The sequence below is a fragment of the Papio anubis genome, chromosome 5 (assembly GCF_008728515.1).
Source record: "Papio anubis isolate 15944 chromosome 5, Panubis1.0, whole genome shotgun sequence".
NCBI classification, from domain to species: domain Eukaryota; kingdom Metazoa; phylum Chordata; class Mammalia; order Primates; family Cercopithecidae; genus Papio; species Papio anubis.
This window is the reverse complement of record NC_044980.1, coordinates 93,408,831-93,480,919: the sequence shown is the minus strand read 5'-3', so window position 1 is coordinate 93,480,919 and position 72,089 is coordinate 93,408,831. Positions and strand designations below refer to the sequence as shown.

Below are 72,089 nucleotides of genomic sequence, written 5' to 3'. Positions count from 1 at the left end.
TAGATGACAGTATCCCAGTCTTCAAACCAGCTTATTACTTGGCCAGAATTCAAGTTGTACTGAGGTTTTTATTCTCTCCACCACTTACAAGTAGTTTACTTTTCCAGCAAGTGAGCGATACTTTACCAACTATATTCACGTGGCTAGCCTGACTCTATGACCCAAGCAGGAGCAAGTCTCTGTTCATATGCATAGGCTGAAATTCTAGATTCAACTATTGCTTCTGAGTCCAGCATCTCATGGGGAACATGGCTTTATTTCCTGGTGTAACTTCCCAAGTAATTATTGTTCATGTATTTTTTAATACTGTGATACTGCTTATTTCATGAACTATTTCCATGTATTTGTAGAAGTGAGAGCAGTTATTCCTGTGTATTTAACCTAACATCATGACTTCTAATAATTTTATGGTAAGCTCCATGCAGACATATATGCACAAGAAGATTTATTTTAGCACTCCTTATAAAAATTACAAATCAGAAATGAAATAAATCATTGGCAGTAACAGTTTGCTTAAATTACACTATTCCATAGAAGAGAATACTGTATTCGTTTGTATGTATGCATACATACAAAAGTGATATCCAGTTGTTTTACATTTTGTGCTCTTAAATTGCAGTTTCCAAAATTTATATGATAATACTTTTAATCTCAGAAAACAGGATAAAAAGTGAACTTTTTTTTTTGAGACAGAATTTCGCTGTGTTGCCAGGCTGGAGTGGAGTGGCACGATCTTGGCTCACTGCAACCTCTCTGCCTCCCGGTTCAAGCGATTCTCCTGCCTCAGCCTCTCAAGTAGCTGGGACTACAGGCATGCACCATGACGCTGAGCTAAGTTTTGGATTTTTAGTAGAGATGGGGTTTCATCATCTTGGTCAGGCTGGTCTCGAACTCTTGACCTCGTGATCCTCTCTCCTTGGGCTCCCAAAGTGCTGGAATTACAGGCATGAGTCACTGCGCGTGGCCAAAATGTGAATTTTCAATGGTAATGCCAGATTTTCATAGTAAAAATAGAGTCGGTAATAACTGGAAATATACTTAAAAACACATGACTAAGATACTGTTTAGCTTGTGATCTGTTCATTCTACTGTTTCTGGCAAAAACAAACAAACAAAACCAACACATATGCTTACTTACAACACTCCAGGACTTAAATCTAGGATACTGATCCTGCTACTTCATCTGGCATATATGTGACAAACAGATAGATCTTCCGTTATGCCCCAAGAGCCAAAAAACATGGGTTCTTACAAGCAAAGCAGTAAATTACTTGCCAACTTCCTGACGGTTTCATTAATGACCTGATAGATGTCAATAAGTAAATCAATGAAATATATAAAGTATACTAAGTTGGTGATAGTATGAAAAATTCAATGACTACAAAAGAAAGTAACAAATTGTTCAATGAACCATAGAAGGAAATTTGCCAATATAAACATACATTCCTTGGAAAACTCTAAGAGAAATAATAGATGAGAGTGGTGGAAAGAAGTATCAGGAAATAATTAGTTTGGAATCATTAGAGGATTATTTTTGGTCTCTTGTATGTTTAGAAGAAAATTACTATAAAAAATTCTGTTTTGATCTATGTCTTAAAGAGACATATTTGAAACACAATCTAAAGGGTAATTATACAACTAAAGAAAATACTAGATTAGATTTATTTTAAAGCACTATATATAATCTAAGCTCCTTAAGGTCTGAGAAAATAATTCTCATTTTTATTTCCAAAGTGTCAGGCTAGTGCTCTCCATGTAGTATGTAATCACTAAAGTCATTGACACATTAAATAAAATTTATTGAAGTTTCTAGAAGTAAAAAATAGTAAAAACAATGATGTGAATGTGAAAAATAATAAACGTTCATTAAGAAAACCTAGCTTTATTGGATATAAATATTTTGTTCTCTAATTAGTATTTGTCTTATAGAAACTACCCTTTAAAATTGTTTAGATTTTACAAGATTTATCTTTGTTTCAATTTTTCCTGTGCCATGTACTTATTCTTTCCTATTTTTAGTTTAAGAACTGGGACTAGCATGCCAGTCAGAATGGCAATTATTAAAAGGTCAAGAAACAATAAATGCTGGTGAGTCTGTGGAGAAATAGGAATGCTCTTGCACTGTTGTTGGGAAAATAAATTAGTTCAACCACTGTGGAAGACAGTGTGGCAATTCCTCAAGGATCTAGAACCAGAAATACCATTTGACTCAGCAATCCCATTACTGGTTATATACCCAAAGGAACATAAATCATTCTACTATAAAGACACATGCACGTGTATGTTTATTGTAGCACTATTTACAATAGCAAAGACATGGAGTCAACCCAAATCACCATCAATGACAGACAGGATAAAGGAAATGTGGTATATACACACCATGGAATACTTACTATGCAGTCATAAGAAGGAATGGCAGTAGGTCCTTTGCAGGGACATGGATGAAGCTGGAAGCCATCATTCTCAGCAAACTGACACGGGAATAGAAAAACAGACACCACATGCTCCCACTTATAAGTAGGAGTTGAACAGTGAGAACACATGGACACAGGGTGGGGAACAACACACATCGGGGTCTGTTGAGGGGTGAGGGGTGAGGGGAGAGAACCTAGATGACAGGACAATAGGTGCAGCAAACTACCATGGCACACGTATACTTATGTAACAAACCTGCAAGTTCAGCACATGTATCCTGGAACTAAAAGTAAAACAAACAAACAAAAAAGAACTGGGAGTAGAAGTGTATTTCCCTTTCAAAGTGAATAATTTTAAAACCTGAAATTTCATAAGTCAGGTGCATTAGCACATTGGCATAGAATTTAACTTATGAACCCAATAACTGGCCTACTCTGTAAGGCTGGTGTATCCCTGTGCTTTGGCGGCAAAAATAGCTTTAAGCTTTACAGGTGAAGAGACAAAAGGAAAGAAAAGCAAGCAACCAAGTAGAGGGCAGCTATGTTTATGAACCCTGATGCTCGGCCAATAGATATTTTTGCGTAAAGTGGGGTCTGCTATCCATGGAAACATAAACCTAAATCATGTTTGTTAGGCAACTTCGATGGTGAGACACAACTGTAATGTAGAGTCTGACTCTAATGACAGTCTTGGCAGCTTTTTAAGCTGCTTCAGCTAATATACATAAGTATTCACTCCACAAGGGAGCATGCTAAGAACCAAAGGCATGCAGCTAGGGTACAAAGGTGAAATAAAAAAATGAACAGAAAACAAAATGCAGATCCTCACCATGCAACACAACTTATTAAAAGTCCCTTCTTGATATGTGTCACATCAAATATCATCCTTCATTATTCCTAATTCCTGTAATTAATAAAGAATTTTGGATAATGGAATTCATTTTTTAAAGACAATACATTGGTATCAAACTACAGAATAAGCCAAATAAGTCACTTAAGTACAAGGTGATTTCTTTATATGTCATATTTGTTTATGATTTCATAAGGTAAACATTTTGCACACAGCCTACATATTATATGCTTTGTATCTTATTTATAATATTCTCCCATGACTATCTATTTTATACTATTATAACCTGAGCTGCCTCTAAAATCGTAATAAAGTGCGTTTTTGTAGTTATCTAGTTCTTTAATAGTTGAAACTGTGTCTACAACCAATTTTTATAATCCATAGAAAAAACAAATAATCATGGGCCCTATTTTAAAACTACATTCCATCAAAACACAATACATGTTAAAAGATTAACTAGAATTTATTTTTATTATTTATTTATTTTTAATTTCCACTTCTATTTTAGATATGGTAGTACATCTGCAGGTTTGTTACATGGGTATATTACATGATGTGGAGTTTGGGGTATGGATCCTGTTACCCATATAGTGAGCATAGTAACCAATAGGTAGTTTTTCAACCCATGCTCCCTCCCTCCCCACCCATTAGTCCCCATTATTACTGTCTTTATGTTAATGTCCACTGAATGCTTAGCTCCCACTTATCTAACACCGTTAGTGAGAATGTAAATTAGGTCCGTCACCGTAGAAAGCAGTTTGGAGATTTCTCATAGAACCTAAAACAGAGCTACCATGTGACCCAGCAATCTCATTACTGTGTATATGCCCAACAGAAAATAAATAATTCTACCAAAAAGACACATGCATTTGTATATTAATCTCTACACTATTCACAACAACAAAGACACGGAATTAACCAAGGTAACCATCAGTGGTGGATTAAATGAACTAGAATTAATAAAAGAAAATCTACCATCCTCATGACCTCAGTATTTCATTTATATTGTTTTATTGTGATAAGAACACTTAACATGAGATCTACCCTTTTAACAGATTTCTAAATGTACAATACAGTATTGTTATCTATAGGCACAATGTTTTACAACATATCTCTAGAACTTACTCATTTCCACAACTGACATTTTATACTGTCCTTTTCCACCAATGTGCCAGGCTCTGGCAGCCACCGTTCTGTTCTTTGATTCCATATTTTGAGTATTTGAAATATTGTGTAAAAGTGGAATTTGCCCTTCTGTGGCTGGCTTATTTCATTTATCATAATATCCCTCAAGGTTCATCCATGTTGCATATTGCAGAATTTCCTTCTTTAATGCTAAATAATACTTTTCTTTTCTTTTTCTCTCTCTTTTTTTTTTTTTTTGAAACGGACTCCTGCTCTGTCACCCAGGCTGGAGTGCAGTGGTGCCATCTCAGCTCACTGCAAGCTCAGCCCCCCGGGTTCACGCCATTCTCCTGCCTCAGCCTCCCAAGTAGGTGGGACTACAGGCGCCCGCCATCACGCCTGGCTAATCTTTTGTATTTTTAGTAGAGACGGGGTTTCACCGTTTTAGCCAGGATGGTCTCCATCTCCTGACCTCGTGATCCACCTGCCTTGGCCTCCCAAAGTGCTGAGATTACAGGCGTGAACCACTGTGCCCAGCCAAGGCTGAATAATATGCTATTGTATGTGTATGCCACTTAAAAAAATCAATTTGTCCATCACTAGACATTTAGCTTGTTTGTACATCTTGGTTCTTGTGAATAGCACCACAAGGCACATGGGAGTTCTATCTCTTCAAGATCCTATTTTCAACTTCTGTGAATAAATACCCAGAAGTGGGACTGCTAGATCCTAAGGTAGTTTTATTTTTAAATTATCTGAGTAATTTTCCTACTGTTTTCCATGGCAAAGGCACAATTTTACAATTACACAGTGTACAAGGTTCTGATTTCCCCACATCCTTGCCAAAACTTGCTGTCTTTTGTTTTTTTTTTTTGATAATAGAAAAAGTAATAACCCAATTAAAAATCAAACAAATCATTTAATAAACATTTCTCCAAAGAAAAAAACAAATGGCCAACAGGTGTATGAAAAAAATGTTTAAAATCACTAATCATCAGGAGAGTGAAAATCAAAACTGCACGCTGTCAAGATGGCTATTCTTGCAACCTCGGTTTCAAATACCTCACAACCTCAAGCCATTTTCCATCCAAAAAACTCACTTTATTAATATTCCCATCAAGTCCATAATACTTTGATTTCCTCATGATGACCAACCCGTTGATCTCTCCACTTTCACTGCCCATCACAACTATCATGTTTTCATTTCTCTTACTGTAAAGCTTAGATTCCATTGCTAGTCATTTTTTATGGAAAATGTTAAATTTTTTAACTTTTAAGTTCAGAGGGCCATGTGCAGGTTTGCTTCATAGCTAAGCTTGTTATGGGGGTTTGTTGTACAGATTGTTTCATCATCCAGGTATTAAGCCTAGTACCCGCTAGTCATTTTTCCTGATCCTCTCCCTTTTCCCACTCTCCACCCTCTGAAAGACCCAAGTGTTTGTTATTCCCCTCTATGTGTCCATGTGTTCTCATCATTTAGCTCCCACTTATAAGTGAGAACATGTAGTGTTTTTCTGTTCCTGCATTAGTTTGCTAAGTATAATGGCCTCCAGCTCCATCTGTGTCCCTGCAAAGGACATGATCTCATCTTTTTTATGGCTGCATAGTATTCTGTGGTGTATCTCTCGCACATTTTCTTTATCCAGGCTACCATTGATGGGCATTTAGGTTAATTCCATGTCTTTGCTATTGTGAATAGCGTTGCAATTAACATATGCATGCATTCAACAAAGGTCTAATATCCAGTACCTATAAGGAACTTCAACAAATTTACAAGGAAAAAGAAACAACCACATAAAAAAGTGGTCAACCAATATTTCAAAAAACGACATACATGTGGCCAATCATTATATGAAAAAAAGCTCAACACCACTGATTATTAGAAAAATGCAAATCAAAACCACAATGGGATATCATCTCACACTAGTCAGAACGGCTACTATTAAAAAGTCAAAAAATAACATGCTGATGAGGTTGCAGAGAAAAAGGAAAGCTTATACACTGTTGGTGGAAGTATAATTATTTCAATCATTGTGGAAGATGGTGTGGTGATTCCTCAAAGACTTAAATACAGAAATGCCATTCGACCCAGCAATCCCATTTCTGGGTATATACCAAAAGGAATATAAATCAATCTATTACAAAGACACATGCTAGTAATTTTACTATCACTTGCAAATACTCACAAATTCTTTGTCTTCTGTTTTTTCTTTTGTACTCATTTGACAAAACACCAGCCTAGTTTAACCAACTCCAACAGAAATAGTGTATACAGTTATTTCCCATTTCCTTTAAAAGAGAAGTCCCTTTTTTCTGTTATAGCCATACCATTCATTATATCCAGGTGATTTAGGTAAAGCTGACTCTAGCCCAGAAGAAGGTCTTAATTAGACTAAGCTAATCATATTTTCCCAATCCAGTGACTGGAAAGAGGTTGAAACATGAAAATATGACTCTTTTGGCTAATGAAAGAGCATTTTCTGCATGGCTTCTGGAAGCAATTTCTTCACATTTACAGAGCCAGTGGTGTTATGACACCTCTTCTTTATCTCAATGCTTGCACTTGATTCCCAAAACTGTGGCAGGCATTTCGCAACTATGAGGGGAGCTAGTCATAGAAAAGTCAACACCAGGAGAAAGCCATGTGGACTTAGGTTACTGTGAATCACTGACTTAACCAATCCTGGTCCAGTACAATGTTGGGACTTTGTTTTAATAGAAAAAATAAATCTCCCTTATAGATTAAGTTGGTTTGGAACTTTGTCTTATGTGTGGCCAAAAGTATCCTGAGAAACCCGAGATACTAACCAGCAAGGAATCACATACTTAGTTTCACTTTCAAATTATGATCAATAACTTTGGATAGGTACTATATACTATTCCACATTCTTCTGGTAATTTTACTTTCCTACTGGCTCAAATTGCTATTTTACCCATCTGGTTTTTTAAAAAGATGATCATTTTCATAGCTCCACTCACTCTACTGATAATCTCATCAAAAATCCCTCATTTTTACATTACCATTTTTAGCACTATCAATATCTGCATCCAGCTGCTTCTTCTCTCTTGTTACATCTTAAGAAAAGTTTGTGCTCCTATAAAATCCCAAACCCTTCACTTGAATTCTAGACACCCATCACTCATGCTTTCTTCTCTGAATCTAATTTCTTCACTTGCATTTATGGAAAAAAAAAAGGTGTTTTCTATATTGTCTCTCTATCATGTCAAATGCAATCTTCAACTTACCTTTATTTGACTTATGTCCCCAATCATTAACTGATACTAATCTAGTAAAGTCACTGATAACCTTCATATGTCTAAACTCAATATATAGTTTTATGTCATGTTATCAAAATTTTCAGCCATGTCTGATACAGTTGACCACTTTATCTTTCCTTAAAAATGTTCCTTTCTCAGTCATGATATCACTACTCTTATGCTTATTTTCCTATTTCAGTAGTAATTTAAAAAAATTCTTCTGTGTATCTTCCTCCATTATACCTTTGAAAACTGAAGTTTCTCAGAGCTCAGTCTGGACCTTCTACTCTTCTAAATCTATGTACATTCCCTAGGTAACAGGTGACCTCATTCATTCTCATAACTTTTTCCCCCTGAATCACAGGCTGCTCACACAGACACATACATACAGTTTTTCTTCCTGCAATTTGTAACCTACTTAGTACAAAAACATATAATAAAGAATTTTTCACAATCTCTGGATAATGAGGTTCCTCAAAAAAGATCTTATAATTTATCTTTTCTACAACTAAATCTATACAATCTCCTTAGGTTATTTCATTTTTTACCCATAATCAATATTGTCATCGTCTTGATAATGCGCATTTAAAAAATCTCTAGTCAAGAGTCACGGATTAAAATACTATTGCATTTTGACAATATTCAAATGCATATTTCAGTACCTCTGAGTTCCTGGCCTATCCACAACTCTCTGCTTCATATCCTCACTTGGCCATCTCATTAAAATCTTTTTTTTTTTTTTTTTTTGGCGGTGGGGGGGTTGGGGGCAGACAGGGTCTCGCTCTGTTGCCCAGGCTGGAATGCAGTGTTGTAATTTTGGCTCCCTGCAGTCTCCACCTCCCTGCAACCTTTACCTCCCAGCATCAAGTGATCCTTCTGCCTCAGCTTCCTAAGTAGCTGGGACTACAGGCACGCGCTACAACGACCGACTAATTTTGCTTTCTTCAAAGAGACGGGTTTTTGCCATATTGCTTAGGCTGATCTTGAACTCCTGGATTCAAGCAATCCTCCCACCTTGACCTACCAAAATACTGGGATTACAGGTGTGAGTCACTGCACCCAGCCGAAATCTTACATTTAACATGATTAAAGTGAAAATCTGGAAATTCAGAAAATATTTATCTCAAACCTAATCTTTTGTTAATCTTCCCTGTTCAGTTGGGGATACTACAACTGACCTAACTACTGAAGTAAAACTACTGGCAGCCATTTTGACTCCTCCCTTTTCTTTGTCTTTCTCACACAATCTATTAATACATCCATCTGGTTGGTTGTATGTCAAAATTGTATCAGGTATCACTCACTTAAATCCATTTCATGTGTCACCATGATAGTCCCATACATCACCTACATATTTCAAAAAACCCCTAGTTTTTCCAATTTTCTTCACATACTTCAGTGTATTATATATATAACAGTCAATCAAAGAAAAAGGAATCCTTTTCAACCCAAATTAGATTACACCGTTACCCTACCCTAGATCTTTCCATAGCTTCCTCTTCACATTTCAGTTACAATGAAACCTAAACTTTTTGACAGGCCTTTACAACCCTGCGTAATCTGGCCTGTTTCTTTTCTAGTTTTGCACCAGACTTCCTTCAATAGCTCACTAAACCCCAGGCACCCTCGTGTTCTCTAAGTTTCTGTAACAGTTCAAACTACTTCCCATCTAGGGAATATTGAGATTGCAATTCCTTGGAATGCTTTCTCACTAATTTTTTACATATCTGTCTCTTCTTATTCCCATGGGTCTTGTTTTAAATGTACCCTCTTTGAGAAGCATTTTTTTTGGATTCCATGTTAAGTAGCTTAACCTGACCCACCAAAACTTCTCAAGCATAACAACTCAGTGTTTTATTCAAAGTACTTATCATAATCTAAGGATTTTACCCACATTTGTAGACTGCTTTATTGTCTGTCTTCCTTACTAGAATAGAAGTTCCATGTGGTTGGAGGTCTTGTCAGTCTTTCTCCTCTGTGTGAATGACTAGCACATAGAAGGTGCTTCACAAAAAGTTGTGGAATTAACGATTAAGTATTAAGACTCACTTAGCTTATCTATGATCCAAAGAGAAACACGCAGTGATACACCTTTTAGAAAAATGCTCTTATAGCTCTCCCTGAATAACTTGAGATACCACCTCTCCGTCAATACCCTGAGATACTCTCATTTCTAGCTCTTAACTTCTCATGCTACCTTTTAATATTCTAATACTCAGGGATTATTTATATTTATTTAAACTATGTCTTATCTTAAAAGGAAATTTCAAAATATCTGAAGTACCTTTACAAAATAATATCAAGAAAATTTTACATTGAGAAAAATCAAAGTTAGGAGATTGCCTCAAAGAGGAAATAATATATCAATAACTATCACTCAGTGAGAATTTACTTACTATAAGCATTATAGTAATAACTACTCAAGCTATCCTTTATCATCTTTCCATCATTCAGCTTATAATATGGGTGATTTATCCAAGTGTTTCAAAATAGAGACACTTAGGTTTATAAAAATTAAGTAATACAGAAAACTATACAGCTAATGAAGTATGGACATCCCTGAAGTCTGTGTGCTGAACCTACTATGCTGTATTTGTCACTATGTTATGCTGTTTTTCAGTAATGGGGGAAAATCCAATGAAGCCAGATATGGCAAATTCTACATATCCACTTATTCAACATCCATTCTTGCATCTTTTTTAGCTTATCTCTCTGCAAAGTAGAGGCTGAAAAGCTAAAAACAGCAATCCCTAGACTGCTTTGTGATACCAAAGAGAAGTTTGATGGAGCAAAATGAGGCAGCCTCTGGCAGGGAGATCTGATCCTCTGGCATGTTTAATCACAGAGGTCTATTTTTCAGGGGCAGCTGTAGCAGTTCCGTTATCCAGTTCCTAATGTCACAAGTGTTAAGTGACAAGTGTGGCAGCAGTGATGTGTCTCTTTAGAAAACGTTGCCCTGGCCAATCTAAGGTATTTATGAGATAATAGTTACTACTTAAATTAGGTAGAATGCATTATTGTTGCACTAAGTACCTCAACTGATTTAGTAATTGTTGCTAGAAATACGTTGCTACAAGTAATAGAAACTAAATTGGAGTTTAATGGAGAAAGTGGAGAGATGAAAATTCCGGTTTTGGACACCAGACTCAAGAAAGCTGAACACACTTTCTATACAATGGAATATATTTGGATTAAATTGTCACTTGATATACTTTGTAAAGCAAACTATATGCTGACTGAAGCTATACTATTTAAAAGAATAGGGATTGATTAGAATATTGGCTAGTGCTGGCTCTTATTGCCACCATTAGGAACATTCTACAAGAGTAAGATGGACCCAAGTGAGAAGTAAATAGCCTGCAAGCACAGATGGAGGGAAATGCCACTTAGATAAGGAAGCACTCTCTGCCCACAGCCTGACATTTATATTGCCAGAGAATCCTATAATTTGAAGACTTAGAAAAAGAAAGAATAAAAGCAATTTTAATACTTTACATAGAAGCCATTGCAAGGATAGCAAAGCAACAAACTTAGCAAGAGATAAACTCATAGGCAGCCAGACAAATGGAGCTCATCTGAAGGCAAAAATGAGAGTAAGGGTGTAGCCTCTTTCCAGGTATATTATTTTTCAATTATCCCAAGTCAATGAACATAAAGACCCAGTCAGTAACAAGGATATTCAATGTCAAAAATTTTTATGAGATCTTTAGCTGTAGTTACTCCTACGGGATACTGACTAGAAACAAGTAATCTATGAATGCTTTAACGGAACTGTATAGCGACCACACACCCTGTCTGGACTGCAAACTTTCATGACTATCATTACTCCACTAAAATTTTTACCAAATAATTACTACACTCTTCCAACACACAACCACAGGTAGTAGTTTCTGAGAGCTGTACAAGAGCTCTTCAGGCTTTTGAAGTATCAGATCTGTACCACATCTCAGAGGGCAGAGCCAGGGAACACAGAAAGTGAATGAAGGAGTAAAATACTGCCTGACCAAGAACTTACACTGCTCTTGGTTCAGGGAGTCCTTGTCATTCCTGATCAGTAAGATTTGAGAGATGCAAGATCAGTAACCTCTCTGTATTTGCTTAATCCCATCTTTTCCTGGATTAAATTTCTCAAAATAGCTAATCTATTTCTTCTTAAATATTGTACATGTTTACTTTGTCTTCTAGGTAATACAATGCCAGACAAGCAGGAACTGGTAGTTGTTCTATTGTTGAGATTACATGTCACCAAGATCACACACTTCGAACTCTGAGTTGGATGGCATAACTAGATGAGAGTTTGAGGTATCTCTACTGGAAAAGAGGTAATTACATTACACCATTTAAGAGAAGAAGGCTTAGAGAACGTTAAGTGTTAGGTAGCCAATGTATGAACTATCGAAAATGTTGTTAAGATTCCTATCAAGTATCAATTTTCATCTTTCTCATTAAGGGACCTCCTAATTTTTTTAATGTGGGGGTTGGCAATGAACACACACACACACACACATACACACTCACACACAGTCATATTTCTCAGTACTTTGCTGCTTGCTTTCTGAAATAGGAAACAATTCTGGTCAATGAGAAAAGATTAAACTGTGCTGAGGATTTCTGGGAAATTTTTGCTTTAGTGCATTAAATAATCTCTGACAATAACTCACCATAAATTGCCTCCGTTTCTTTATATAAATGTTCCATCATATACCATGAGATGAAGTTTTATTTATCTTTTCTTGAATCTGAGAAGGTTTTAGTGACTGATTTGGCTATTGGAATATAGCAGAAGTTACATCCAGGAACTCGTGAGACTAGGTCTCATAAAACCTTTCAGTGACAAAAAGTTTATTGATAACACGCTGCAGTAATGTAGTAAATAGAAATGGTCCTACTGAATTCTATATCAGGATAAGGAGATTTCTGGGCAGAATGTTGAAATTGCCAATTGGTTTCTGTTAGATGCATAACATTAGGTACTTATGGAGAGAATGACATTTTTAAAAAGATAATATTCAGTGGTTTATAGAAAAAATGAGAGGAAAAATTTTAAGACTTACCATGTTCAAAAATAAAATTATTTATCATCCCTAGTTTCTCCAAGTAGCAAAATTTTTCTCAAAATAAGAAATAGCCTCAGAGTAAAACTCAATCCCAAGGTGTTTTCAGTAATGCATGACATCAGGGTAGAGTTAACTTCAATAGAGCAATTAGAGGACCCTTTATTGACACGTTGGAAACATTTATGACAGGGCTGCAACCAGGAAAAAGGCATCTGTGAATATGAAGGAGAATTTTAAAGACTCTCTCAACTAGACAACAGGGCTCCTAGGAATCTTAAGGCTGGGAATCCACAGTATCAAGACTCAAATCCTACTATGAAGAGGAATCTATCTGACAAAAAATAAATTGTGGGGCTGGCATTTGTCTAATGGCATGAACCTCAATAAGACTGAATTAAAAGTTATAGAAGCAGTTCAGATTTTTTTTTTTTCAAAGGAGCCATTGGGGACTCAAACTTTTTCTAGGAGAAAGTCGGCTGAGAAAGATATTTAGCAGCAAACACAGGCCATTGCTAATGGAAAAGAAAGAAATGTAGGGCACAAAGCCAGGTGCCTAGAAGGCAGAGCAAAGTGACATAGAGACACATTCTCTGGGGCAGGACCGGGCCCCAATCAAGGAACTGGTGACATGTGCTCAGTTAGACTTCAGAATTGCCATCGATGAGGGACTGCTATCTGTCTTTTGCCAGAGCACAGTCTTTTTTAAAATTGATTTTTTGTCAGTTTCATAGCCTTGTATCACCATTGTAATATTGAGCATTCAGTTGAGAAGATAACTTATTGTGTTACTGAGCAGGTAACTTGTCTCTTTGGTTCAGAATTCTTCTGTTAAAAACAAACTATGTTTGAGGAATTGTACCTGAGAAGTTGCACCCTCATTTCCCCTTGAACTTCATTTGAATGATGGATCCTAGGCTTCAAACCTTAGTTGATTTTGCATGTGGGAGGAACATGGATACTGGTAGGCAGAGCGTACAGTGGTAGATAGTCTCCAAAAATAGTCACCATTGAATCCTTTCTCTGTGCTCACATATGCTGTATTTCACACGATGAGGTGGGATCTAATTTCCTTCCTGTGAGTTTGAGCTCACCTTAGTGATTTGCTTGACCAGTAGAATGTGGCAGAAGCAATATTCTCAAACATGTAAAACCAGATTATAAGAAGACTTGCCACTTTCACTTTAAATGCTTACTGTTGGGAGGCTTTCTCTTAGAACCCAGCTGCCACGCTATGAGAAGTCAAAGCTGTGTGTAGGCATTTCAGCTGAGCTCCCAGCCAACAGCCAATATCAACTCCCAGCCACATGGCTGAGTCATCTTGGACTTCCAATCCAGCTGAATATTTAGACAGTTCTAATCGCAGACACAATCTGACTGTAATCAGATGAGAGATCCCAACTGAGGAAAGCAAGTTAAGCTTTGTCAATACACAGAATAAAATATGATGATAAATGTTTTCAGCTACTAAGTTTTGAAGACTTTTATGTGAAATAATAGGTGCCTGAAACAGCTGTTCAAAGAGCCAACTATATTTCTTTCATTCTTGCCTCCTTCCTTTTGCAAAAAAAGGCAGGATGGCTAGAATTCAAACAGTCATCTTAAGAGCATAAAGAAAATACCAAAGCATTTTTAGAGACCTTGAGCCTGGATCCCCTGAGCTATTAAGAAACACTAGCAACCACAAACTCCCTGAATTCAAGATATTAGAAAAACACAATTTCCTATTTGTTTTTTTGGTTACATGTAGCCACAAAACCAAACTGATACTCCAGGGATAAAGTGAATACACAAAATGATATTATACTATCTTGTACTTTGATAAACAGAGGCTTCTGGTTCAGCTCCCAAGTTTTGTGGACAAAAAGAAAGAACCAGCCTTATAATTACAAACTCCTCGGAGCATGTAAAGTAAAAATAAAACTAGCTGCTCAATGGAAATCCCAAAATTTTTGATACTGAAGTAAAATATTTCTCAAAATTCTTTATAAAAGATATATGCTGTGATACAGTGTACAACTTACCCATTAATAACACATTGAATATACCCTTATCTTTCACAGTTATATATTTGATAATATCTCTGTTCAGCAGTGGCATAATGACAGATAGTTAAAAGAAATTCTACAAGAGGAAAACAATGTAGTCAACTTGTATAGCTGTTGGAAGTCTGAATTAACCCATGGACAAAATTCAGAATAGAGAAATTGGTGATGAGTGATTTCTGTCACCAGTCTTTACAAAAACATCTTGCTAGTGAGCTTTGGGTAAATGAATCTGATAAAATCTTACAGTGCAAACATTACCTGTTACTGAAGATTAACTCAAATGCTTAGATGGAGATAGAGCTAAAATTCTGTGATGGAAATTGGAGAGCCTAATTAGTGTATGTGCCTGGATGGAAGGCCCAATTCAATCTGGAAATTGACGCAGATAGTACCCAGTAGAAGAGTAAAGACTTCTCATGGAACATTTCTGTTCATTTCACCAAAAAAAAAAAAAAAAAAAAAAAAGACATGGCAAACTGAGATGTTAATGGTCTAGTTCATAGAATATATGTCCAATAATTTTAACTTGAAAAAATTAATTGGGTATTGCTAATTTCCTTATTTGATTGTATGTATATACGAGCAAGGTGTTGCTTGGGGTATGGAAGGTGATGGAGATGCTAAGGGAAGATAGCGTGTCTTCTGGCTTGCACACTTGAATGAATGTTGGTGCCCTTCATTGAGATTGGTAACACAGAGTAAGGGTAGTTTGTGTAAGGATGATAATGACCATCAGTTTGATGTATCTCTGAGCCATCCATGTGGGGTGGAAGATATATATATATATATATATATGTGTGTGTATATATATGATTTGTATATAGAAGCTTGAAAGTATGGATTTTAAACATCAGATAAAAATCTAAGGAAATCCACATTTCTGATTAACCTGTTGTCCAAAATAGCATTAATGTTCCCCTCAGCTTGACTGAACTGTAGACAGGCTTCTATCTAATTTGTGGCCACTTACCTACTTTTTTGCTTTTTTTGAGTATACACCTTAGACAACGTAATTATAAATTTACTATCTGCCCATTTCAGATGTAAATACTTTTTAAATCTTCTTGCCAAATTTAGAACCCTGGCATAGTTTCCTCAAGGACCAAAAAGCCATCTTTTTGAAATCTAAATAAATGTCGAGGAAGATAGCACCGGCAGTTTCTGTGATAGAGTTTACGACAGTTTATGATAGATGGTAGTTTTGCAACTTGGCTCCTACCTTCCTGAAGCCAAGTTGCAAAACTATCCTCTATCATAAAGATGTGAGAAGCTTAGTTTTCCATTGGGTAAAGACAATTAGCTAACAAACACAGGTGTCCTATGATTCTCCCCCATTATCCTCCAGTACATTTTGGCCAGGCACCCCAGTGCTGAAAAGACATTCCTGCCTTTTGTTCCAGAGAAGTTGAGTTTAGATTCAGTTCTGGGATTTCACCATTGCAACAGCCTTGAATAAAATATTCTTTGACTGTTTAACTTTGGGGCAACGTTTTATTTGAAGCTGAATTAATATCATAACTGAAGTAATGGGTGGTTATGACCAGGAAAGGCTATTAGTGCAAAGATGAGAAGATCTAGGAGAAACATAAGAGGCAAAGAGATACATAAATACAAAGAGATACAAACAAAAGGAGAACAAAGAAAAAAAAAAAAACCCAAACAAATAAAAAAGGATATTAGAGAAGCCACGGAAAGATACTGATTGTTTTTATAGGTTGTTTCATAGACTATATTTTGGGAAAGGTTGTCTTAGATGGCATTAAAATTTACCCTTCAGTTAACTAAATGATTGTGTACCAATGTAAACTAAATGATTGTATAAGTAAACTAAATGATTGCATACAAACAGGATTATTTTGCTTCTCTGAAATGAATTTTACTGGATTATATTGTAGTGTAAGTACATCTAGTGTAAGACATGCCGGTATGTGTTAAAAGGCATTATGAGAAAGATGTGCGTGATAGTCTTCTGAGGTTACTATAAATATATTGAGGAAAGTGTTCAGTACTTTATACCGTGGGATCTCCTTACATTACTCCTTGAGAACCTTGGAAAACAAATTTCCCTCTGGTTTCTGTACTAGCAATAATTGAACAGCTTTTGCCTCTCTCTTGAATGAAATTTATGGCACATTTTTAGCAACTTATATCATAGATGTGAGACCATGAAATTATGCTGTGACCTTATTTTCCTACTTTTTCTTTGTGCCCCAACTTTCTCACCTCCTCAAATTGATTCTTTTTTATTGAACGTGCATTTATAAACAAACTTTTCATTTTTTTTGGAAACAAATGGAGATTTTTCCATTAGCAAAAATAAATTTTCTGAACTTATTTAGCAGGCCATTTGACTGCATTCTAGCTGTTTTCTTTGGGCAAATTCTGCAATTTTTCTGAGCTTTACTATCCTTATATGCAAAAATAGGGATAATAGTCCCTCCCTCAAAGTTGTTGTGAGGATTGAATGAATTAACAAATCTAAAATATTTATCACACTAGTATTCAATTAGTCTTAACTATTAATTGTATGTGGAAAACTGTGGACTGTGGAAAAAGAAACAATGAAGATAAATAAGATTGAAAAAATAATGGAGCCAGAAATTAATATAAGGTATGGTCATTTCTGAACTCTGCTTTAGATGACAGTGTGATTATCTACACACTGATAGAAGTTCCCCATTTGGAGTTGCAACAGAATCACTCATGGAGCTTTATAACTGTTACAGATGTTTAGGCCGCTCCTTATGACAATATAACATTAATCCTCAAGGGTTGGGCCAGTACACATATGTTACAAAATATATATTTTCATAGGCTAGGGACCATCACAATTCCTACACAAGTTATCTTGCTCTTCAGTACTCCTATGAAGCGTCCCTTTGGTCCTGCTAACAGTTTTTTGGCTTTCAGGTCCTTAGATAAAATTTTATACCAAAGACAGCAGAAAAGAGTTAAAGGTAAATAAACTGTGCACAGATATTCATTGTAGGTGCCCTTGTTAGGAATAATGTTCAGTGCCTTGATAGGCAACTAAATCAGAAGCAATAAGCAGTAGACTCCTGTGGATACAAGAAATAAAATTTATGAAGCTACCCTTATCCATAAAAGGCTATTTTATTCATAGAAAGTTAAAATAATAAATGTATGTGCTATTTTAAAATAATTCACATATCTTGAAAATGGGATATTAAAGTTCACTAGGAAATACAAGTCAAATAACTGGGATGCTTACTTTCGGAGCTAACCTAGATGTAGTCTAAGAATAAAGTAATTATCAGCAGAAATGATGCAGACTTTGTCTTTTCTGAAAGATTATACCTATTGATTTTACCTTAGGATTTAGGATTTGTTACATCCATAGCTCTAGGTATATTGTATGGCAGATCTGACAAGCCAAGTACAACTAATCAAAAGTCACATTTGTTGCTTGGAAACAGGTAAATCTGCAGACTTCCTGGACTCCCTGACTACACTGGGACTAGTCTACCTAAACATTAGCTTATTTATTCATGAGAAACTATTGGTCCATGAGAAGTTTCCTAGTACTGGGAAAACAATGTTCAAAAATTTGTGGGAGGGTCCAGTTAGAAGGTGGAAAGATACATTTCTTTATGAGGCTGCTGGAAGAGCACAATCTATCCTATTACAAAACAAAAACAAAAACAAAAAAAACAAAAATAAAAACCGATAGCTAGAGTAGGAAGTCTCGCTCTGTCACCCAGGCTTGAGTGCAATGGAGCAATCTCAGCTCAGTGCAACCTCTGTCTCCCGGGTTCAAGTGATTCTCCTGCCTCAGCCTCTCAAGTAGCTGGGATTACAGGAACCGGCCACTACGCCCGGCTAATTTTTGTATTTTTAGTAGAGACGGGGTTTCACCATGTTAGTCAGGCTAGTATCGAACTTTATATTTTAGGGAGGGAGCTTGAACCCGGCATGGATGAATAACAATATATTCGTTAAGAAAAATACATGAAACAAGGGAATAGTAACCAAAGTCTGGCGCTTAAACATTCTCATACTTCCTGCTTTGGAGACAAAGAATGAGAAAAAGTCAGCTGTCAGCCAAAGCTGCATGCTATGTCAAGAACTTTCTTCCGGTAAGGGAGTGAGAAGAGTCGGAGGATGAAATGAACTTCCACGCCATTTTAGGTAAGTAATAATACGTGCGGGCCCAGATTGACCTAAAAAGAACCCTGACAGATTAAGAGAAGAAACTGTCAGAGTTGTTTTGCTTACTTTGCTTCAAAAAGCCTATTTAAGAAAAACCTGAGTAATTTCAACATATTCCTGGTGATATGGCATGGGTACTGAAGGAAATTGCATGGTAAGAATGAAGAGAAGTGCAATTAAAAACACATATACTAGAATCTGATGCGAAAATAGAGCCAGAACACCTGGTATAGGTCCTATACTGTGGCCGGGCGCGGTGGCTCAAGCCTGTAATCCCAGCACTTTGGGAGGCCGAGACGGGTGGATCACGAGGTCAGGAGATCGAGACCATCCTGGCTAACACGGTGAAACCCCGTCTCTACTAAAAAATACAAAAAACTAGCCGGGCGAGATGGCGGGCGCCTGTAGTCCCAGCTACTCGCGAGGCTGAGGCAGGAGAATGGCGTGAACCCGGGAGGCGGAGCTTGCAGTGAGCTGAGATCCGGCCACTGCACTCCAGCCCTGACGACAGAGCAAGACTCCGTCTCAAAAAACAAAACAAAACAAAACAAAACAAAAAACACATATACCAGAATCTGATGCGAAAATAGAGCCAGAACACCTGGTATAGGTCCTATACTGTGGATCTACAATGGGATCTTTTGATGGGAGATGCAGCAGCCATAGTTTCTTACCAGCCAGACATAGAAGTTTTAGAGACAGTTCCTCCCCAAATTTCCTCTCTTCTACTTTTACCTCCTCTCATGTAACAAGTGACTGACATAGACAGGCAAAATATGTTAAAGACGATGAATTTAAAATATTCAATTTTTAATGTAAGAAATGGTAAGAATTAATGGAAATAACATCCATCTTAGCAAATCAAGCATCAACTGGTGTTGAGAGTACTTTTTGCTTGATTCTTCTAAGGCACAGAATATAAAGCTGTTCATTTTAAAAGTCTTTGAAAATGATGGGATAGCCAGAGGGGTAGTTAGGGAAATAATTACTCTAATTGCCCATTTTCATGGAGTGGATCATTTCACTGTCTTCGTCCCTTCATTTATTTCCTTATAAGCTATTTTTCACCTCCCAACTTACGACAAAACAATCTTTTCTTTATTGCTTCACTTAATGGAAGTCGTTAGAGAATTTTAAAAAATAGAAAAGTAAATAAGGTGAAAATGATAAAACTATAATGAGTAAATTAAAATGAATATAATTCAAACTAAAGTACCAAAGAAAAGTTACTCCAAAACCTGTTCTTTCTTCCCATTTATTCTCCTGAGCTATAGACTCAACTATACCAGCTCTACTGATCTCTAATTCCTAGGTTTGGCTAATACCAATAATACCACTAAAAGGAGGTACCAAATGGGAAAGGAGAATAACAACATGTTTTTATTATATCTAAGGTATCACCAGTTATTTTTAAATGTACATATAGAGTTTTAGGGTTTTAGATAAAAATCCTAACAACTTCATCAGCATGCTTGTTATATGTATCTAATGAAGCTAAAATTTGGCATATCAACTTTGTAGGTGATTTTGTAGATGCATTACCAAACACTTTAATAAAAATGTGGCTTATTATGATAATTATAACTAGATTTGCAGTATAGGGATGACTATATGAAAATAATAAAGGAATTTTCAATAAACATGACAACATTTCCATGTCCAGTTGAAGGGTGTCCTTTTCAAAGTAGTCATCTAGAGAAATTGTATATTTCTAATTAAGTTGGTGTCGGTGCTGCATCCCCTTTAAAAGCAACTTGGAGACCATTTATGAAAATGATCCTTACTTTAAGTTGCCTTACTTACCAGAATTTTTTTTTTTTTTTTTTTTTTTTTTTGAGACAGAGTCTCGCTCTATCACCCAGGCTTGAGTGCAGTGGCACAATCTTGGCTGACTGCAACCTCCGTCTCCCAGGTTCAAGCGATTCTCCTGCCTCAGTCTCCCAAGTAGCTGGGACTACAGGTGCACATCACCATGTCCAGCTAATTTTTATGTTTTTAGTAAAGACAGGGTTTCACCATGTTGGCCAGGATGGTCTGAATTTCTTGATCTCGTGATCTGCCCGCCTCGGCCTCCCAAAGTGCTGGGATTACAGGATTGAGCCACTGTGTCTGACCACTTATCAAAATTCTTACTCTTTGATTCTTACTTCTAATTAATGTTAATGAAAAAGCTAGCTTTTAAATGATAGCGGTTATTAAATAGTCATTATTTCCAAGATACTACAGTATATGATGTTTTCCATGTCATAAAATATAAGGTATGGGGCCAAATTTAATCCAAACGTGTTCTGTGCTAATAACATTTTAAATTAGGGATATTTAATACACAATATCTGTAGGTTTGGCTTCTCTTGGAAATTAAAAACTAAGAGTTAACAACACAGGCAAGTATTTTCTCATGGTAACTATGAGTGGAATCTGAAGAGAGACTGATTCCTTTAGCAGAACAAATACCTTCCACTTTAGTCTCTGCTCACACATTATACATATATACACTGACATCACGGTGACTTGATTCACATGGAAAGCCAGTTGGCATATAGGTAAAAGTAAGTTTGCATTGTGGATGGCCAAATACTCCAATTTACTTCCTTGCGAGAGAATTATCTATCCTTGCCTTGTAGAACTTGGGTGCAGCCTTAGAGTTTGTTTTGGCCAATAAAATGTAGGTGAAATTGAAATTTATCACCTTGAGGCAAAAGCTAATGAACTAGTATGTGGTGCATTATGTCTGGATGCTTAGTTATGAGACCATATTTGGGACAGAGGTTTTCACATCATCTTTGGTCGTGGAGAAAATACTACAAAGAGCAGAATCATAGTTCATAACAAACATGTAGCAGAAATAAAAAATTAATCTTTGTTGCAACCCATTGTGATTTGGAACCATATGTTAACTCTCTCTGATGTAGCCTATCCTGACTTACATGCACATTTAAATTACTTCCCTGGTCCCAGTAAGCAACTGAGTTCATGATCCATGCTTTTCCTTTAGTTCTCCTCTAACTTCTAGAATGTGAAAAATTGAATCTCAGTAAGGTTAAATAATTTGTTCAGAGATCATGAAGTCAGTCTCTGAATATAGATCTGACTCCAAAGTCTATGTGTTTACTTTAATTCCTCAATCTCCTGTTCCATAACACAATCAAGTATTTGAACTATGCCATTATTGCAATTTCTACCTCTTACTATACAGTAAAGATATAAAATGGCTGTAAAATTCACAGGTTTCTGAAGTATCTAATCAAAGTACATATGTTACTTTTACATAGTAGTTGCTAAAATAGAATAACGTTTTGATAGATTTTCTGATAAATCAATTACAAATACATATATTAATTTTCAATTCTATAGTCTTATGTTTATTTTATAAACATATAATCTCGACCACTTTAAGATAATTTTAAATCATATTTATTATTTTGCAAATAATAACCTAGACATTTCTTAATATTTTAAAAACCCCAACACAAAGTAATAAATTTGGCTTCTTTTCCCCACAAAAATGGGAAATGCCTTTCAGTAAAGGAAATTTTAAATTATTTTTACACACCAGTTGGTTGCTGGAAATTTATAGCTCTTTAACATGACATCAGCAAAAATAATTAGCATTAACTGATTAATACATAAAAGAAAACAGTTTACAATCATATGGTGAGCAAGAAACAAAAACTGATCAGAAAACACCGTTTTATAGTAATTGTCAAACTGATAAACTATTACAGTATAGTTTATCCCCAACATCTCTGAGCCCATTGATAGAGTACTTCTATACATATAAAGATATAATAAAGGATACAGTATTTATTACAACAACAAATTAAAGGTTGTCAAAATGTATGTAACTTAAATACCCCCCCAACATTGATATAGTGGCTTCTTATTCCTTAAGCATAGAAATTCCACTCTTCGCTGTAGAAAGATAAAGTTCTTTCATCAAAAGGCACATTCTTATCTGCAAGAAAAAGAAAAAAAAAATACCATAAGTGTCCTTTCTGGAACAATTTAAAAAACATTTAGAACTATTCAGAAAGATTTGGAGGGGAAGGAAGAACATAATACAAGTATTTAAAATTATTAAAAAGAACACCAATAACACATGCTTATTTTGTCTAGATTAATTATTTCAGAAATTATCTTTTAAACAGAAATTCTAACTTATTAAAGGAATTTTATATTTAACTACTGTGAGTAAAGACTAGGCTATATTCATAATAAAGTTTACCCTCATGTAATATTAATAAATGACTTTAGTGGACTTGAGTATACAATACAGTTGACTGTTGAATGACATGGGTTTGAACTGCATAGTACCACTTAAGTTGGTACCACTTAGATTTTTTTCAATAAATACAGTCTAAAGTTTTTTTGAGATCTGAGACAATTTGAAAAATATTATAATGAACTACGTACTTTAGAAATATCAAAAAAGGCTGGGCGCAATGGCTCACACCTGTAATCCCAGCACTTTCGGGGGCCAAGGCAGGCAGATCACTTGAGGTAATGAGTTTAAAACCAGCCTGGCCAACATGGTGAAAGCCCGTCTCTACTAAAAATACAAAAATTAGCCAGGCATGATGGCACACTCCTGTAATCCCAGCTACTCAGGAGGCTGAGGCAGGAGAATCACTTGAACTTGGGAGGCGGAGGCTGCAGTTAGCAGAGATTGTGCCACCGTACTCCAGCCTGGGCAACAGAGCAAGACTCTGTCTCAAGAAAGAAAAAGAAATATTAAAAATTTAAGAAAAAACTATGCCATGAATGGATAAAATAAATGTAGATGCTGATCTATTTTATCATTTATGATAACATATATACAAATCTACTACAAAATGTTAAAACTTACCAAAACTTATGCACATAAGCACAGACTGTACATGGTGCTATTTGCAGCCGAGAGATAAGTAAATATAAAGATGCAGTATTAAATCATAACTGCAGAAAATTAACTGTAGTACATAGTGTACTACTGTAGTAATTTCACAGTCCCCTCTAGTTATCATTATGGTGAGTTCAAGTGTTGTTGGTATTTACTTAAAACACCATGTGACACTAATCATCTCCACCTGGGCAATTCGTATCTCCAGTAAATTGTGTATTGCATTAAAAGTGATCTCTCATGATTCTTGCATAGCTTCTACTGCACTTAGTGCAATATCATAAACCTTGAATAACATGATGACACCCATACAAAATGCCATTATTGATAATGGAATTGCTTCTGCTGGAAGCAGAAAAAGTCATGACATTACAAAAAAAGAGCTGGATTGCTTGATATGTATTGTAGATGGAGGTCTGCAGCAGGAGTTGCCTGCCATTTCAAGAAAAATGAATCCAGCCTAAGGACCACTGTAAAAAAGGAAAAAAAAAAAAAAAAAAAAAAAACAAAAAAAAAACTGTGAAACTGTCACTGTAGTTTCATCAGCAAGCACAACATCTTTGCACTTTTTTTGAAATAACTTTTTATCTCATACTGAAAATTAAGCTTTTATGTGGTTACATGATTGCTATAAGAAATGCAAACCTACAGACTCTCATATGATTTGAGAAAAAGCAGATTCATTATATTATAATCTAAAGCAAAAGGAAGGTGGAAGATCTAAAGCTGAAAAATGTAATGCCAACAAAAGAGGGTTTAATAATTTCAGAACGCGGTTTGGCTTAAAAAAAATTGTGAAGATAAAAGGAGAAGCAGCCTCTGTTGACCAAGAGGCAACAGACCAGAGTCCCCAGAAACCATTCAGAAAATCACTGAGGAGAAAGGATATCTGCCTAAACAGTTTTTAATACAGATGAAAGTGCCCTGTTCTAGAAGAAAAATGCCACAAATGACACTTATTAGTACGGAAGAGAAGTAAGCAGTATGATTTAAGACCGAAGGGATAGGCTAACAGTACTGTTTCATGCAAATGCAGTAGAGTTTCTCATCAGGATTGCCCTTACATACAAAGTTGCTAACCACCAAGCTTTGAAGGGAAAAGATAAACACCAGCTGCCAGTCTTTTAGTTGTACAATAAGACCTGGACACTGAAAACTCTTTTTCTGGATTGGTTCCATTGACGCTTTGTCCCTGAAGTCTGGAAGTACACTGCTAGTAGGGGACTGACTTTTATAGTTCTTTTGATATTGGACAATGCCCTGGGCCACAAAGAACCCCATGAATTCAACACTGAACGCATTAAAATGGCCTCCAAATACAATGTTTCTAATTCAGCTTTGAGATAAGTGGACCGTAAGGATGCTTAGGCTCATTACACCCAGTACACTATGGAAAGGTTTATTCAACACTACGGAAGAGATCCCAATAGAGAGAACATCATGAAAGTCTAAAAGACATATACCATTGAATATGCTACCATTTTATTGAAAAAGGCCTGAAAGCCATCAAGTGCAAAACAATAAATTCTGCTGGAGGAAACTGTTTCAAGATGTTGCGCACGGCTTCACAGGATTTACAATAGAGCCAACCAAGGAAATCATGAAAGACATTGTGGATATTGCAACAACAAAAACAAAAAAAAAGGTGGGGAATAAAAGATGTCAAGATAAAGATCTTGGAGTAATTCAAGAGCTAAGTGACACTCCAAAGGAACAATGAACAGAAAATGACTTGATCGAGATGGGTGCTTCTGAACCAGTGCCACATGATAAGGAAGAAGACGTAGAAGAAGCTGTACCAGAAAATAAATTGACAGTAGTCAATGTGGCAGAAGGATTCCAATTATTCACGACTGCTTTCAGCTTCTTTTATGACATGGACCTTTCTGTGATATGGGCACTAAAACTAAAGCAGACTGTGGAAGTAGAATTGGTACCAACAGAAACAGTTTTAGAGAAATGAAAAGGCAAAAAACTCAGATGTGTTTCTGTAAAGTTACACCAATTGTGCTTGCCTCCCCTTCCACCTCCTTTACCTCTTCTGCCTCTACCACCCCAAGACAGCAAGAACAGCCCCTCTTCTTCCTCCTCCTCTTCTGCTTACTCAACGTGAAAATGAGGATGAAGACCTTTATGAGAGCCACTTTCACTTAATGAACAGTAAATATATTTTATCTTCCTTATGATTTTCTTAATAACATGTTCTTTTCTTTAGCACACTTTGTTGTAAGAAAGGAGTATATAATACATATAACATACAAAATACATGTTAATTGACTGTTCATGATACTGGTAAGTCTTCCGGTTAACAGCAGGCTATTAATAGTTAAGTTTTTGGGAGTCCAAAAGTTACACGTGGATTTTCGATTGTGTAGTTGGTGCTCCTAGCCCCCATGTTATTCAAGGGCCAACAACAGTTATTCATTTCTATGGTTTCTATAAATACAGTTCCTTGTTCCTATTTCTAACCTTCAGAAATGAGGGTTACTAAGGCTACAAGCTACTAAGTATAATCTATAAAACAATCAATGCTTTGGATATTTATAATACGGTAACAAAAATTATCCATACTAAAGACAAGATTTCCAATAAACATTACAATGGGGCAAGTTTGCCCATTTACTCTTATTGCCTAACTAGTTTATTGTAATATAAAACTATATTTTCAACACACACATTTTTATAGATTTTCATTCTAATTATACAACTTACTTTACTACTACTTAATCTAAATCCTGGCTTCCAAAAAAATTTCTGCTAGTAAGAGCCATCATAATGAAAAGCATTTGATCAAACCAAATTAAAACAAAAACAAAAACAAAACCCAAAGTGTGCAGATTTTACAAACTTCATAAATCTTCCTTTATAATCATCAATAACATTTAGAACTTCATTGGAAAAACATCTGAAAATGAATAATGCTCTTTTTCATCTTGTGTTATCTGAATCTTTAGTCAGGAGTCTGTAATAGTTCTCTAAATGATTAGTATAAGAATAATGAGGTTCTAATATATTTTTACTTTGAAAGCAAATTTAATCCTTTAAAAATATACTGAAGGTTATTAAACAAACAAACAAACAAACAAAAAAACATGTAACACTTAGAATTCTATCGTATAGGCCTTATTCTTTTAATGCTTGTAACTCATGATAATACTGATAATGAATTTGTGGACTATGAAAAAAAGTCAGTCTGTAAAATCAAACTTGCAGTTTCATAAATGAGGAAAAGAACACAAAATGACTACAACCTAATCCAAATTCTATCACTAAATAGCCTTTTGAACTTGACTATATATGAGACCCTAAGGAATATCTACAATATTTTTTTCAAATACAAAAGAAACTACCACATAAAGAGTCTCTTAAGGTATGGTTTCAGAAAGGCTTTTTGAGACTGATAATTAACCCCAAAACATATGCAAATAAGCATAATTGTTTATTATGATCTATCAATCATATTACATTGTATCCAACATTTTCTTGAAACTGTTTATATTTATAAGACTGTATGACCAGTTCTCTCATTTAGAGTATTTCATTCCTTGAGTGGGAATTTCATCAGAATTCCATTCTGGATGCTTTCATGCTGTTCAGCAGCCACTATAGGAACCACCACTCCACACTCCCTCCCTGGCATCACTCAACCACAGACCAAATGTAATACTGAAGAAGGCATTCTTATTTATATGCCCAATTGGAAATATTTTTAACTCATCAAGAATTAAACCAATTCTCTTCCAGTCTTAAGCATGGTCTTCCAGCCTTAAGTGAGGTCTCAAATTCCTGAACTCAAATTATCCGCCCACCTCGGCCTCCCGAAATGCTGAGATCACAGGCGTGAGCCACCATGCTGGGCCTTCATAGGCTCTTATTTGATTAACTTGTATCTTTAAAAAAACAAAACAGGCCGGGCGCGGTGGCTCAAGCCTGTAATCCCAGCACTTTGGGAGGCCGAGACGGGCGGATCACGAGGTCAGGAGATCGAGACCATCCTGGCTAACACGGTGAAACCCTGTCTCTACTAAAAATACAAAAAACTAGCCGGGCGAGGTGGCGGGCGCCTGTAGTCCCAGCTACTGGGGAGGCTGAGGCAGGAGAATGGCGTGAATCCGGGAGGCGGAGCTTGCAGTGAGCTGAGATCCGGCCACTGCACTCCAGCCTGGGCGACAGAGCAAGACTCCGTCAAAAAAAAAAAAAAAAAAAAAAAAAACAGAAAAACAAAACAAAACAAAAAAACCTTTAACTCAGTTGCCACCTACTCACTGAAATCCATGTTGCTATCCCTCAGTTGCTCTTTCTCAGGAATCCCATAGCAGTTTTAAAAAAGTGGAGTGTTAATATGGTATAAGAAAAATAGCTAAGGATTCCTACTCTCTGGAGGGGTGATATGGAAGTTGTAGAAGGTAGACTGGTTGATTCAAAAAAATGCCGCAGGCCTGGTGCGTGGCTCACACCTGTAATCCCAGCACTTTGGGAGGCCAAGGTGAGTGGATCACCTGAGGTCAGGAGTTCAAGACCAGCCTGGCCAACATGGTGAAACCTCGCCTCTATTAAAAATACACAAAATTAGCCTGGCATGGTGGCAGGCGCCTGTAATCCCAGCTACTTGGGAGGCTGAAGCAGGAGAATCGCTTGAACCCGGGAGGCGGAGGTTGCCGTGAGCTGAGATCACTTCATTGCAGTCCAGCCTGGGCAACAAGAGCCAAAATCTATCTCAAAACAAACAGACAACAAAAACAAACAAACAAACAAACTCTGCAACAGAACCAGGAGCACACAGTATAATCCTAGTGGGTCTGTTAACAGGATGCTCTTTCAGCAATAATGGCAGGGATAGAGGCTGTGCTCCAAAACCAAGCAGGACAAGCTATCCCTCACCCATGACCAGCAAAGATAGAAGACTGCAAGTGTGATGGTTAATACTGAGTGTCAACTTGATTGGACTGAAGGATACAAAGTATTGATCCTGGGTATGTCTGTAAGGGTGCTGCCAAATGAGATTACATTTGAGTCAGTGGGCTCAGAAAGGCAGATCCACCCTTAATCTGGGTTGGCACAATCTAATCAGCACCAGCATGACTGGAATATAAGCGGCAGAAAAGTGTGAAAGGAGAGACTAGCCTAGCCTCCCAGCCTACATCTTTCTCCTGTGCTGGATGCTTCCTGTTCTCGAACACTGGACTCCAGGTTCTTCACTTTTGGGACTTGGACTGGCTTTCCTTGCTCCTCAGTGTGCACATGGCTTATTGTGGGACCTTGTGATAGTATGAGTTAATACTTAATAAATTCCCGTACATATATATTCCATTAGTTTGGTCCATCTAGATAACCCTGACTAATACAGCAAGTATGACCTTTCCTATGAATGGTACTATATTTCGGAGTTTATAAGACACACATTTTTCACAATTTAAAATCTCTGAAATTCAGATGCATCTTTCAATTGATGGCATCTTACAATAGCTGTCAGACGGGGGCAGTTCTTACATAGCTGCCATTGGCTGTATGTGTGGATCAAAGCTCTTTGCATTGTTGTCACTTTGAGTGAATTATATGCATTGTTGGTATTATAAGGATGAATTTAATGAGGTTAAAATACCTTCAAAAAGTTTATTTCATGAATCACCATTGAAGCAAATTTTTTTTGTATGCAGAAAGACATAAAAGAGAACAGTAAACTATAATTCATATCAGTGAAGCAAATATTTAGCACTAAACGATGACATTAATCCCATACATGCTTGCCAAAAACAAATATCTCTTAACATGGAAAGATACCCCGGATAAATGAAAACTCTGCTAGTTTCTGTTTTGAGAAACTATTATACACCAAACAATACAACTACAAACATAAATTGCCAAATTCTTCAGAAGGAAAGCACAATGAAAAAGTACTGAGAGGCTAGTGTGCACAATTCTTGTATAATTTAAAAATATCACAGTCGGGCATAGTGGCTCATGCCTGTAGTCCCAGCACTTTGGGAGGCTGAGACGGGTGGATTATCTGAGGTCAGGAATTCAGGACCAGCCTGCTCAACATGGTGAAACCCCATCTCTACTAAAAAATACAAAAATTATCCAGGCATGGTGGCAGACATCTGTAATTCCAGCTACATGGGAGGCTGAGACAGGAAAATTGTCTGAACCTGGGAGCAGGAGGTTGCAGTGAGACGAGGTCGTGCCATTGCACTCCAGCCTGGGTGACAAGAGCAAAACTCTGTCCCAATAAACAAACAAACAAACAAAACAAAACAAAACAAAAAATTGCTACATCATTTCACAATTTAACTGACAGCTATTTCTTTTCTTTCTTAATGATCTGCTTAAAATTAATGGTGTCTTAGATTAATTGAATAATTAAGTCTGTCTCCGAAGAACTTGGATCAATTTGAAGCGAAGAGAGAGGAGAAATAAGGGGTAGAATTTTTATCAGTATGATATTTACATCCTGAATTGACAAAATTTAAGCTGAAAATAATGGAACTAACTGGAATTTTCAGTTTTCCACCATTATAATATAAAATAAAGAAAAATTAAGAATGTTATATTCTTGCTCAACTACATTATATGGCAGTGACATGGATTACCAGTACACATACATCTATTTCAAATATATAGTCTCACATGAAAACAAACATAAGTAACCACAACATTTAATGCCTTGATGGCTTTCAACATATTTGAAATAGGTATGCAACACATTGAGCTATGCATGCTGCTAAGCTTAATAGGTAAAAATATTTTAAAAAGTAAACATTCATTCTTCTAATCACCAAACGTGTTGAGTTTTTATTAACTGTGAGGAATATCACTTGGTACTGAATGGGATGATGGTCATCAAAAATTAGAGAAAAAAATATTAAAAAAAGAAAAACAATATCCTTCTTTATTAGTGCAAAACTAGAAATACAGCTTGGAAATAATTCAGAAGGACAAAAAACATTGGCCTAGAAGGGAAGCCTGAATTATAGTGTCATCCTGATCAATCATATGCTGGATGTTCTTAAGTTTTTTGGATTTTTGTTGTTATTTTGGATAAACTAAATAGTTTTCAATTAAGACTAAGGATTGTCTTTTTAGGGTAGTCTACAAGATTAAAACAGGCAATTACAGAGATCAAAAACTGGGAAATATTTTAGAAGTGCAGTCCAACTATATTATTTGGCAGGCAATTTGGTAAGAAGGAGGAATCAAGATTCAAGAGATGGGTCTAAGGGCATTCAATCAATAATAGAAGCTCAAGAAGCGCTTAAGTCTATATGATTATGTTCTGTTGCTCCTTATTTTATCATAATACTTCTCAGTTCTGGAGGATTTAGTCATTGAAATCTGAAGATTAGATCCTATGTCAAATGCTCAGTTTTCTATCATTTACAGAATTTCCACTGTACTAAAAGAAAAAAAAATGCTGCTCTGGTTATAGCAATGGATTCCTATTTCTTCTACAAACAAATGGACTATAAAATAATAAACAACCAAGACATCCTAGTAGTATGCACTATGCTGTATCCACATTTATTGTACTGGATACCTCTTCTTTCTCTACGAAACTGCTATTCATAAATAATAATGTCTTAGAATCCATGCTTTCATTCAGTGACTCCCATCCCAAATATTTCTTTTTCATCAGTAGCCAAATTTAATCTTCAGCAAAATTTTGAAAAAAAATTATATAAAAGTTCTTTTTTGCTACCTGTTTAATGACAAACACAGCAAAGTTCCCTTTAAGAGAAAAAATTAAGTAGGAACAATCCTACCACCAACATACCAGTGGACAAACTAAATATAAATTTCTAAAGTAAATATTAGTACTTTAATACAATCTTATATTCTATTTACTTTGACTAAGGTTAGTGTTTATTCTGATACTATGTTATACCCAACAATTAAGACAGTGTTTTAGAAATTAGAACTATAGTATTTTCAAATTGATAACTGTTTGAATAAGATTTTCTTAATGAGGGTTTCTCACTAAACACTTGTATCAAATCTGCAATCTAATTCTGATATACTGATGTTAATAACCAGGAAATATTTCATGGTCAAGTACCTCATTGAGCACAAAATATAATCAACACGTACAATACAATAGTATACTTAATGAAGCATAACAGCAGTAGCCAAAAAGCAAATGTAGGGCTTTTTAAATTACATATTTGGCAGAAATTACTAAAGTAGCCTGAAATGACAGAAATATTAGCTTTTAGAATCTGTTACCAAGATTGTCAAAATGTCCTCTAGTTTATATAATTATAAAATAATTATTATTTAAAATGATTATAAAATAATTTTAAAACTTAATTTTTATTTTAAATTATTATGGATACATAATAGTTTTACACATTTGTAAGGTACATGTGATATCTTTATACAATCATACAATGTGTAATAATCAAATCAGGGTAATTTAAAAATAAATTTACTAAATCAAACAAAATAGCAAGAAGGTATTGTTTCCATTTGTTGTTTCATGCTGTAAAGCATTCTTCTAAACTTGTGTTTCTTCAGATTGCTTATGAGAATTTGTCTCCATTTTGCTTTGAGAAAAGCGATAGTAATTTTTAGTCAGCATATGCGGCCTCTGACTCCTCATCAGCTTTTTTTTTTTTTTTTCTGGAAAAGCTGAAAATTCTACCAACAGTTCAAGAACTGAGATTTGTTTTTCAGTTTTATAATTCCTTTGTGCAAAATGATTCAGCAACTAAACAAAAAAAAATGCCTCTAATTAACAAAATTAGGGTAACAATAGCGCATTCAATAAAAGTTGTATTAAGCAGCACAAACTTTTTTCCCAGAAACCTATAATTTTTCCCCATTTGATTGTACTGAGCCTCAATGGTTAACATACAAGACATAGTTGGTGGAATGGTGGTTTGCTACTCAATATCTTCCATCTCAGCTGATAAGTCTGAGCTAATCATGGTACTTCCATTTTCCTCCCCAGGTCCTAGTTTATGAATGATCTCATAATCTAATCCTGGACAATGATGTGAAAAAAATAAAAATAAAAAACAACTGTGCTGGAGGACTTTATGGAAACCTTTCTCATTCTTAAGAAAGATACATAAAAGAGTGTGGCCCTGACTTCCAGTTAAAGTTACCATCTGGTTGTAATTATAGGAACTGCTGGTATGATCCACTTATCAACCTAAGAATAAAACCAATACAGAACAATGAGCAGAACCAAGGGAATCACAGAGGAGAGGAGCAAGACCCTTGAAGTACTTTGCCTGCTGAGGCCCCATCTGTGATATTCTGTTACATGAAAAAACACACTTCCTTTAGGAAATTTATATTAAACCATATATTGGTGTTTTCATATGGTTCAATTTAATATAAAGAAACAGAGAAAATACCCCACATCTTAATGACCGACAATATTTTGATGTATTTAAGACCACATTAAAAAGCACCCCTCTCAGAAAGAGCTGACTACAAAAACTAGTTTTGTAAAATCATAAGCAAGGAAATTCATTTGCCTCTCTGGAAATGAGTTGCTTCCTGTTATTCTGTGGACAGAATCTTGAAAATGAAGAGGGACTAATTTTAAAAACCGTTAAAGAAGAAGACAGCACCAGTAAGGGATGATCTCACAAGAATTATTACAAGTTATACTGTAGACTAATTATATTCTGTACTACAATTGAAAAGGCAGACAAATCATACTACTTATATGCTTTATTTTGGGACCTATGTATTTGGAAAATTAACAGTAATACAAGTGGTAGTATAGAAGACATAGTGAGCAGAATCTAGAATTATCCTCTTTAGGTGTAGTATAAATCAAATAAATATTAAACAAATGGAATGAGATTGATTACAGGATATTGCAGATGAAGCCATTTAAACTAAGCCTCAGTTTTCCTATCTTTCAAATAAGAACAATAGGAACTACTCTGCAAGAAATGTTTTTAATTATTTCATAGTGAATTTAGATCCTAGCATAGTCTCTGATACATCCTGCACTAAGGGTATATTTTATTAACAAGCAGCTGTCACAATCACTCCTATTGTAGTTCTGTTACTTCACTCTGTCCAGGCTAGAAATAAAAATTCCTTTTATGAAAAACTGCACCATTTACTTAGACATTCTTTTCTTCTCTGGGTTTTAGTTATTTGAATATTATCCCCGCCCCATCCCCCCAGTAGAATATAGGTTCTTTGCTAATTTTTATTCAATAAGAGTCAAATTTGGGTGAAGAATTATAACAAGACGAAGTAAACAGCAACAGAAATAAAGCCAAAAACTTTATTGGTAAAAAGTTAAGATAACTGAAATAGGACTTAGTAATTTCTAATAAAATATTTACTCCAAGAGCGAAAGCTGGACCGAGTCATCAGTTTAAAAATAACATTTTCAGTTTGAGGCCAGGTGCGGTGGCTCACGTCTGTAATTCCAGCACTTTGGGAGGTTGAGGCAGGTGGATCACCTGAGGCCAGAAGTTTGAGACCAGCCTGGCCAACGTGGTGAAACTCCGTGTCTACTAAAAATAAAAAACATTAGCCAGGCTTGGTGGTGCACATCTGTAGTCCCAGCTACTTGGAAAGCTGAGGCATGAGAACAGCTTGAACCTGGGAGGCAGAGGTTGCAGTGAGCTGAGATTGTGCCACTGCACTCCAGCCAGGGGGACAGAGCAAGATTCCGTGTCAAAAAAACAAAAACAAAAACAAACAAACAAAGAAAAATTATAAGTTTGGAAATCTGTGGAACTGTATGTTTCTTTGCCCTTTAGAATCCAATTCAGTGGTACATTGTGCTCACATATAGAGTTCATTGATCAAATAAAAATAATGATTGGTTTATACAAGACTGTCTTAACCATGTAGTTAGGACGTTTTCAGAGAGTTTAAAATTGGCTCAAGTGCTGTTTTATTAGGAAATGTCACATTTTATTAAGAAAAAATAAAAAACTTTACTTGAATCAACTTTACTACATTTAATTAGACAGATTAATATAACTTCTTTAAGCAGGAATAATACTGAACTGTTTGTATTTGTTTATTTATTTATTTGTTTGTTTATTTATTTATTTATTTGAGATGGAGTCTCACTCTGTCACCCAGGCTGGAGTGCAGTGGCGAGATCTTGGCTCACTGCAAGCTCTCCCTCCCGGGTTCACGCCACTCTCCTGCCTCAGCCTCCTGAGTAGCTGGGACTATAGGCGTCCGCCACCACTACTGGCTAATTTTTTTGTATTTTTAGTACTGACGGGGTTTCACCGTGTCAGCCAGGATGGTCTCGATCTCCTGACCCCATGATCCGCCCACCTCGGCCTCCCAAAGTGCTGGGATTACAGGCATGAGCCACAGCGCCCAGCCTGTTTTATTTATTAAATCATATCGACAATATTTTAAAGTACTTCTATAAAACTTTCAACAGTTCTAAAAAAAAATAATAATAATCAGGAATATCAGAGTCAGCAAGGGAATCATCTTTTCAGTTCAATGGTAAAACCCAAACTGTAACAGTTATATGTTTCTGATATTCTTTGATGGCTGACTTTAATTTGCCTTGGTTAACAAAATATGTGGCCAATATAATCAGTACAGCAACATATAACACATGTAACTATAGCCACCAGAGACTTTGCTGTAAAAATGGTTGTAAAACCTACTCTTTCCATTGCAGGGTATTTGTAGCAATCTTGGCAATGGAAAGTAGATTTATTGACAACAATAACAACAGTACAAGATGCCACATTTCTGGACCTTTCTATTACTTTATAATAAAGTAACAGTAAAGCAATATATATACACACATATATATATACACACTTAAGTATATACTTTATATATTGAAGTATATCTATTTATATATTTACTGGAACATATAAATATAAATTTAAATAAATATTTCTATATATTTATATATTTATTGGAATATACACGTATATATTTAAGTACTTAAATAATCACAAGGAAAAGCAGTTATGTGAAAATTATGCACATAATTCACCACTTAACTGTTTTCTAAAATCCAGGATTTTATGGAGAAATTTCTTGATAAAGCAATTTACAATTACATTAGAAGTAACAGAAAATCTGAATAGCTCTATGTGTATTAAATAACTCTTCCCATCCAATAAAAAAGTCCATTCACTTAACAGTTTCACTCATTTGTTCTATTAAATACTTAAGGAAGAAATAATGGCAGTGTTACACACATTTTTACACACATAGATGCAAAGGGATCACTTCCCAGCACATTTTATGAGAAACAGAAATCCTAATTTCAAAACATGATAAATATACTGTAAAAGACACACACACACACATGTATATATATATACACACACATATGTGTGTGTCTTTATAAACACTTTAAGAAAACATTAGTGAATTGAACCCAACAGTATATAAAAGGATACCATGACAAAGGAGGATTTGTCTCAGGAATATTATGTTGGTTTAACATTCAAGAATCAATTAATGAAATTCACCATATTTATTTACTAAAAGGAAAAAAACAATCACTTTCAGTAAACGCAGAAAAAGTATGTGACAAAATTCAAAACTATTCATGATAAAAACTCTTAGCGATCTAGAAATAGTAGGAAATTTACTTATGCTAACAAGCAATATCTACAAAAAAAACCTGACAGCTAACCTACTTAATATTGGGGCTAGCCTTATCTGATATTTACTTCTTATAATGCTACAGCAATAAAAATTATTTGATATACAATATGCATATAATCTGGGATATCCAACTATTTTAAAATCCACCTATTAGCAATCTTAATTCCCTCTGCAATCTTTGGCCATCTTTGTCATGTAACTGAACAAATTTACAGGATCTAAGAGATTACGATGTAGGCATTATATAGCTGTTCAAGTTCCTCTTTCAGTGCCTAAAGAGATCTTATATATCCACATAAGTATTGACTTTTTCTTCCAATTTACTGGGGGGAAATGGTATTAACTATGAGTACCATTTGTTACTAAAGTGAGCCACAATAAGATCAGTGTGCAGGTTTCACACAAGAAAAGTTAAAAATGTTTAATGAAGTGATAGTGTAATGCATGTTTAACCTCTAATATCAACACTAAAAAATCAGATAGGGTTCTGCCCATTGAATTAAAAAGTCAGATAGGGTCCTTCTTCAAATAAAGTAATGGTGTTTGGAATGTATATCTCATTGTAGAAAAAAATTTCTAAGCCACAGAAGGTAATAGGAATAAACACACCTCTTCTCACACCTCTTTAAAAATGCTGTTACATGGTAGAAATATGGCCACCTTCTCCAAATTACACTCACCCTGATTCCCGACCTCTGTGCTTAGACTGAAAAAAATAGCACAGATATCTAGGATCCAGTGTGAGTGTAATTTAAATGATGTTTAATATTGTTTCAAGAAGAGAATAAGAGGAGAATAAGAAAACTCTATGACCATTCTTTGCTTCTTTGTGCCCTGAAAAATCCATCCTTATTGCTCATTTAAAAAGAGAAAAGGAAATCTGGCTTAGAGAAGAGCCATTATTCCTGATTTAGCCAAAAACCAAAAATTGCGAATCCCAACTTTATATCTAAGACTCCTTCATTCTGCATTGTGGAGATAAATATATATATATATATATATATATAGTTAAATGCATGAGGCTGAGCATTTTGTCCATTTTTGCGCACTATTGTATGCATCTCCAGAGTTTAGTAGAGTGCCTGGGGCACATGGTAGTTAATCGGTGCTTTTAATGAAAGAATGAATCTATCCAATTTGCTCTGCCCAGTGGGATATCATCTTATAGGCATCTTGAATTCCTCATCATTAAAACTGATTTCACATTATCCAACCCATAATTCTGCTCCCAGAAATTTACCCTGAAAATCCGCCTCCAACAATACAAAAATACATCTGCACAAAGTTATTCATTGCAGTACTATTTATAATTACAAAACAACTAAAACCTACCTAAATGTCAAACCATAGGTGATTGAATAAACCACAGTTATCATGCTATAGCCACTATTGAATATGCAGCTGTAAATAAGTATATATATATATAAAAAATAGCCTCTATAGAGTAATACGTAGCTCTATGTCATATATGTTCATATACATATGACATAGTAAATGACATGACTTATAGTTACATATTACTCTATAGTGAGTATAATGCATACATATATATGGCATGACTTATAGAAAATATCAAATACAACAAAAAAGTATAATAGAGCATATATAGCATATTACATCTTATGTAAGAAATGAGGTAAACATAAGAAATACAGGTTTCTGTCAACTTTTACCAAAAAAACTATAGGGAAGATAAACCAGAAAATAATGAAGGTGTTTATCTTCAAAGGATGAGGTGGGAAGAATGGAATAGAGAGTGGAAAGTATACAAGAGAGACTACAACTTTTGTGTGTGTCTGTATATATTTGCGTGTGTTTAAATTTTATGTATAGTATTAACTTTTGGAAGCATGTCTGTGTTTTCCTTATAAAATAAAACAAAAATAGGAAAGGAAGAAGAAACCTGAAACAGAAAGCAAACTGAACTAAATTAAATTATATTTCAAATGACTGCTATGAGCATACTGAAGAGGAGTGTGGGAAAGAACTAAGCCAAATTATTTATGAACACAGTATCTGACTATATATCCTTAGTACTGGACATGATGGGACAGTGAGGAGAAAACTGCAAACTTTCATAAATTTTTTTAGAAAGTCTTTTTTTAAGCAACGCAATTCTTTAATAGGCAAAGAAACTCAGAAACTAATTCAGTTTTATTATAGGACTGAACTGATTAGTAGAAGTATTGAAGCCAGACATCTCATGACAGTAGAAAAACACAATTATGGAAAGGAAGCAGGCCAAAAAGAATCCAGTAGAGACAAACTGGAATGGGAGGTGTGAAGTGATAATATCTAAAGTACACATATATGTGTGTATATGCAAGCACATGGACACCAGGTGTATTTATGCATATAATACATAAATACATACATTTAGTAGAACTGTGTGCTGAAAGGCCCAGAAACAAAGTCAACCCAGTTGCAAAGAGTTTACCGAATGCCCATTCAAAGAAACCAGGGCTCTATGGAGAAATGCCTGCTTTCAAGGCTGAATCCGAAAGGATGTTCTTGAAAGCAGGCATTTCTCCATAGAGCCCTGGTTTCTTTGAATGGGCATTCGGTAAACTGGAAAGTAAGGGCATTCGGTGAGGCTGTAAAGTAAGGAGGTATTTTAAAAAAATGGGACCGAGTTACAAGGACAGAAACCATTTTGAAGAAGCTCCCACTGACCATATCTGGGACCACATGTGCACTAAAATAAGTACAGCAATGAATTATGAACCTTTGAAAAAGAGAAAATCATCATTACATATTGAGATAGATAGACAAGGAAGAAGAGAAGGTTTTTACTTATAGGAGAATGTCAATGCTGACTGGTACAGAAAAGAAATAATGAAGTTTGAAAATAATTGTGTTCAAACTTTCATAACGAAGATTAGATCAGGCAAGAATTGTGATGAATAAATAGATGTTAAACATGGGGAGAAATTTAGATGAGAAATATGATATTTTCATGATTCCAAAACGTTTCCTCATTAGTTATGGAGGGGAAAAATCATTAACACAATGGAGAAATTGAGGAAAACCTTAAACAGGTGCATAAAAATTATCACTGCTAATGAAGTACAAGTGGACATCTGTGTTTCCAGGTATGATACCTTTAGGAGATAGCATGAAGTAAGTAGTATTTCAACTAAGAATGAGGAACCTGAATCTAATTATCAGATAAATACAAACATCAGAATATCATATAAATACAAAATGAGAGGAATGAATTCTTCTCTATACATACTATGAGAGAAAAAAAGAACACTCAAGAGAATAAGATAAAATGTTAATAACTAGTAAATCTGGAAAACAAGTATGGAATATTGTGTACTGTTTTCATTCTTGTAAACTTTCTGTAAGTTTAAAATTATTTCCAGACAAAATGGATTTTTAAAAAAGTAATGCGTGAATATATGCTTCTTGAAGAAATAAAATCAGATAGATATAAAAGGAAAACTGAAGATGAAAAATAAACTGTTTCTTTTCCCCGCTGGCAGCCAAATTTCACAAAGTCAGAATTTTTTTTGTTTGTTTTGTTCTGCTCTCTAATGTATCTCAAACACCTAGACCAGTGCTTGGCAAGTAAATAGCTGCTGCATCATTCATTTGTTGGATAAATTAATGAATAGGTAAATAGTAATGTGCTGTTCCTGTCACTTTATTTAGATATATATTAAAGTTTTGCCTTATTTATTGAGTAAATTGGGTCAAATTACTAAACAACTCAAGATGATTTCATTCTTATCCCTGAAACATGCTTTACCATTATTATAATCAATTCTCGCTTTTTCACTCTGAAAACAGGACCTACATCTTGGTTAAGATGTTTATTAGGGCAGGTAATTAATACTTTCCAAAGCTGCTTAAATAATTCACTCCTCTCTGCCTTTCCTGCTGTATCTGTAATGCAAGTCATCCCATGCCTTTGCACCATCTAATTACTTTTCTGCCTTGTCACTTTACTCTTTATCTTGGTCTCCTTCAACCCACGCAGTCAGGGTAACCTTCAAAATAGAACTTTGTAATCACAGTTTCCCTTCTCTTAAAATTTTCAAAATGACTTTTTATGGCCTATCGAATTGATGATTAGCATAGATTATAACTGTTTCATGAACTTTTTATTTTTCCATTTTTACTGAGGTATAATTGGCAAATAAAAATTGGATATGCTTAAGGTGTTTACCTTGATGTTATGATGTGCACATACTATGTGAAACAATCACTGCAATCACGCTAATCAACATATCCATCACCTCTTGTGATTACCATATTTTTGTGTGTATCAAGAACAATTAACATCTGCCCTCCTATCAAACTTAAAAGTATACAATACTATATTCTATTGTTAACTATACTCACATTGTTGTACAAGTTATCATCTTGCATAACTTACTCATCTTGCATAAATGAACTTACTCATTTTGCATAACTAAAAATTTGGATCCCTTGACTAACATCTTCCTATTTTCCCTTCTCTGCAACCCCTGGCAACCCCTATTCTATTCATTGGTATAAGCTTGACTATTTAGATTCCATATATAAGCAAGATAATGCAATATCTGTCTATGTTTGGATTGTTTCAAATAACATAAATTCCTCCATGTTCATCCATGTTGTTGCAAATGTCCAGATTTTCTTCTTCTTTTTTTTTTAAGGCTGAATAATCTTCAATAGTATATTATACATGTAATTTTTTATATATATATATGTGTCATACTTTTCAAATTCATTTATCTGTTGATATGGTTTGGCTGTGTCCCCACCTAAATCTCATCTTGAATTGTAGCTCCCATAATCCTCATGTATCATGGGAGGAACCTGGTGGGAGGTAACTGACACATGGAGGCAAGTTTTTCCCATGCTGTTCTCATGATATTGAATAAGTCTCATGAGATCTGATGGTTTTATAAAGGGTAGTTCCCCAACACATGCTCTCTTGCCTGCCGTCATGTAAGATGTGCCTTTGCTCCTCTTTAGCCTACTGCCATGATTGTGAGGCCTCCCCAGCCGTGCAGAATTGTGAGTCCATTAAACCTCTTTTTCTTTATAAATTACCCAGTCTCAGATATTTCTTCCAAGCAGTATGAAAATGGACTAATACATCTGTCAATGCACATTTAGGTTATTTCCACAACTTGGTTAATGTGAATGATGCTGCAGTGAACATGGGAGTGGAGATCTCTCTATGCAATAATGATTTCCTTTGGATATATATCCAGCAGCAAAATTGCTAAATCATAAGGTAATTATATTTTTAATTTACTGAGGAATTTCTGTACTGTTTTCCATAACAGCTGTGCCAACTTACATTCCCACCAACAGAGTCATGTGCCCATTTTAAAATCAGATTATGTGAGATTTTTGGCTATTAAGTTATATGCATTCCTTATATATTTTGGATATTAACTCATATATATATATTTATATGGTTTATAAATATTTTCTCCCATTATTTAAGTTCCTTTTCACTCTGATGATTATCTCCTTGGCTGTGCAGAAGCATTTTAGTTTGATGCAACCCCATTTGTCTATGTGGATACCACTGTCAAATGCTTTTTCTGAGTCTACTGAAATGATCTTGTGGGTTTTCTTCTTTCAACCAAATAATGTGTTCTATTGCATTGATTTGCATGTGTTGAAAGATATTTGCACTCCAGGGACAAATCCCATTTAATCATGGTGTATCATCATTTTAATACGCTGCTGAATTTGGGTAACTAGCATTTTATTGAGGATTTTTGTATCTATGTTCATCAGGAATATTGGCCTGTAGTTTGCTTTCCTTCATCTGGCTTTGGTATCAGGGTAATACTAGCCTCATAAAATGAGTTTTAAAGTGCTTCTTCTTCTATTTTTCAGAATAATTTGAGAAGGACAGGTATTAATTCTTCTTTAAATGTCTAGTATAATTTACCCATGAAGCCATATGGTCCTGGACATTTCTTTGTTGGAAAGTTTTGGATACTGATTCAATCTCCTTATTTGTTACTTGTTTGTTTGGACTTTGAGTTTCTTCTTGACTCAAGTTTCATAGATAAAATGTTTCTAGGAATTTATCCATTTTTCTAGGTTATCAAATTTGTTGGCATATAATTGTTCATAATAGTCTCATGTCTTCTTTAATTTCTGAGGCACCCATTGTAATTTCTTCTCTTTTATTTCTGATTTTGTTTATTTGAGCCTTTTTATTTTTTGCTTAGTCTAGCTAACGGTGTATTGATTTTATCTTTTCTAAAAACAAAATCTTAATTTTATTATTTTTTCTCATTTTTTTTCAACTCTAACATATTTCTACTATAATCCTAATTATTTCCCTCATTCTGCTAATTTTAGGCTTAAAGTGTTTTTATTTTGCCACTTTCTTAAAGGGTAAAGCAAGGTTGTTTATTTAAAGTCTTTTTTCTTTCATAACATAGGCATTTATTGCCATAAACTTCTCTCCTAGCAATGCTTTTGCTGCATCCCATAAGTTTTGTTATGCCATTTTTTTTTTTTTTTGGTCTTAAAATAGCTTTTAAAATTCCCTTTGATTTCCTATTTGACCCAGTGATTGCTCAAGAGTGTGTTGTTCAATGTATTAATCCAGTCTTTCGTTGCTATAAAGACATACCTGAGACTGGGTAATTTATAAAGAAAAGAGGTTTAATTGGCTCATGGTTCTGCAGACTATACAAGCATGGTGCCGACATCTGCTTGGCTTCTGAGGAGGTATCAGGGAGCTTTTACTCATGGTGCAAGGTGAAATGGGATCAGGTACTTCAAATGGCAAATACAGGAGCAAGGAGGAACAGGTGCTACACACTTAAAACAACCAGATTTCATGAGAACTCACTATCATAAAGACAGCACCAAGCCATGAGGGATCAGTTCTCATGATTCAAACATCTCTGACAAGACTTCAATTCCAGCATGGAGGGTTACAATTGACACGAGATTTGGCCTGGAGGTATATTCAAACGGTATCTTTTAGTTTCCACATATTTATATTTTTTTCCTGTTTTCCTGCTGTTATTGATTTCTATTTCTATTCCATGGAGGTTGGAAAAGATACTTGGAATAATTTCAATCTTCTTAAAGTTGTTAAGACTTGTTTTGTGACCTAAAATGATTTATCCTAGAGTGCATCCCATAAGCACTTGAGAAGAATGTGAATTCTTCTGCTGTTGGGTGCAAAGTTCTGTATATGTCTGTCAGGTCCATTTGTTCTATAGTGTTGTTTAAGTCAGCGGTTTCTTTAGTGATTTTCTGTCTAGATATTCTATTCATTATTGTAAGTGGGATATTAAAGTACCATAAATTATTTCATGACTGTCAATTTCTTGCTCCAGATCTGTCAATATTTGCTTTATAATTTAAGTGCTCTGATAGAGTCACACTAATTGTCATATCTTCCTGGTGAATTGACTCTTTTACTCTGTAATGATCTTTTTTTTCTGTCTCAAGGGATAGTTTTTGACTTAAAATCTAATTTGTCTGATAAAAATTTAGCAACCCCTGCTTTGTTTTGGTTACCATTTGCATGGAATATCCGTTTCTGTCCCTTTTCTTTCATCTTGTGTGTGTCTTTAATTGAAAGTGAGTTCCTAATGGACAGATGTAATTGTTTTGTTCATGTTTGCCTACTCAGGCTGTAATATTATCAAAATGTATACTTGATGAACATATTTTCATTAAATGAATAAATTATCAGCATTACTAAAACTTCCTTTAAATGTGTGTGTGCACATATATAAACAGCTTAGATAGATAGATGGATAGACAGATTTATAGATACAGATATATAGGACTTAGTAGTCCAATTTTTGTTGAGTCATCTTCTTTTCTGTAATCCTAAGAGATTTGTTTTCTTTGCATTTGTACCTGACTCTGCATTCTAATTCTCCTTCACCCAGTAATCCTTCTAGATTCCAAGATGGCTTTCCTTATTAGGTTGAATCTTTGTTGCCTTTTTTCCCATTCTATTTACATTGGCATTTATTCTATACTCATGTCATTTTATTTATCTAAATGTCTTAGGAAAGGTCTTAACACTTAGTGAGAATAGATCTCATTATAGATGTTACAGCTGTATGATCAGACCATAAACAATTAGTCCCCCAATTCTGCAAGGCAGCACTATTTGCAAACACTAGAACCCAACTAAAAACAAAATATCTTCAAAATACAAAAAGGAAACTAAGTTTACTAAGTATTTCTCTCACACACACAACACACACACACACACACACACACACACACACACACACCCACCCACCCAAGTTAATACATATTGCAAGAATGAAGGAATTAATGGGTCCTAGGGAATAACTGGGTGATGAAATAATCTGTACAACAAATGACACAAGTTTACCTATGTAACGACCCTGCACTTGTACCCCTGAACTTAAAATAAAAGATTAAAAAACAAGAAATTTTTAAAAATTATTTTGAGATGGTATTCTATTGTTTGTATCTATTTTAGCAAAACAATGTGAATGTGAGCTACGGGGTAGATAGCAAAAAGAACTTCAGTAAACAGAATTGAAGAAACTGTGTTGGAATATAAGCTGTTAAATGAAAGTCTATTTTACTTCTTCAAAGGACTTGCTTCCTGATTCATGGAATTAAACTATTGGAATACTTACCTTCGAGGATGATTGGCATCAAACAATGTGTTGTCATCATCCTCATCATCTTGTTCTAAAGGTGTCAATTCCATATTTTCTATGTTAGTGTCCAAAACTCCGTATCTCCTAGTCTTTCGGTTTCTTCTTCTCATCCTATCAAATAGAACAAATTAATGAATAAAAATTATTTAATATGGCATAGATGATCCTTAGTTTCTATTTATTTGTAAAATAAAATAAATTATTATTCTGTTTCTGACATAGAAAGCACTCAATATCAGAAGGGTTACATTTCAGATATGCAACAAATTTACCACCTAGGATTAAACGTTATGAAACAAAACCTACTCCTACATGTTTATGTGCCATCGCCTGTTTCTTCTGTCTGACATACTCTCTTCTCCGTGTCAACTGATGGTGCCGACAAATAACTTTTAAGCCTTAGTTAAGGTACTGTACTTTAAGTCTTAATTTTTAAAGGCTTAGGTCAGGTACTTCTTTAGCGAAACCTCCTGCTCCAGACTTTTCCCCATGTTCTCCTTCTTTCTTACCACTGTTTAGATGTCCCTGTCAGAAACTGTATGTATATGCATGTTCACAGACTAAACTGATACCCCACAACTCTAGCTGCATACCAGAATTACCTAGGAGTATTTTTTAAAGTCCCATGTTTAGGCCCTAACTGAATCAAAATGTACAGCAAAAAAGAACTAAATATCAGTATTTTTTTGAGGTTCTACATGTGATTCCAATGTGATATAAACCATTATCTGAGATCAGTGGTTCTTGCAGTGTGGTTCTCTGGATCAACAGAATCACAGTCACCTAGGAACTTACAAGAAATGCAGATCTTCATGGCTAGCCCAGACCTAGTGAATGACAAACTTTGAAGATGGGGCCCAGAAACCTGTGTTTTAACAAACATCTCTTAGGCTTTTGATGCATACTCAAGTTTGAGAACCACTGGCTTAGTGAAATTGAAAAGATTCAAGGGTGCTTAACATTCATTATTATTAGCTGTATGTATGAAATCTCAAGATTTAGAGTCCTACTTCCAGTTTGTGTCTCAAATAACTTGTTCTTTTCCTTCAAATCATTTACCTTAATTTGCATTCCTATGTGCTGATGTATATGTTTATGTGGTGTTTATTCATCAGTCTCTCCCAGTAAGTTCTCTGAGGGCAGCAACCAAGACTGTTTTATTCACCACTATATAACCACTTTCTAGCACAGTGATGTATCAATTAAGATGTTCCTCAGTTAGTTGCTGAGGGTCTGAGTGACTTCTACCTTGGCGACCAAAACTATGACCCTGCAAGGAATGCCTAAGTCATCTCCAAACCAACAACTTCAACTCCACACACAGCAAAATGTATTTCACAAGAGTGTCCATTGGAGTTTGAAAACAAAATAGAAAATATTTCAGTCAGTTATCACAAATAAAATCGGTTTACATAAACTCTGATTTACTCTGTTTGACATAAGTGGGATAAGAAATACTTGGGCTATAACATTAACTGTAAAGAGCAACATGAGCCTCTTCAAACATGCCAGTGAAGCCCCTGGAAAACAAACTTACCTGCAACAAATACTTGAGTCTTACTAAGCAACAGGTATGATATTAGCTTCTGGGTGTAAAGTGCCTGGTCTCAGGGTTAAAATTTACAAAATGTTACTAAGTGTGAACACAAACCAAGAAAATTTCCACCAGTCATTACCTATAGAGCTGTCTATATACACGTCTAAAGTGATGGCACAGGAAACAGAGAGTTAAGCATAGTATTTAAAGTTACAAATGTAACTAATGAAAGGGTCAGTAAATATTAGTACTAGCAAAAATGAAGTAGTATGAAATACAAAGTACTCTTTCTTTCATAGTGAGAAATTAAGTATGTTTAGGTTGTTACATTAACAAGTATGTGTGTGTGTGTGTGTATGTGTGCCCACACACCCACACACATCATGTAGACCAGAGGTGTAAACTTTCTCTGTAAAAAATTAGATAGTATGCCCTGTGGGACACACTCTGCTACATATTCATTTAAATTTTAGTTTTATTTACCACCCTTAAAAATATATAGATGGATGATTGATAGATAGACAGATAGATAAAACATTCTTAGCTCTTAGGCCTTATCAAAACATCAGCAGAAGGAATTTGGCCTGTGGGCCATATTTTGCTAACCTCTGATTTAGACTTATGAAAGTAATTGGCAAACAAACAAAGAAAAGAAATAATAAATGTATTGTCTTTAGAAAGTAGAAATAGAAAAACAGTCTGGGCATGGTGACTCACACCTGTAATTCCAACACTTTGGGAAGCCAAGGCGGGCGGATTACCAGAGGTCAGGAGTTCGTGACCAGCCTGGCCAGCATGGTGAAATCCTGTCTCTAGTAAAAATACAAAAATTAGCTGAGCATAGTGGGGTGCACCTGTAATCCCAGCCACTCGGGAAGCTAAAGTAGGAGAATGTCTTGAACTTGGGAGGCAGAGGCTGCAGTGAGCTGAGATGAAGCCACTACGCTGCAGCCTGGCCAGCAGAGTGAAGACTCTGTCTCAAAAAAAAAAAAAAAGAGAGAGAGAGAGAGAGACAGAAAACTAGAGGAAAGTTAGTTGACTATTTGTGCTTTTGAATCATATTATTTAATGATATCTGCATGCAATTGTTTGATTTTAAAAAGTGATTACATAAGAGTGAGTGAAACTAGTTGGAAATATAAGTTAAGGATATTGAGAGTTAAAATTTCTCTTTCCTTTTGTCAGTCTTTTGCTAGTTTTTGAAACCATATGGGTTCCAAACATTTTGACATTTTTAGTCAATAAAGTTAATGTCATGTGAAATTATTTTTGGAAATAAACTAGATTCTCCCAGGTCATATATATGAAACAGTTAATATGTTAACCTGTCATTGTTAGTCACAGGACAGGTTGGCTAGTCTTAAAACAAACAAACAAAAAATGATACGAATGTAGGGCTTAAAGACTTTAACATTCTGCTCATCTTATGTTCTTCTCTACATTTAAAGTCTTTAATGATTCCTAATCTTACAATAAGCAGTCAAACTAATTTGCCTAATAATACTATTTTCCCTATCTGTGTATAGCCTAAACATTTGGCTGCATTGGTTTGGACATTTTATTCTTTATTCTATCCTTTAATTTAAACGTGTATGTAAATACTATCTTCTAAAAATGAATCCAAATTCTTTAGAAACAAGAACCTATTTCATATATAAAAACAGAATATTGTTAGGCATCAGAGAAATGGGTGATGTAGTTCTAATCTAAATGAATTTACTGTTTTAGTATATGTACTAACTCATCCAAGAATGAGTAAAAAATGCTGTATATTATTAAATAAAATTTAAACCAGAAATGTAATTTCTCTAAAAATGTCTTTGCTCTGTTCAAAGATATAGGGAGTGATAATTATGTGGTCATACAGCTACATGGACACATAAAAACATCAACTATGATAAAACACATACACTCTATTACTATATGGGGTGATTCATCTCAACGAAGAAAAAGAAAAAAAAATTATAAAGCTTTCAAATAACTTGGGTGATTCAACAAATACTACTGAAAATACTAACAAACATTAAGTATAAAATAAAATACACATTAAAACACACCAAAATTTTAAGTAAAAAGGCTACTTTGTCTTTTAATATGCATTGTGTATTATTTAAAAAAAAAATAAAAATGAGAGCTTTAATATTTATGCAATTTTAATAGCCATGGTTCTTTTCTTATAAATGAATGTCTTCATTAGGCTCATGACACCCAAACTCATCTACATGTGTGTTGACAATTACACATATATTATACACACACATGTAGATATAGACAAATATATGTACACTTTTCTACTAGACATAGTAAATGCATTTGGAAATGCAGAAACAAATTTTGCCAGCTTCTAATAAAAATAAAAATAGAGATTTTACACATTTGCACAGAGGAAAGTATGGAAGCCTGAACAGGCAAAAGAAAAAAGCTATATGATTACTCATATAGAATTATATTCACTCATCACCTGGTATGCACAGATAAATGATCCTGGTCAGATGCTTTCTAGGTATTCAAGTTAATATTCAAATAGCTGCCTTAATATAGATGCAGATTCCTTAATGTTCCAATACACTCAGGTTGGTAAGAACTATTTCTCTTCCAATAACATATATATAAGTTAGAGTATCAAAATAAAACTAAATCACTAACGTAAGTTTGATAAAATTTTATGTAAAAATATATGATGCCACATAAAATAAACACAACAGAATAAAATTCCATTTCATTTCATTGCTCTATGAAAGGGAGAACACTGATCAGTGTAACTTGCTGTGGCTTGATATATCCACCTGATTTAAGTTTGCTGTAATTTGTTGTATCTACCTGATTTGATATTTTCCCTTCTGTTTTTTTTTTTTTTCAAAGCTAGCCTGAAGAATATATTATTTACTATTCACACACATATACACACTCCCTTATGTGGTTAGACATAACGATGAAACAGTAAATAATAATCTATAACTAAAACAAAATTTTTTTCTTGACTATTTTTAGAAAAAAGTAAACTAGTGACCAAGAATAAATGTGAAACTTTCTTTACCCCTGAAACATAAATGAATAAAAATTAGAGAACCACAATTGTAGTTGTCTATACTTTTCATCAGGAAGTCCAACCCAATTGAATATATGACACATAGTAAAAATTCTTTTGAAGAATTTGAGATCATTCTCATCTTTATTCCCCATTTCCACAACCCAATCCATCAGTTGTTAGTTCCACTTCTTCAAGAATCAGATACTAATAAGGGATGTGTCTGCATGTTACAGGTTGAAATGTATCCTCCAAAAATTCTTATGTTGAAGTCCTAATCCCCGGTACTGCAAAATGTGACCTTATTTAGAAACAGGGTCTTTATAGAGGTAATCAAGTTAAAATAAGATCATTAAGGTAGGCCCTCATCCAATGTGACTGATGTCCTTATAAACAGGGAAATTTTGGAGACAGACACGCACACAGGCAGAACGCCATGTGAACATGAAAATGTCATCAAAAAGATCAAGAGAGGCCTAGAACAGATCCTTCCCTCACAGATCTCAGAAAGAACCAGCCCTGTCAGTACCTTGATTTTGGATTTCTAGCCTCCAGAACTGTGAGACAATACATTTCTGTTAAGACAGCCCACTTGTACTTTTTTGCAATAGCTCTAACAAATTAATATAGAATACAAGAGAATTGTTAGGGAAGGGCCTGTGAAGGATGGAGAGAGAGAGAAAAGCAAAAATAAAGAGATCTTACAATGGGTAATAGAGTTCTGACACCTGTGAAAGAGTAGAAAGGAAGGACGACCAGCTAGAAAGAGTTGTAGCTTGAAGTACAGTTCTGGAAGAGTCTTCACCAGGCCAGTGGCATGTCTGTAAGCAAAGGTTGCCCATTAGTGGAGGTCCCTGTTAGTCAGGATGGCCAGGTTCTGCTCCACTCAGTCATCGGCTAGGGACAAGTTTAGGGGTTATTGTCCTGGCATGAATGCTGTGATGGACCCAAATCTGTGACAGCAGGAGGATGTCAACCAACTTTGCTTCCTGTAGCATGTTCTCTTGAATGGAGGTCTGATTAGTGTATCTCCATGGCTGCCACAATCACAAGGTATTATTGATTGTATTTCCTAAAAATAATTTAAATTCATTTATATTGCTTCACCATACCACTGCTGTCCTCTCATCTCTTCCTCTGCCGATTAAAATAGCTTCCTAATTCACTATCTCTACCTACTCTGGTCACCCATTAACCTTCCCTTCATTCTCTAAAACCTTCAATGGTTTCCTATTACTCAACATTAAGTAATGAGTCTATAATATATGGCCTACAAAGATGAGCACAAGATGGACCATGTTTTCATCTTTAGCCTCATCTTGTTCTTTGCTCCACATTCCACTCCAGGTTCTGAACTCCAGCCACATAGCCTTCTCTCAGTCCCTCATGATGGCCGTGCTTTCTCTGCCATTGGCCTCACACTCTTCTCCCACCCACCACAATACTGTTGTGTGAATGCCTGCTCATCTTTCAGCTGTCAGCTTAAATATAACTTCCTCAGGAAACCCTTTTCTGCTCTACCTAACTAGGTCACAGATGTCTACTATTGGCTTCCACTGAAACTATATACATGTCCTTTAAAGTGCTTATGAACAGTTCACTTGTATACCTATTTAAGTAACTGTTCGTCATCCCTACCAGACATTTGATTTTGTGAGAGCAGGAGCTGTATCTATTCTTATTCACCACAGTAGCCACAGCACACAACTTCTGTCATAAAGTTGATGCCTGATAAATATTGCTAAATAAATTAATTGACTAAAATATATAGATGCACAATATTTCTTCCATTTTCTCTGTATAAGAAAGATATCTAAAATTTTATATATAAATTATCACCCTTGGAATAAAACAAGCCTGAAAAAACATCATTTCCAGATACATACCACAACAAAATCTAAGGGAGCTAGCCAAATTTAAAATCATAATATGAATCTCTGGAGGTAACAGCTTCCTGACTCAGGACAAAAAAAAAAAAAAAGTACTAGGATATTTAAAAACATTAAACATGTACTCACATCAGGAGCTCTAAGATTTCATTTAGGATGTTTTAGGTATGGTCCAGGCAACTGTCATACTCTAACCCAACTAGAATCCCTAATATTTAGCTTGTATCCTATGCTGAGGAGTTTTATTTTTGTCCTTTTGGTATGTAGATTTACCATATTCTAAAAACACAGTTTTCCTTCATATATACTACAAATAACTGAAGTTTATCCTTTCAAAAGCCAAACTGGCTTTTTGTACTACTTTTAATTTCTCAGCATTCTATATGGAACCATATTCAATGCTAAAGATATTCCTGCCATCCTATACAGAAGAAAATGAAAATTTTTAAAAGTCTTTTTTTAACCTCTCAGGATCATTATAATTAGTGACCTTGATATAAACTCTTAGGAGCTATTAAAATGCATGTGACTCCATGTTGAAGTTTTCAGATTGTACTTTTGAATTCTTTTATCATTTTTTCATATTATTTAAAACCCCTCTCCATTAGCCTGATAGTTATCAAGCTCTGTCCCTACCACAATCTTGACCACGTGTATCATTAACTAGAAAGTTCCTCCAACGAGGTATCCTGCTACTGCTGAATTCTAATGAAGTGTTTACTGCTAACACCCAAAAGTCAACAACAACAAAAAAATCAAAAGCATGTTCATGTATGTTCAGGACACTGTAACCTTGTTTTCCTTGATAGATACCTTTTCTCTCCCAACTCCTTGTAATTCAGCACATACAATCAGTTCCTGTGCTTAGGTTTGTCTCCTGTTGAGGGCATGTTGGCAGACACCCCCAGGTAAAGTAAATCCTAAATCAGTGTTATATAGTTTGGCTTTGAAGTATTCCATATGAAAGTATGTAACATATAGTTTCCTTGTCATATCTCCTCTTTGTCTTGGCATGGATTACTTTGTCTTCCCTTTTAGGCCCTAAGGCTCAGGATGTGAGACTTGATAATTCTTCTGACCTCCATTTCTAAAAATTTAGCATGAATTTATTTCCCAATCAACCTTAAAGTCCTAGCTACAGTTCAGTACCCCCCCAAGATTCATCCTTTGTAGCCCCTCACTGGCTCTATGACCAACCTTTCATTCCCCTTACACTGACTCTATCTACAGCCCTGTCAGTTCTACCATCTTGCTGATTATAGCTTTAGCAGTCAGGTACCACAGATATATATACATAGATACATACACATATATATACATATATAAATACACAGAGATTTAAGTTATACATAATACAAATATACATATATTTATAATATATAACAATATTTGTATATCTATATATTTAAAGCTTCTATTTCATAAGTGATAAAGTTAAAGTATAAAAATGAAAATAGTGATAATATTAATAGTTTATGAGACAGAGGTATTAAAAACATTATAGTAAAACTCCCCAGATAAATTGTAATTGGAATTCCAGATGAAAAAACATGCAATTAAGAAGAGCTGATGTTTTCTGTGCATGCACATACACCAGGCATTAAGCTAAACAGCTCATAAATATTACCTGATCCTCATAACAATCCTATAGGTTAAGTGCCTTCATTTCATCCACAGAAAGGCAGAAATTAGAGAAAATTAAATGCGGGACAGTGAATGGTAGAGCTAAGATTCATACACAAGTAATTTGACTACTGAATCTGAGTTTTAGAATATTGAGACAAAATGTATTCCTAATGGATCTAAGTAATTTTAATGAAGGTCAAAAAATTAGGTGAAAACAGTCTGCTAAACTTCAAAACAACTATCTCACATTATACCAGACTAGATAATTGTTTTAGTTAAGCTATATTTTCTAATTCATCCTTATGTAGTAAAAATAATAATAATAACTTGGCAGCTACTTGCATTAACAAGTATAATTATGTTGTTTTGATTAGTTGTTGTTCTGATGAGTCTCTCTCTTAATTTTGATCACTGTAATAGAATCTGCTTTGTTTAGAGGCAACTTTCTTCTTCTGGCTTAACAGAACCATGATTTTGTTTACAGAGCAGTTGAGCCCAGCCCGAAGGAGTACATAATGGCCATAATAATTGATTCAAACCAATCATGAAAATATAATTTTCCTTTTGCCAGTCATTGTCTAGGCGTAAGCAGATGAAGCAGTTCAGAAAAATGAGATGGAAGGACGTGTCTCTGGTAGTGGGGTTTCCAGGAAAGATTTTTCTCCCTGATTAAAAAACAAAACAAAAGGATAGAGAAGGCCTCCCTTCTTGCTTAAGATACTATTGAGTGAGAACATAATATTTAGAGCAGAGGTAGACATCCTATAGAAAGGCAAGTGTGGAAAAGTACAAAATTCTTAATAATCTCCCAAAGCCACTGAACCAAACCTGGGCCTATTCATATACATGATAAGTAAATGACAATGACAAAATATTTCCTTGTGTTTAACTCACTTTTAATTGGATATTTTATTATTTATAGCTAAAAACCTCCTAACTGATAAGGAGACTTAACATATTAGTTTATCTGAGCCACATTGCTATTGTATATCATCTGGATGTATCTTTCCTTGTGATACTCTTTAAGAATCTTTCAGGCAGGTTCTATCAGCAATCCCTCCACTTTGAATAAACCAATCAAATGTTTTATCAGCAATTTTCAATCTTAAATAACATTGCCACCAAAAAGCTCACTAACTTTTCACAGCTTCATTTTATACTTGTTTTCTCAGCTTAGCACACTTTTCCCATCTCCTTGTAGATCATATCATTCCCATCACATTCTCTCAGAGATTTGGCAGCCCAAATTGAAGAACATGACTGTTTTCAAACTGGGCTCTTCAGTGTCCTAGGTTTCTGTGGAGGTGTGGCCAATCAGTGCATTATTGCTTTTAGTTAGTTTATATATTAGGATCCCACCATTAAAACAATATGGAAATCTACATTATTAAAACAATGCACAAGACACGGTATCATGGAATCTGTCATGTCCACTGTCCCTAAACCTCAGGAAAACTGCTCCACTCATACTTTTTTAATGAATGGGCAGAAATAGTTAATCATATTTTCTACCATGACAAATCACTTATTTCCACTGATAACTAATACAAGCCTGGGATGAGCACCTTTCTAAACTAGGACAGTCAATCCCTATGCTAGATTATGACGGATGATGTGGCCCAACTCATAAAGATAAGATAAACCAATCAGAATATCAACTTTGGGAAGTGAATGTGGAAGAAAATATGCACATATATATGCACACATGAACATGAGTCAGTTGTAATGGGTGATAAAGACTAAAGGAGTCAAAATGACATTATATAGAATAAAGAGTATGACAAGTCATAGTAGATCACAAGAAAGCAAAAACTCAGAGAAGCCAGAAGCCATGGGATAGAAAAACATCTACACAGTAAGCAGTGGACAACGAGAAGAAAATAAAAACAGGTAATTAAAGAGTAGATGCATTTCGTTGATTGTTTATGGCAGCATCACTTTTTGAAGAATTGAGATAGTTTTGCAATGCGTATCAATGTGTATCTGGTATAGTGCATATAATAAGATAAGATAGCAAAGGGAGATAGTGCAGACCAAGCTAATGGCAAAAAGTATTAACTGTGTATTATTTCCAGGCTCAATAGAAATTTGTTTTACTTTTTAAGATGCAAATTCATACCAATGAAAGAGTAAACATATAATCAATCAATTACTTCAAGAACTCACTGAATAATATAGAAGAAATGGCAAAAGTAGAGTTCAAACTCTGAGTTCTGCAGGAGCTTGGGCACTCTTCCAGCAATGTGACCTTTGGTCTATCACTTCATATGGCAGATATTATTAGTGTTCATCAAATCTTGACCTCCATTCCCCTGCCCCCTACACATAGTACCTACTCACTTCCCATAGGAGCCTCATGACTTGGACTGGTTAATAAAACATGAACAGATGTAACTGCGCCATTTCTAGGTTAAGGCGTTTGAAAGCTCCTGTGCATTCTCTGGCGTCTCTCACCAAGCTGTGACAACTGTGAAAGACATATGTTGGCATGGCAAGACCAAACATTAAAGCCAGCTAAATTGCTGTTACCACATGGAGGACAACTGTCTTGGAGGATAGCCCAAATCTGCAGCTGAATTTTCTTAAAGAATAAATAGAATTTTATTGTATTATGGCATTTAGATTGAAGTTGTTTGTTCAACTGTAGCTTGTACTATACTGATTAAAATACGTAGCTTCTCATGTCAATTTCCTAATTTGAAAAATTATCTATTCACCTCAGAGTTGAGGCTGAAATAAGATAACATTTATCAAATAATTTTATAAGGATTTTTGTATACATCTATATAAATTTAAGGTATCTACAGTATACATAATGACAGGAAAAATAATAGTTCCTTTAAACAAGATCTATAAGTGATAACACAAGGTTAAAATTATGTCATATGTTTTATTAACATGTAACATATATTAATAATGTGAAGTTTGTTCTATAGATTTCAGTAATAAAAAAGTTAAAACTAAAACTATTATATTAACTAGAGGAATAAAGGCATGCATGGAAAATTACACATATGCTCATATGTATGTAAATAGCACAGAAACGCAGAGACAGTTTTATCTTTTGGATGTTTTGCTTTACTATTGAGATGACTGGTGAATACATAAAATTACAGTATAAAATCAAATCATAGTATATATTACCACTTTTACATTACAAAAGCATAATACAGTTTGGCTATACAGAAAGAATTGACATTACATGCCAATCAAAATCTTACAACAGTCAACATCTTCATGTTTTTCTACGAATTTTCAACTCTATACCAACTTCTTCTTCCAGAAAATAAAAGGATTATTAAAGAATATAGCAATAAAAATCTCTCCAAAAATGCCAAGGAAAACCTAATTTCTTAAGAAAGTGACTTCAATTACCATAAGATTCTCAATTTATGATTTAAGTATTTCTATAGATATGTTTTATATCATACTGAACAATGCAAATTACCAACATATCTTTCAACCCAATTTCAAAATTTATCATATTTCTCATATTTTAGAAAAGATCAAACCTAAGTAATTTTTTAAATGTAGTCTTCACCAAAGATAAAATTAAAATCAAATGCAGTAATATAGAAGAGAAATACCAAAAAGGGCATTGGAGATCATGACAAAAGAACTCAAGAACTTTGAAGAGTAGGAGTAGAGGTGACACTCAAGATATTTAGCTATTTAACAACTGGCAGGGCATAAGGACCATCTAGTTAGAACAGATGTTTGCTGTAGCAATGGGTCCAGGAACACTGGTAGAGTGTATTGGTAGATACCACCTGAGCATTGCTACCAGTTGATAGTAATGTTCAAATGCTATTGATTTTGTTTTCAGAAAAACTTTACAATAACTCACCAGAAGCATCTCAATCTAGTTTCTCCATTGTGTCCCACATTCAACCTCTATCAATTACAGAGGAACGCTTTTCTGGTTGTACTCTAATACCCCTAGGACTGCAGTCATGTTAGATATACATTGGTGAATAATCTACACATTATCTTGGGTAAATACATGCAAATAATATACACCTGTTAAAAAAATTGACTTCTCTACACAACCACATATCATGAGGTTCCAGTATGGAATTGAAATGAATTAAAATGACTACATTATTGTAGGACTGATGTTAACACCTCTCTCACACAGCTACCTCACATTTCTAATCTTCATTTACATGTTTTGATTTCACATATAGTATTTCTTTTCTATTCTTTTCCTTTCTCTTTCTTTCTCTCTCCTATTTTCCTCCTCCTCCTTCCCCTCCTCTGCCTTCCCCTCCCCTCCTCTTCTCTCTCTCTCAATCTCTCTCTCTGTCTCTCGGATCTCATCTATTTCTGGGATGCAGGGGTATGAATGCAGGGGTATGAGCTTGACTTCCTGGACTCCAGTGATTCACTTCAGTTTCTTGAGTAGCTGGGGCCACAGGTTACCACAACTAGCTATTTTTTTCCTTTTTTTCTTGTTAGTAGAGAAGAAGTCTTGCTATATTGCCCAGGCTGGTCTCAACCCCTGGATTCAAGCAGTTCTCCTGGCTTAGAATCCCAAAATGCTGGGATTACAGGTATAAGCCATCATATCAAGCCTGATATATTATTTCTTATTTCCTTTTGATATTAATTCAGAAAACACGTGAAAATTTACTATTTTCTAAATAAGGCATAAAGAGCAAACAGTGTAGAAAAGAAGACAGCAGCAGAACCAACTATTATAGTCCACTGGGAATAATGTCATAATACAGGTATTCTCAGAATGGTCTGGAATCACAGAGATTTCCGAGTAGAGTACATGTTCCATTTCATCTTCAGAGACAACCAGGAGTTAAACAAGAGAAGAAAGAAAGAATGCAAAGAATTCCACTCCTTGAAAAATGTACTTCCATAAACATATAGTTCGTTAGAGATTGGAAGACAAGATAAAATAAAAAATGATGGTCGGTAGTCCCAGCTACTCGGGGAGGCTGAGGCAGGAGAATAGTTTGAACCCATGAGGTGGAGGTTGCAGTGAGCTAAGATTACATCACTCTACTCCAGCCTGGGTGACAGAGGGAGACTCCATATCAGAAAGAAAAAAAAAAAAAAGAACCTGATTAAGGAGCTAATTAAATACTCAACTAAAGAGTATGAACATTTATCCCATGAAATGCCATAGAATTGTGCTGTCCAATAGAACTTTCTGCAATGATGGACATATTCTGCATTGTTCCTCCAATACAGTTGCCACTAACAACATGCGTTTATTTAGCCCTTAAAATGTGGCTAGTCGGCTGGCAAAGTGGCTCACACCTGTAATCCCAGCACTTTGGGAGGCCAAGGCTGGCAGATCACTTGAGCTCAAGAGTTCAAGACCAGCTTGGGCAACATGGCAAAATCAAATCTCTATAAAAAAATACAATAATTAGCTGAGTGTGTTGGCATGTGCCTGTAGTCCCACCTACTCGGAAGGCTGAGGTGGGAGGATGGCTTGAGCTCGGGAGCAGAGTTTGCAGTGAGCTGAGCCACATCTTGTCTCTAAAGAAAGAAAGAAAGAAAGAAAATAAATGCAGCTAGTGTATCTAATGGACTGGAATTTTACATTTTATTTTTCATTAACTTTTGTTTGTTTGTTTGAGACAAGGTTTTGCTCTGTCACAAAGGGTGGAGTGCAGTAGTGTGACCATGACACACTGCAGTCTTGATACCCTATGCTTGAATGATCCTCCCACTTCAGCCTCCCAAACATCTGGAACTTACAAGCCTGTACTACCATACCCAGTATGTGTATATACATATATATTACACACACACATATATATACACATATACATGTATCTCCATACATATATGTGTGTGAATGTATTTTATATATACATACACACACACACAGACACACACACACACACACACAGTATAGGCAGGGTCTCACTATGTTGCCCAAGCTGATCTCAAACTCCTGGACTCAAGAGATCCGCCCACCTTGGCCTCCCAAAGTGCTGGGATTACAAACATAAGCCACTGTGCCCAGGTAACATAAGTTTTTAAATAGCCACCTGTACCTAGTGGCTACCATATTGGACAGTGTGGCCATAAAGGACTATAAGCACACACATAGTATGACAGATTTACATCTCAGAGGGAACACCATCTGTTCAGTGTGGAAGGTAAATTGTAAGAGAGACAGGTGAAGTGGAGAAAAGTTAGAAACAACAGCACAATAATCTAGTGATGTGAACCTAAACTAATGTAAGGTCAATTGAGCTCACAAAGCAGTAATGTAGTCAAGAAATATTTAGCAATTGAAACTGGATGACTGTATGTGAATCGTAAGCAAAAGAGAGACATGGGATGACTCAGGTTTCTAGTTTGAGAAACTGTAGATGATGGTGTTATTCACCTTACAGAGTGCAGCAAGATTTGTCCAGGGATAAAAATGATTGTTTCAAGCTTAAATTTGAAAACAAGTCTGAATTATCTATCCAGTAAGAAGTTGGCTGGCTATACATGTCTGTAACTCAGAAAGTAATTAACAGCTTAGAGGTGGCCATTAAGGAAATGAACTTTGGATCGATCACCCAGGGAACATGGACAGTGAAAGCAGAAAGAGTTAAACGGCCCAGAAAACACTGTCAGTTGGGAGGTGAAAGTCATTCTCTTCCACAAAAATTCAATGCATCTCATTATATTCTAGGAATCAGACTGGGCCTTTAGGGACCAAAGAGGAATAAGATAGAGGCCCTGCTCTCCAGACATTAGCTTGTAGAAGAGTGCTAATTAGGAAGAAGAGTTCATGGAATAAGAAATTCATGAAGAAGCTGGGCATGAAATACTCAAGGAGGTAAGAAGAAAACCAGAAGAGATGTCTCAGAAGTCAAAGTAAGAACCAGTACACTCAGTACTACAGAAAAGAGGGGGAAATATCCATGAAACTGAGATAATGTGCTTAGTAATCATCTTCTGCATGATTAATTCTAGAGTGGTAGAATTAGAAGCCAGACCACAAAAAGTATAAAAGAATGAAAGGAAGGGAAATGGGAACACTTCAGTGGAAAATCTCTCTCCCGTCCTATGATAAGAGCTTTATTTAGATTCCCTCCTTCATCTCTTCTGAGGTATCTTCCTTTCCCATATCTTCAATATTTCCTTCTGTACTGGCTCTTTCCCCACTAATGGCATTTAAACAAGACTGGATAGTCCATTCTTAAATGGACCCCTTTCTACAGCTCTCATCCAATACTTCTCCCTGCCTGCACAGTTAAGAGTGAAATGAAATATATCCAAGGAGAAAAGGTCAACTGAAAATAGATTCAGTTACGGGGCAAGTTTGTAAAAGATTTATGCTGATTAGAGATAAATATTTCAGTCTTCTATACAAATATAATAGTTTTTGTTATGCTATTAAGTGACTTTTCAGATGACCTTGTCTAATAGGAATGATATTCAAGAGCAGCCTTCTCCAAATAGCTTGATCTCTTGCTGCCATATTCCCAAAAGTTTAGTTTATTACCACAAAAAGCAGCGGTACTCCTTCACTAGATAAGCTCCTTGAACACAAATATGATGTCTTTATTATCTTTGAAGTCCTAATATTCAGAACAGTTTGAGAGATGTATCAGTCATTCAAATTTATCAGAAACAGATTTGTGTGGGTTTAAAGGTGGCCCATATGATAACTTGTCAAACTACTTCTTCACATAGTTCACATTCAGCATTGTCCTACAAATCTCCTGAGCCAGGGTGTCATATAAGCAAATGGCTGTTGACGTGGTGAGACAAAGATCCCCTCAGCTCTTGAGATCACTAGGCAGGGTCTATGGTGGATAGTATCAGGGCAAGTAGTCTCATACATTTACCCGGTATAGATATCAATGCCTGTGTGTGGCATTACATGAGCAAGCATTACTCTGGCCTCAATACCCCTAACAAATTAGTATATCTTCACTTTTACCTCCCAGAACTGCACATATAACAAGTATCACTTAAAAACAGAGCATTCTATCACTTTACACTGACTGCTGACATATCAGTTATGTCATCATCTTGGTATTTTGGCACCTTACTACATAGCAAACTAACTTAACACTTCAAAATATTTTAGGTGTATGAGCAAACATTCTGTGAAGGGAGTTTCATCTTTGCAAAAAAAAAAAAAAATTCATTACTTGAGAACTTGTGATTGTTAAATACATTTCCAAGTTTCTGGGTTTCTTTATATATAAAACATTTGACATACACTGCCTAGCTAAAGAAATAACGGCAAACCAGTACAATTTACACGTTAGGAAAACTCCACTTTCCAAGGAGATATAAACAATTATAATGGAAGTTTCATGAAGGCAGGGACTTTCGTTGTGCACTACTAATCCTCATCACAGAACTTAGTAATGGCATGGAATAGGTGGTAAATAATATTTACTGAATTAGTGACAGTCACTAAATACATAAATGGTTAAATAGTCAAAAGTACTCCTGGTTTTGCTTAAATTAAGTGATTTCTATGGATGTTTTATAATTTTGTAAATAGGGCTGGAACCACAGGACTTCTAGGAGAAAAAGAAAACTTAACTCATATTCTTAAGTAACCAGATAAAAGAGAAATGTTGATATAAATATAAACTCACATACATAAATCATTAGTGACTTGCTCCACTAAGGTGGAAATACATGTGACCATATTAACAGAGGTTTCTTTAAAATATTACCATTCCCTGACTATGTCTAGCAAATCAGGAAAATCTTTGGATGAGGGAAGGAATGTAGGGAGTTGAGGTAGGAAACGACATTATTTCACCTTGGCACAAACATGATGATCAATAAATGTTAACTCACTTTTCAAAAAGGTAAAATTTGGAGATTTAACATCCAACAAAATCATATATTTTAAACAGAAAGGCACTGGGCATACACTATTGACTTTATTTTTCTCCATAAATAAGCTAGCCATCTTTATGTGCAATATCGCTTTAAACTGGTTACTTTAAATGATCACAGGAAGCAGCATGATGGTTGAACATGTTAGGTAAGTTCCAGCAGAGCTGGGTTTGGGCAGGTCCTACCGGTGCACCCTTGGGCAAGTTATTTAACCTTGCTCAGCCTAAATTTCCTCACTAAGAATGATATTACCTACTTTGAAGGTTTTTGCAAGAATTTCAAACTGCACATAAAGTACGTAGCATTATATCTGACACATAAATTATCAATTATTAACTATCAGCTATTAGGATGATAAGTAAAAGCTCAAAAATGATCTTTCAGTTACAAAGTATGGTTCTTCGAAAAAACCTAATGTTGTGTCTTAGCGTATAGGGCTAGGTAAGCATTAAAATTAAATTAATATTCTGTATTTCCTATATACTATGTGTTAATAGGATTTGCATTTTAATGCCCTTTCATAGCATCCTTTATGTACTTATCTATGTGATTATTTGGTTAATGCCCCTCTGTTCCTCTAGTATGTAAGTGTTATAGATGCAGAAATGTTTGTTTTGCTCAAAACTGTGTCCCCAGTGCACAGTACTGGTCAGTTGAATAAATACTGACTGCTTACAGAAAAGCTAACATAATAAATTTCATGCTCATCTCCACCATATGCGCATGAGCACCATATTTTCTTGAAATTGGAAGAGACTTGCTAAAGAGCATAGAGTTTTTTTTTTTTTTTTTAAAGTAGAGGATTAAACTCTAAGCATTGATTGCCTTCCAATATACCAAATTGAATAAAAAATGAAAAACCAGCAATGACATGGCATGAAAAAGGAAATAATTCACTGCATGAAAAAGGAAAAATTCCCTGCTTTTAAGGTAAGAATCATTATTCAGTTATGACAAAAATTGCTTTATATAATTACCATACGTTCTCAAACTAACAACCATCTAGAGTGATTTCCCCATATCCCCGCTCCCTGGCCTTATATATTTTACTGTGAATGTCCTACTGAGAGGAAGAAAATAAAAGTATTAATTGAAATCTTCACATTTCTTTATTCTGTCAGTAAATAGCAATTATCCTTAAATTTCCAAATCCTTACCACCTACCTGTTCAGCAATATAATACATGAAGAGTGCTCATCCATTAGGCAACTGCTTATTCAGTGCCCATCATATACTGCACATGATGTTCAGCACTGAGGATACAGGGGAGAATAAGACAGACAAGTCTCTTCTCATAGAGATTAAGTGTTCATTTTAGGAAATCTACTTTGTCCCTACTGTGTTCCTTGCATATAAATATACATATGTTTTGTATTTCTACAGTGAGAATATGACTGTTCTTTGGAATGTTTCCAGACTCAAAAAGGAAGTTATTATTACCTACGTATTCACTAAATGAATTAGATTAACAAAACTATTTGAAAGTCTCATGTGGTTCGATGTAATAAAATTTTACAAGTAAAATATTTTTCTGCATCACCTCAAATCAGTTAAGAAAATAATGATTTTGGCCCATTCTTCTTGCTTGGCACAAATAACTAATTTCAGTGCACTGTCATACATAGTTTGAAAATGGTAGCCAAAATGAGCATTCACCAAGATAATGAAGAAAACTACAATCTGGAAGCAAAAAGTGTGAGTTCTGAACACTGCCCAGACACTGTTAGCATCATTCAAGCTTTGGATGCCAGGCAGCCAACTAAATGTAGGACTTGGACTGCATGAATGTGTTAGATGCTGGTTAAAGAATGCAGTTTTTATTAGCCATAGTTCAGAATTTGGCTGTTAACACACATCATGTTACCAAATCATGCAATAGGATCAGATTGGAAAGATTGTATCTGTCCAAGTTTTACAACAATAATGACAGAAAATCAAGGTAATAAATATGTGTATTTAAAATTATTAAAAAGGTGGAAGCAAAAGAAAAAAAAAAGCAAGGAATATTCCCCCCAAATTATCATTATTCTATAATTTACATGTATAAGAGATATAACACTCAAGGGGCCATGCATTTTTATAGAAAATATATATAGACAGCAGTAAATAACAGTTATATAGTGAGGAAAATAATTTGTTTCAATATTCTTTTAATCTTTCTTTACATTAAGAAGAAAGTTTCAATTTGGTGGCAATATGCTTTTAACACTTAAGAGTGTGAGTGCAGATTTGCTGGCCTTTGTGAACCAACAATATCTAGCTCAAATAATATTGCTTACACCTGTGGTTCTCAAATATTGCTTACACCCGTGGTTTTGGATTTCTTTACATTCTTAAAATTGTTCAGGAACTCAAAAGAACTTATATTTATGTGAATTACACATGTCAACTTTTAACATATTAATTAAACTTGAGAAAACCTATACGTATCAACTGATTTAAAATAATAGTAAACACATTACAGGTTAACATAACCTTTATGAAAAACAACTATTTTTCAAAAAAGAAAAAAAAAAGTAAAAAGAATGACATTTAGATTTTTATTTCCAATTCCCTTTAATATCTGGCTTAAAGTGATAGGAGTAGATAAAAAATAGAAACAAAAAATGGGAAACAGATTTTTATATTTACTTCTGCATTAAATCCTTTGCAATGTGTTGTTTGGTTGAAGCATATAAAGTAATTCCATCTTCACACAGATATAAATTTGGAATGGAAAGAAACATTGTAATAGCCTTTTTATATTTGAGTGGTTATTCCTTTATGATACTACTACACCAAAACTTGACAAGCAGTGTCTTAAAGATTAGTTGCAATGTGGAATCTGAAACAATATCAGTGAACTATTTGTATCCTATAAGCCCGTAACAGAATGTATTATTTTGAAAATAGTTTTAATACTGTAGGTCCCCTGAAGAGGTCTAGTGAAACTCCCAACTGTGTGGTTCCCTGGCCCACATGTCAAGAACTACTGGCTTACACTATTTTTTAACCAGTCAAGTGATGGTGATGTTGGTTTTCCACTCATGATAATAACGACTTGTTTAAAAGGAAAGTTTCATTTTAAATAATCAGTTTAAAGAAATATGTTAAATTACAATACAGAGGGTAATTATGGGAAAAACGTGAAGTAATTTTGAAAACAATAAACACAATCTGCAAACCTACCCTCTACACTTATGTTATAATGAAGGAAACTGCTAGACAGCTTTCCCTCACCTTGTGTCTTTGCTGGCTTCTAATGGTGAGGTCTTGGCTCTGTATGTCAAATCTTCAGGAAGGTGATTCTCAACTAAGTAGGTATAAGTGAATTACTTAGGTGGCAGATTAAAGGCCAATACTAGGAAACACTGATAGTAAGGAAGAACTTTTCTTCTCCTGAATTTTATAAAAATAAAATATCCATAAGGCACCCCCATATTACTATTAATCCACTCAAATATATATTGATTTCCTATTAAGTGGCAGCACTGTACAAATAATTTGTAAGACTCACAAACCTACTAAATAGATATCATGTCTTTCAATTCTGATAGGCACAATTTTGACCAGTTAGGTATACAAAAATGTAGACTAGAAAAGTAGAAATATTACAAGACAGAGTAGTCAAAATTCTAGGGAATAAAGATTATTTTCACTTCAGAGAAAGGGTGTCCTTTGAGGCTGACGTGGGTCATAGGTCAGATGAAGAGATTTGGAGGTAAGGCACTAATTTATAAACAAAAGGCAGCAATTAGTTATAGGTTTAAACTGCTCCAAAGGTAACAGGCCTTTAAGAAAGTCAATGTCATATTCTTAGGCACGAGTCCCTGATGCTGGGGAAGGGTAAAGAGTCACAGAAGTCAGCCTTGCTGGAGATCACTGGCCTGCGTATCTCAGGCCCACGGGGGTGCCCCACCGAGGCTTTGCCTCACCTGACCGTCCTGACCACGAAGTACACCAGCACCGCGCCGCTCACCACCATCAACACGGTCAGGGCCCGCTGGGTCATGGGCTTGTCGCCAGGGTTGGGGCTCACAGCAAGGCCGCCACCCACTGAGCCTTCCCCGGCCTTCCCTCCGTGATCGTCCGCCTCAAGCCCGGCCACAGGGCTGCTTCCATTGCCTCCCTCGGAGCCCTGCGGCCCCGCAGCTTCAGCCAGACCACGGCCCGGCTGCTGGGCAGCGGTAGGGCCCGGTGGCAGCGGCGGCAATGTCCGTGGTCTAGGGTCAGGAGGCCCAGGACCTTGCGCGGCCTCGGCTGCCTGCAGCAGGACTGCCAGGGGCCCGCTTAGCTCAGGCAGCAGCAGCAGGAGGAGGACGGAAGCCAAGAGGTGGCTGAGACAGCAGCAGCACTGCGAGGCCTTCATCGTTCCCGGACCGCGCTCTCACCACCCGGAAGCCGCCGCGCCCGCCACCCTGGCTCCAAGAGGGACCATGGGCGCGGTGGAGAATGAAGAAGAGGTGACCAAACGCCAGGGAGAGGCCCGGTCGTGGCAGGTGGCAGAGGCTATAGCAGTGGCAGCTGCCTGGAGAACCGGAAGTTCGTACATCTCAGCGGCCACTGCTGCTAAGGACGCCTTCGGTTGCTAACTGGTAGGGGCAGGGTGCACTTGGTGACGTCAGAGCCCCAGCGCCCAGTGCGCAAGCGCACTTGTGTAAAAAGCGAGGAGGTGAGCGTTCTGGAAGCTTTGCTCTTTTCACTGTTAGTGAGGAGCGGTCAAGGATGCTTATTAAGAAAGTAAGTAGACAAAAAGAGATTGTGTAACATGTACAGCAACTCTCTCATGCAGGAACCCAGAGAGATTGGAAACTCATTTTCTGAATTCATTCGTGTCAAACTGCAATAACACATTTAATCTGTAAGCCAGAAGGGCTTAGTTTTCCTCAGCTTGATTACAAGCTTTAAGCAGGCTTTTTTCCCTGCCTTTGGATCCCTGACCTCCCTTTCTAAAGAGCATTTACTTGTGATGAGTTCATGTCCTTTTCAGGGACATTGATGAAGCTGGAAACCATCATTCTGAGCAAACTATTGCAAGGACAGAAAACCAAACACCGCATGTTCTAACGCATTGGTGGGAATTGGACAGTGAGAACACTTGGACACAGGATGGGGAACATCACACTCCAGGGCGTGTCGTGGGGTAGGGGGAGGGATAGCATTAGGAGATACACCTAATGTAAGTGACGAGTTAATGGGTGCAGCACACCAACATGACACAGGTATACATATGTAACCTGCACATTGTGCACATGTACCGTAGAACTTGAAGTGTATATACATATATATGTGTGTGTGTGTGTGTGTGTATATATATATATATGAAGAGCATTTACTTTAGAAAACTTTACCGTTGTAAGTTCTTTCTCTTCCCTTTTCAGATGTAAATATTTTTTAAAGCTTCTGGCCAGTTTTGTAATTGAAAACTATCTCAAGGGTATGGTATGGAAAGCCATGCCTTTGAAAGGTAATCAGCAAGGAAGATAGTGGGCCATCTCTTATTTTGTGTGAGAGCATAGGAGCCTAACTGCTGTAGGCTTTTCGTTTCCAGTTGTAAAACCACCCCCTGTCATGGAAGAGAAAATTTACTTTTCCTTTGGGTAAAGTCAATCAGAAAACTCAGGTGGCCCATGATCTTCCCAAAATAGCTGTTAAAAACTCTGCACTCCTTTGTTTCTTTTAGAGGAGTTGAGCTTAGAAGAGTTCTATCCCCTTTCCTGACAGCAGTAGTCTTCAATAATATCTTCCTTGCCTCTTTGACTTGGGTAATATGGAACTTCAGTTTGTGCAGATAACTAGAAGTGGCCTGTCAAGGTATACGTGGGGTATACGTGGGTCTTTTGAGTAAGTTATTGTTTTCATTGCTAAAAGAGAGACAGATATAGATATATACAGAGAGAGAGCCAGAAACACACACACACACACACACACACACACTCTCATACACACACTTACACCTCTCATTATTCCTTTTCCCCCTTACACTTGCCTGCCCTCTCTGCAGAGAGTTCTGGCCCTAACCTTGAGAAGAACATGACCCAGATAGTCCTCTGATCCTAGTAGACTGTGAGACATCTGGCGTAAACTATAACTAAACCTACAGCCTGGCACCAAATGCAGCCAAGGTTAGCTTAAGTTAGTCAATCCCAGCTTGACCAAAGACGTGAAAAATCAATGCTTATTTGTTGTATGCCACTAATATTTCTATGATTATTGGTTATGCCACATTATTCTAACAACAGTTGATTAAGAAGCTAGAATGAAATCATGGTAATACTTAATTAGGAGAATATAATAAAGTGGCAGTTAATAATCTATCTCTGCTATTAGACTGCCAGAGTTCAATATCCAGCTCTGTTGTTTATAATCATGTGAATTTTGGTCAAATCAATTACTCTGTGTCTCAGTTTCTTCCATTATAAAATAAGAAAAATTATGGGGTATTTTTCATGTAATGTTTGATAGCATAACACCTGGTACATACTAGGTACTCAACTAGTATTCACCATCATTATTCAATACAAGAACAAAGAGTTCAGATTTTATTCAGCAGGCCAATAGTTTTTGAATATATTTCCATGAAACATAGTTGCTCTGTCAGCTATGTTACTGCATTCCTTAACAAATTAGAATTATGTTGGTCTTTTCCCAGTATGCAGATGAATTTAAGTAATCTGATACAAATTTCTCATTCTGAGATTTTTTCCCTTATTTATTTATTTATTTATTTTTCTATCCTATACTTGGCATAACTTGTTTGCAAGCCAATTGATAACAAGTAAATGAACAATTATATTAAAATTAAGAGAAAAATTCATAAACAACCAATTTTACTTAGTTTGAAAGATTGTATTTTACGTAGATATTTGTGCTCAAAATTGTAACTTTGTATTGCATGAACAAAACATAGTTTCTTCTCCTAGAAAAATTTTTCTTCATTCCTGTGACAGATTTCAAGATGTCATTATATAATGATGTTTTACAAACAATATGATAGTCTAAAAAGAGCACAATAACTTCTAGCTACGTTGCCTTAAGATCACTTTTGTTGAGAATTGAGTATCTCTGAAAAATCTGATTTTGTTGTTATCGTTATTGTTTAGTTGGTTGGTTGCTATATCAAGAGAGATCTGCACTTAAAAAGTTTATCCTGGCAGTAATATAGCCAGTTTAAGTGATGGTAGAAACGCTTGGCACCAAGCAGGTTAGTAGATAGTCCTAGGAGCTATAGAGGCCTATGAGATTGGAGTAATGGGAAAACATTTAGGGAAATGGACAGGATATGACAATATCTGGATGCAGGTAGTAAGGGAAAGGAAAGAGATTCTTAAATTTCAGTGTACATGAAAATCACTCTGAGAGCTTGTTAAAAATGCATGTCTCCACTTCCAAAAATTTTGTCCAGAATTTCTAAAATAGTGATCTAGAATCTCCAATTTTAACAAATTCCCTTTCTGATTCTGTTTTGAGTGTTTGAGAGCTACATTTTGAGAAACATTAGAACATAGCTTTCCCTAATCATTTGGAAACATTAGTTAGATTCTAAGATTTCAGAATCATTTAGCACTTTGCATGTGCGAGTTACTGCCAAGGACAGCTACAGATGGGAATTTGGGGTAACTAATGATGCCAAGGTTTTATGCCTGCACATCTGGGAGAATAATAATGCCATTAATCAAGATGAAGAACATGACAAAATCAGATTTTGGAAGGAAGGAAAGATAATGCACATTTTCTTTTTTTCTTTCCTCTTTTTTTTTTTTTTTTTGACAAGTTGAATGTTGGACTTTTTTGGGAGGTGGCATTAAATATTAACTCTATTCCATTTTTTGGGAGAGGCATTAAATACTAACTCTATTCCATTTATAATGTGGAATGAAGTTCTAAGTAAGGAAGACGGGAAATCAAAAGGACCACTTTATTACTTATAAATGCCATTTGGAAGCTGACACTAGGGTGTATCACAAATGGGCTTCTTTACACTGAAACTCAACATTAAGATGCCTAATCTTTGCAGTTCTGCCAGCTGCTCCCTGAAAGCAGCTAAGAGACATACTATCCTGTCCACTCTACCTAAAACAGCAGTTTACAAAATTTGTAGTATAGATCTTGTATGTTTCATTTATAACACACACTTAAGATTTCAAAATTAGTGTGATTATTATCACCACTTGAACCTAAGTTCTGTGAAGCAAGGGTCAATCTCATTTATTCACTACTCAGTACTCAGAATTTAGCATAATGCTAAAAAGAGTAGATCAAAAAAGACAAAGGAAGGCATTACATAATGGTAAAGAGGTTAATTTAACAGGAAGAGCTAACTTTGCTGAATATACATGCACCCAATACAGGAGGACCTAGATTCACACAGCAAGTTCTTAGAGACCTATATAGAGATTTAGAATCCCATACAATAATAGTGGGAGACTTTTTAACATCCCATTAACAATATTAGAGAGATCATCAAGACATAAAATTAACAAAGATATTAAGGACCTGAACTCAGCTCTGGATCAATGGACCTGATAGATATCTACAGAACTCTTCATCCCAAAACAATAGAACATACATTCTTCTCATTGCCACATGACACTCTAAAATTGATCAAATAATCGGAAGTAAAATACTCCTCAGCAAATGCAAAGGAACTTAAATCATAACAGTCTATCAGACCACAGTGCATTCAAATTAGAACTCAAGATTAAGAAATTCACTCAAAACCACACAACTACACGGAAGTTAAACAACCAGCTCCAGAATGACTCTTGGGGAAATAGTGAAATTAAAGCAACAATCAAGAAGTTATTTGAAACTAAAGAGAATAAAGAGACAACATACCAGAATCTCTGGGACTCAGCTAAAGCAGTGTTAAGAGGGAACTTCATAGCACTAAATGAACACATCACAAAGCTAGAAAGATCTCAAGTTAACAACCTAATATCTCAACTAAAAGCACTAGAGAGCCAAGAGCAAACAAACCCCAAAGCTAGCAGAAGACAAGAAATGACCAAGATCAGAGTTTAACTGAAGTAGATAAAGACACAAAATACTCTTAAACAAATCAGTGAATCCAGGAACTAGCTTTTTGAAGAAAGTAATAAAAATAGACAACCATCAGAGAATACTATAAACACGTCTATGCACATAAACTAGAAAATCTCATAGAAATGGATAAATTTCTAGATACATGCACCCTCCCAAGACTGAACCAGGAAGAACTTGAATCTCAGAATAGACCAAAAATGAGTTCTGAAATTGGAGTAGTATTAAACAGCCCAACAGCAACAACAAAATTTTAGGATCAGATAGATTCACAGCTGAATTCTACCAGAGTTACAAAGAAGAACTGGTACCATTTCTACTGAAATCATTTCCAAAAATTGAATAGGGAGGACTCTTCCCTAACTCATTTCATGGGGCCAGCATCATCCTGATACCAAAACCTGGCAGAGATACGGTAAAATAAGAAAACTTCAGGCTAATATCTCTGATTAATGTTGATGCAAAAATCCTCAACAAAATGCTGGCAAACCAAAACCAGCTGCATATCAAAAAGCTTATCCACCACGATCCCATTAGCTTCATCTCTGGGATGCAAGGTTAGTTCAACATATGCAAATCAATAAATAATTAATCACATAAATAGAACTAAAAACAAAACCATATAATTATCTCAATAGATGCAGAAAAGGCCTTTAATAAAATCCAACATCCTATTATGTTAAAAACTCTCAATAAACTAGATATTGAAGGAAGATACCTTGAAATAATAAGAGCCATTTATAACAAATGAAGATACCTTGAAATAAGAAGAACCATTTATAACAAACGCACATCCAATATCATACTGAATGTGTAAAAGCTGGAAGCATTCCCCTTAAAAACCAGCACAAGACAAGGATGCCTTCTGTCACCACTCCTATTTAAGAGACTATTGGAAGTTCTGACCAGGGCAATTAGGCAAGAGAAAGAAATAAAGGGTATTTAAATAGGAAGAGAGGAAGTCAAATTATCTTTGTTTGAGGATCACATGATTCTATATCTGGAACGCTCTATAGTCTCAGCCCAAAAGCGTCTTACACTGATAAGCAACTTCAGAAAAGTCTCAGGATACAAAATCAATGCAAAAATTGTTAGCATTTCTATACACTAACAACAGTCAAGCGGAGAGCCAAA

At 35.5% G+C, this 72,089-nt stretch overlaps 1 protein-coding gene across 1 annotated transcript; it reads right to left on the bottom strand.

Moving 5' to 3' along the window:
- Positions 1 to 22,317: 22,317 nt before the first annotated feature.
- FAM174A (family with sequence similarity 174 member A) lies at positions 22,318 to 66,502 on the bottom strand. The gene is made up of 3 exons (XM_003899956.4): positions 65,849 to 66,502; positions 44,996 to 45,130; positions 22,318 to 22,874 (listed from the first exon to the last, which is right to left on the bottom strand). Exons 1-3 carry the CDS (start codon positions 66,280 to 66,282, stop codon positions 22,871 to 22,873), a joined length of 573 nt encoding a protein of 190 aa, XP_003900005.1. The 5' UTR covers positions 66,283 to 66,502; the 3' UTR covers positions 22,318 to 22,870.
- Positions 66,503 to 72,089: the final 5,587 nt, after the last annotated feature.

Bases quoted from the DNA above. Each gene is read 5' to 3' on its own strand.
- FAM174A (XM_003899956.4), bottom strand. From the start codon at position 66,282: ATGAAGGCCTCGCAGTGCTGCTGCTGTCTCAGCCACCTCTTGGCTTCC. The intron at 45,131-65,848 runs GTGAGGCAAAGC...TCTATTTGATAG, and splicing joins TTCGTGGTCAGGACGGTCAG to GATGAGAAGAAGAAACCGAA.